The sequence below is a fragment of the Rousettus aegyptiacus genome, unplaced genomic scaffold (genome assembly GCF_014176215.1).
Source record: "Rousettus aegyptiacus isolate mRouAeg1 unplaced genomic scaffold, mRouAeg1.p scaffold_m13_p_2, whole genome shotgun sequence".
Lineage (NCBI taxonomy): Eukaryota > Metazoa > Chordata > Mammalia > Chiroptera > Pteropodidae > Rousettus > Rousettus aegyptiacus.
This window is the reverse complement of record NW_023416295.1, coordinates 66,024,141-66,096,229: the sequence shown is the minus strand read 5'-3', so window position 1 is coordinate 66,096,229 and position 72,089 is coordinate 66,024,141. Positions and strand designations below refer to the sequence as shown.

At 33.6% G+C, this 72,089-nt stretch overlaps 2 pseudogenes; both read left to right on the top strand.

Moving 5' to 3' along the window:
• The first annotated feature begins 13,862 nt into the window (after positions 1-13,862).
• Positions 13,863-13,981, top strand: LOC118614126 (annotated as a pseudogene).
• Positions 13,982-45,201: 31,220 nt separating this feature from the next.
• LOC118614685 lies at positions 45,202-45,320 on the top strand (annotated as a pseudogene).
• The last annotated feature ends 26,769 nt before the right edge of the window (positions 45,321-72,089 follow it).

Sequence of the window (72,089 nt, the reverse complement as noted above, 5' to 3'; positions counted from 1 at the left end):
CTAGACTTTTGCATTTATTTTGTGACACATTGGCAAATGATTAATGGATGTGACATGAGTAGAGACCCAAAACATCATAAGGCATTTATGTTTGTCCTCTTGTGTTTCTGTCATAGATATAAGGACAAATCCCAGGTAGCTGATTCTCCTCCAATTAGGTACTCTAAATGAGACACTTGGAGCAGAGCTGCCCTGCTCTATGTATTCACAGATGTTGAACAATTATAGCCAATTCACAGGTGCATGAATGATAAATGTAGTGTCGTTTGCTATGGAGATTTTGTGATTGTATGTTGCCTAGCAAAATGTGACTGAAACGGCTTTCTAGCCTCCTCAAATGTTGAATAATATAGCAATAACAAAACATTTTCAAGCATAAAATGTGCTATAACCTGGTGTAGGTATACAGAAGATAAGTGAATTTCAACCAGAAGGAAGGAAAACAGCTCATGTATATGAGATAAAATTATAGTCTCAAATTCGAGCTATCCTGCTTGGAAAATTTATGGACAGAGGTCTTATGTGAGGTTTAAATTCCTCTTTTTGAGTGATAAAATATGTGTATGCAGGGAGAATTGACTCAGCAAGTGTGGGGTGTTCAAACCCTGCACATTCCAAAGAAAAGCTTGGTACTTGCCTGGCTTCTAGGAAATAACACCTAAGCCTTTGGAATATTCTGCTTTAAAGGAGCGTCTTCATTTATCTGGGGCCTTGGGCCATACCAGATAGTGTATGCTAACAATGTAATTTATGGTGGGGCCTTGGGTCACATGGTATTGGTTTGACCTTTGGAGAGGCTGGAGACTAAGGCCAAGGCACTCCATGGCCACTCCATGCCCACATAACCAACTCCAAATTAAATCCTGGACACCAAGTGTGGGGTAAGACTTCCTTTTGACAATACATACATGTGTTGTCACAAATTATTGCTGGATGAATTAGGTGATGTCTGTGAGACTCTGCTAGAAAAGGCCAACTAGATATTCATACCTAGTCTATCCTGAACTCTTGCACTATGTAGAGGTGCCTTTCACCTTTGCTTGTTTTAATCTGTATCCTTTCACTGAAATAAATCATAACCAGGAACTTAATAGATTTTCTGAGTCCCATGAACTCTTCTGGCAAATCACTGAACATGAGGGTGGTCTTGGGGGCCCCTGAGAACAATGTTATTGGCCTGATTAATTCTTGGAACTCAGATTATTTAACAGGCAAAAAGTGAGAGCAGAAAATGCATCATATAGGTATATTTATTAAATCCCCCTTGAAGAGTGCTACCACATCCCTAGCAAATTCCTCTAAGTATCCCAAACTGTCTTGGTAGCCAGGCCCTTCCTTTCCTTCACAATACTGGTTCTGAGGAAAGTACACTTCTGGATTAGAAAAAGACTATTCTGTGATTGCTCAGCCTCTGGCATGACTTCAAGAGATTTTGCTCTCCAAGTGAGTGTTGTGGCATCTGAGCAATTGAAACTTAGTGAAACTATTTCTTTTCTCCCCTAAAGTAAGAACAATATTTGAATAGCATCTAGATTATAAAGCATTTAATCATGTATTACTTTCTTTGATAGACAGGACAATTCAGGGAAGACAAAATTGAGTCACAGAGTCACATTCAGGTTGGGGATGGGAAAAGTCCAAAATCTCTGGACCGAAAAAAAAAAGTGCCATGTATAAGCACTGAAAAGTAAGAAATGAGAAATTGGTGAACTCAAAATTGTATATTCTTCTAGAAAGGAGAAGGCTGAAGAGCAAGGCTCTCAAAATTATAACTGTATTCCCATTTCCAACACAGAATTATACACATTGCAAAACTTTCAAACTAGTTAGAAAGAATAGTGTGTGTCAGAAACTACACATGGCCCTTAAAGCCTAATATATTTACTATCTGATTTGCTGAAAGAGTTTGTCAAATCCATTAAAAAAAAACAGTATTTATCCTTGCCAAGGGCGTTAGGAGTAATAACTAGAATGTAGCATGAGGGGGGTTCTAAGGTTCTAATGATCAATTTCTTGATATGAGAGTTAGTTACATGAGTGTGCTTTTAGTATATATATTATATTTCAAGTTTGCATTTGGGTAAATGTGTATATATAGCCACATATATACATAAATGTACACATATACATACATGTACACATATAGAGATGTATATTTACCACCTCTATGTGAATGTGTATATATACATATAGACATACCAGTGCATAAAAATGTGTGTATAATGTGTATATATATGCATACATGTACATATAAAAATGAATGTATGCATATATATTTACCCCCATCACTATTTCATTCTAAATCACCTGCATCTTTCACTTGGATTATTACAATAACTTCCTGTAGATTCTTGCCCACCTTGAGTTGATTCTCCACATAGTAGCAAGGCAACTCAATAAATCTGTTCAAAAGCTTCTTGTGTCTTCTTGTCTTTCTCTAAGTAAATCCTGAAGAGTGTGCCATGACCTACAAGGCTCATTATGTAAGCTGTGTCCCCTCTCTTTCCCTGACCTCTTATCCTGTTAATCTTCCCCTTGTTCATGTTTATGTCAGTCTGAAGGTGCTCCTTGTTTATCCTTAAAAATACCAAGCACAGCATGCTTCCACATTAATCTTTGCATCTACTACTCTTTCAATCTGGATTCTCTCTCCTTACATATTTTTGTGGCTTACTCCCTTACTTTATTTTGGACTCTATTCCAATGTCACTTTATCAAAGAGGACAAATAAGAAAAAGTGTAGTTCTTCTGCACTCTTACACTCTTTCCCTTTATCCTACTTTATTTTTAATAGAGCTTACTTCCACCACAAATATCGCACATTATATTTGTGTTTATCATCTGCTTCCCCCACCCATATATAAATGCAAGCAGCATATCTGTGACTGTCAGTCACTGCTTACCTCAATACCAAGAATAAAGCCTGAGATATAGTAGGTGATCATTAAATGTTTGTTTAATAAAGTATAAATTTTGCTGTGATCATGGAGTGAGGATCCTTATTAACAATAAGAAAGTTTAGAGGTCTTAATGTGACCATAGTCAGTCTTTTTCCTAAACTATAAATTGGAGGTGATTGTAGCAACTATTTCATAATGTTGTTGGAAGAATTCTATGAGCAAATCCACATGGTTTAAACTTGAAACAAGTAAGCACTAAATATATACTAACTGTTTCTTATTACCATTATTAGGATTATTCTAGTCCATAGGGTATTTGTGAATACTTATACTCACAGCATTTGGGAAGGAAAATGGAAGTTCTTCAGACCCAGGGCTAGATAACCAGAAAATGTTATTGGCTGATAAGTAGATTTAAGACAGAAGATAATGAAACAGAAAATACTGGCTTACACATTCATATTCCAGGCCAAATCAGTAATTATAAGGATTTAAGGGACATGATGAGTAATAATAATTAGGTATCAAAGGAGATTTGAGAAAAGGAATGAAGTCGAAACCAAGTAGGTTAGTCAGGACAAACAGACTTCGGATAATAAGAGAGAAGGAATTAATAGCAGGATGGTCAGAAATCTGTCATCAACCACCAATACAAACAGATTAGAGTTAAAAGAAAGAAGCTGAGCTGGCTAGGCTTAGAAGTTAAAGTTTCCTTTAGAGATCAATTAAGTCAATATTTTGTTGAGTACCTTTAAAGACAATTGTTCAGTACTTCTTAGTCAACTCTGCTCAAGAAGAGAGTACAAAAAAAAAAAAATAGAAAAAAAGAGGAAAGGAAACATTGGAGCTTCTCACACTTGTGACCAAATTCCCATTAGTAGATTTTACCATAATCTTAGTGTAATCCATTTTCCAAGCAAATTTATTGATAACCATCTAAAAATTAGATTGAAAAAATATTTCAGTATGGCTATAGATATGCATATAATGTTTGTAGGACTCATAAATTAATAATTGACCTTAAAACAATTAACCGTCTATGAAGGAACACCCAATTTTCTAAAATAAATTTATATTTGCCTAAATATTTCAAAACTTCTATTATCCCTGAACTTATTAACATTTCAGGATAATGTTAATGTTGGAGAAAATTAAAGGGACAGTTTTTATTTTTCATAAAACTAGGAAGAAAAATGACAAAATTAAAATACTGTGAAGTGAATTCATAGTATGAGAGATGCCCAATAAAGTGCAGTTTTTTTTAAATTCTAAGATAAATTTATGTTTTCTGCTTCCACATAATATGTTCTATCTAATTACATTGTCAGAAATACACCTCTTTAAACATGAAGATTTTTATATAGAAATTATTTCAGCATCATAAATGCTGAATTTTCCAACTGTCATTCAGTTATTGAATAACTTTAAAAGGACCAATTATCTAAAATGAAACTCACTTTCTTCTCAAAGTAATTTTCCATCCTATTTGTTTTATGTCACAAGTGATGCAGAACATGCTTCAGACACTATATATCATTTTACAGTACAAAACTTAAACAAAAATTATTCAAATATTGGTTAATTTGTTACTCATTTGAAAGATGAAATGTACTTTCCAGTTTAACTATAGACATGTTCTACACAAATGCCTTTAAAATCTAGTTGATTTGACAAAAAATAAACTGCAATGCTTTCTTCTGAAATAAAATATGAATCTGAAGCTAATGAATACATCTATAAAAATTTGAGGATCTGTCCAAACAGACAACATCAAGCACAAAAGCTGTTCTAGTTTTCCAACTGTATTAGTGATTAATCCATAGTGCATGTGACATTGTGTAAGCAGCAGTCTGATCTGTTCTGTTGTTTTTTCATATTCTGGAGATGGAACAAATTTAATATTTACTCCATGACTTGTAGTAGAGCATAACTTTTTATGTCTGTCTCTTTATTATACACATACACATGCATGCAAACACATAGTTGTACATACACTTAATTATATTAAGGAATATATTTAGAAAAAGTTCCATTATATAAAAAGCTAATGATCAAAACCACCCTGTCAACAGCAAAAAAAGTTTATCAGCTTGCCTGGATTTAACACTACTGGTCGCTACCATAAAACCCTTTGCACAGATAACTATTTTCTGAACACAATTAGCAGATGCATCAACCAAAACATCTTTAGTCTAAAGTATATCTAAATAGATCTTTCCAGACAATCTCTAGCAGAGTCAAAGCTTGTGACTCCTGAATAGCACAGCAACTGATAGTCAGGGTTAGTGAGCAGAAGGTTTAAGGTTCCTATATTTTTATCAGAAACACATATAAATATCATAATACATTATGAAGAAAACCAGAAAAGAGTTCCACATGAATTCTCCTTAATGGTTTAAAATACTACATAAAAGTATATTTTAGCAAAGAATTGAACACAGTACTGTTTGATCCATTCATGTGAATTTGTACATCTTCAACTGAAGCTAAATGTAGCATTAATTTATTGAACCTGTTTTGTATTGATATTAACTTTTTAAAATTATATATAACACAGTAATTACCGAGACATTTATGGTACATGTTATGAGGCATTAAGGTGTTTATAGGTATCATTTAAACATGATCCCTAATTATCTAATTGTTTCCATGAATATTTGTCCTTAAGTATTCATATGGACAAGAAGGAAGAAAATTTTATTAGCCTATCTGAATTAAACCAAGTTATAAGGGAAATTCAAGAAGCATTTATTAATTGTTAAGAACCAACAGGGTAGTTATTAGTCCTGTTTATATTTTCCCACTTATTAAAATTTAGATAGTGTTTTAGTTCCTAACACAGTCCCATTTCAATTGTTAGGCAAATGAGTTTCAATATACTTGATTTAACAGAAAAAGAGGATGTCCGTTTGTTTCTGTTATTATTTTTGGTGAATCCGACATGATATCTAAAAAAATTTAGCCATATGTGAAGACGATCAAAAATCTCAGATGAAAATGTCATGTCTTATCTATGTTAATCATCGTATACTCACTGGATGGCATGGGGTAATCTGTTATATCTCAACTGGGGAGAGAACTTCACCTCTACTGCCCTTTACTAAGGTTTTCTCCTGCACCCCACTGCATTTTTAAACAAACATATTATGACCTGTTCTGGAACATTAAAAACACCTATAAGTAAAAATGGTGTTCCTTAATATTCTCCCTTACTTCCCGCAGTTTTAAATATGCCAAACTCAAAATAAATAGTCATTCTTTCCATTTATATTTCCCAATTCATTCTGCTTCATGAGCTATGAATCTAAACCTAAAGAATTTTATCTAAAAAGTCATAGATTGCCCAGAAAAACCCAAGTCTTCACTGTGGACTTGAAGAAAAATGGCTACTTCTCAGACATAGTGAGAAATAGAGAGGAAGAGAGGGAAAGAGGAAGGGAGGAAGGGAGGGAGAGAGGGAGAGACCCGCCTAAGTTTGGGGGAATGATTCAAAGATAAAACCAAATATGGGAAGGAAGAAGACAATTGAGAGAATGTGACTTTGCTAGTTCTTAATAACTCTAAGGTCGTTGATTAGATAAAAAAAAATTTCAATGTTAAACTTCTAAATCTAATTCATGTTTAATATTTATTGAGTTATTTTTCCTTCTAGGTGAGCTAAAGTACATTTGTGCAAAAGTAATAGCTGACCCTCTCCCTCCTTTGGAATTCTCCACTGTAATCTGTCTAAAACTTAGAGGAGGAAAGACAGCAAGACTGCTGAAGACTAACATTATTATTTTTAAATTATATCCTCTCTGCAGATTCTACTGGTAAAGCCATGGAACAGGGCACACTACTAAACCAATAGCAACTTTTGTCTTCTTCTAAGATTGTGTAGGAAAAAAAAGACATGTCTCTATAACATGGAATTCGCCTGGCCGCAAAAAAAAGGCACAAGGTAGCTTTTATACTTTTACATGGAAATGTGTTTCAATACAAACAGAGCCCTGCCAATTACCCTGGTGATCAGTCATGGGTAGAAGTCAGCTATATATATATATATTTTAAATTATATTTAAGAAATCCAAAGTAAATTGAAAAGGTTTTCAATTAATAATATGCTTATTTGTTTTCTTCTATTTGACAGTATCATGTTAGACCAATTACTTTATCACAATCTATTCCATGCTACATTTACCTCTCAGGAATATGACATTGGTATACTAACCTTCCTTGAAAATTAAGCTTCTGTAACTTTTACTTAAGGCTGTCTCGAGCTTTTACTTTTTAATGTTTTAAAATGTCTTTAGATTTTGTACTTCACTTTGTTAAATCATCATGTATGTTATTATTCATATTGATAGACAAAATGTTATGAAGATAAAAGTCTACCAAGGACTTTTCTTGGTAGACTACCAATCGCTTTTGATATAGAAGATTTAAAGAATATTTAGAACACAAAATAAACAAACCTTCCTAAGGACATATCTATACATCAAAAAATAGCAATAGTTTACATTCCTAGGAAATTGAAAACACTTTGAGTCAGACTCAGAAGAAATTAGTTTACAGCTCTCTTTTAATGTTCTTTTAAAAATTATAGAAATAATAATTGGAAAAAGTCATTAAACAAAACATAAGTAAGCATAAAATTTTGTTAAGGGTAAATTCTGAAAAGAATCTCAAGCTAATAAATATGTCTTTACATAAAAATTATGTAGAAAAAAATGTAAATTGATAGTAAAGATGGACTAATACTAATGAAAGACTTTCTCTTAAATCTCCATTGGGTAAGTTCTTATTTTGAAGAACTACCAAGATAATTTAAGATAGAGGTATGTCAAATATTTCGTATGTAATTTTCAGGAATCAAAGTCATTCACTACAGTGTGCTAAAATTTATAAGAGGCTTTCATAGTACCCAAATCATGAAAAATGAATTTCTAAAACGTATCTGATTTTCAACACATCACCCCAGTATTCATTTCCATTTTCTGTCTCAGGCAGGGAGCTGGCTCATAATCCATGCTTTTCACAACCACAAGTTCTTCATCCTTAAATAACCAAATCCTCAAGAGAGTAGCAGACAGTGGGAGAAGACAATTTATTTAGAGAACTATTATGTGAGGAAGAAAACAAGTTGCCATTTCCAATTTGGAACATAATAGGAGAGACAATAGCCTCCTGACTGATGCTCTTTGTTCCCTTTGGATATTTATGTAGGACAGTAATTGGAGTGTATTTTCCTGTTTCATTTCACATTATCTAGAAAAGAGTTTCTCATGCTCCATGACTTTTACTTAGATTCAGAAGAAAACATCTTGCAGCTACTGCCCTGTGCCACGGCCACACGTCACTGCCTTCTGGACACTGTCAGCTGCTAAAACTTTCGCTTAATTCTGACAAACAGCAGAGTTAACAGGATAGTTAGAAGGAAAAGGTGGTGATGTGGGATTGGCTGATTGAAAGCTTTCTGTTATTGGAGAACACTGAAAAAGTCAGCTACCTTCTTGAGAAATTGACATATATATTCTAAAATTCAATTGATAGAAATACAGGTATATAAATATATCAAAGTATTTAGTCAATAATAATGTCACATGAAGCAATAAGGCCCACTACATTTCCAATTTGATCCTTTCAGGACTGGAATGGGCCTGCTATTTCCTTTCCCTACAGAAGCAGAGAAAAAATTTGTTTCTCATCCCTTGACTAGGGACTGTCCAGGTAAAATTCCCATTAGCTCTCATCACATTGTCCCAGTGATAAGCAGAGGTGTAAGGGGGCAAACACGTTTATTATTTATCATGAATTATTAAGAAATCTCTCTGATTCAAACAACGCACCTTTTGTGTGTATTCAAGATAAAATTTTAAAAGATGAATATTTAAAACCCCAATGTATATACTGAGCAACTACTCTGAGACATTGATCAAATCTCAACAAATTTATGAGGTAATTATTATCCTCAATTTTTATAAGCTAAACTTGAATAATGTCTTAAGTATTTTAACCAAGTAACAGCTATTAAGAACTGAGACTGACACTTTTGTTCATCTCCTCATTTATTTCACTGAAATTTATTTTCCCCAGGCAAGTCACCCTGATTTTGAATAATCAAGAATATTTGGGATTCTCTGCAATAGTATCAAGTTTACAAAGATAGTTTTTGTTGTTGTTGTTGTTGTTGTTTGTTTGTTTGTTTTTGAGACATGAATAAGGTAGATTTGCATTTACCTAGAAAAGGATAGGCATATGTCTACCATTGGACTGGTTCAGATCATCCTCAGAAAGAAAACTGCTGGTCAGCAGCATTTCCAAATATTATGTATTCAAATCATCACCATGGGGATCTGTTAACCTCCCACCCCTTGTTCCATAATCTGGAATGTAATTCACTTCATGAAAAATTTTATGCATATAATAAACCTTCATATAATCATAAATATATTAAACCAGTTCAATATTTTTCTTTTTTCTAACCTCCATTACCTGTTCAGATCATTTTCTAATAATTTTTGTTTTTCAAGTATTTGACAACTTTGGGACTTTAAAACATGATAATATATTTACTTTCATATTTAATACTGGATACGTTATTCAGAATAGGATAATGTTAGGCTGTGCTAATAAACAACTCCCAAATCCCAGTTGCTTAATACAGTAAAGGTTTGTTTTTCCCACATATTTTTTTCACTTTTTATTGAAATATGTTTGACATCGTTGTATAAGTTTAAGGTATACAACATGTTGATTTGATACTATAACTTTAGCTAGCACCTCTATTGCATCACATAATCATTTCTTTCTAATCGTGGGAATAATTAAGATCTAGTCCGTTAACAAGTTTAGTGTTTATAACATAATATTGTTGTGTATAATCACTATCCTGTGCATACTGTGTTTTTTTCCACACATTACATGCCCATCGGAGCTTAAGCACAGGCTCTGTTTCTCATCATCCTCATTCTAAGATCCAGGCTCATGGAGCAGCTGGTGTTTGTAACACTGCCAGTAGCCATGGAAGAAGGAAAGAGAGCATGGGAAATCTTGCACTCGCTTTTAGGGCTTACAAATAGCATGGCATATATAATCTCTACTCATATTTCATTTTTTAAAACCAGTCACATAGCCATGCCTGTTTATGAATATTGAAGAAATGCAATCTCAACACTTGTTCAGGTGGACCAGAAATATTTGATAAAGAGCTCTAATAATTAAAAAAACCTGCTTTTTGGTCACATAATGTATGTGTGGTTCACTCTCCTTCCTGCATGCAAATATACTCTCCCTCCCCAAAGGAAACAACCCATGTGGTCATAGTTCAAGCTCAAATTCCAGAATCTCCAGATAATCCCCTTCTTTTCCTCAGATCCAGTTATAGCTCCTCCTCCTTACTATGAAATAAAAGGACAAGTCTACTGCCGTGCTTTCTAACATATAGTATGTTCATTTTTAACCCTGACACTTGGTCTGAATTAAAGGATGTAAAAGGAAGAGTTGGCTAGGCTACAAAATAAATGAATATCACCTAGAGATGGATATGGTGACATATGAGACCTGGCATCCTCCCTCTTTCTAGAGAAGGTGATACCTTCAGTCATATGATGGATATGCAGACATGTGTCATGTCAACATGATGATTTATTGATGACAGTGGCAGTGGTTAGAAGTTTAAAAGTGGGTGAAAGAATGTCATGAGATGCCGAGACAAGATATGGTTGGACTGTCCTGAATTGACTAATGTCAAGTCAACATCACTGCCCATCGCCTTTGCTGGTCTTCTCTACATTGCAGAAAAGCCTAGTACCATGGTGCACTGAATCCTTTCTCCTGCATGATTTCCTGTAGGGTTAGATTCTATCACTGACAGTCACTTTGTGAGCTTTGAAAAATGGAAGGGAAGAAAGTACTATTCATTGCAAGCAGACCCAGCCAGACACATGAGCAGACATCAGTTGTGAAGTCTGCAGGAATTTCATGGTGAACTTCTGCAAAGCATCCATTTAGGTGTTCTAAGGCAGCTGAGAGACCTTGATGAGGCTTCTTGGGAATCACTTATTTCAGTGCTGCTGTCTGAGACAGTCAGTCATCTGGCACCTCCTAGGGGGACCTGCATTATACAGCAGCTCTAACACAAGTTAGAGCTTCCATTCTGCAGGCTAAGTAAGAGATTCCTGCCTTTCTCCTCCCCAAGTCCCACAATTATAAATGCCTCTAATTTCATGTATTATAAAAGACACAAAGAATAGCTTCTGTTTTCCTAAACATTGACACACTGAGTAATACTGAATACCATGGAGATATTATAGTATATGCCCATGATATAATTATATTCTGTTGCTTTTCAAAATCTAGAATTTTTAAATTTTATATTTGAACATACTTAAGACCACTGGCATGTATCTAATGATAATAAAATTGCAAATATATATTGTTGTTCATATTGTTATTCATTTTTCAAGTTTCAGTTATCAATAGTATTACATTGTCAGAAAAATATTTTTTAGAAGTCAGCCTAAAATTTATCATTTAATCTCTAAGTAAAAGTACACAAGAAAATATAGGTAATATGGATTTTCTTTTAGTGCTTTTCATTTTAATTCATTTGAAACTCGGACAGAAATAACTTTTGGTTCAAATAATAGTTACTTGTATGCTGATATTTTTGGTTTGAACCAAAATAAATAAAATCTCCAAAGAATACCATAAAATTCCACTTAAAGCATAAGGAATCATAGATGAGAGACATGTAGAGTTTCAAATTATCCACCATTTTTCACAAATGACATGTCTGAAAATGTAACAAGCAGCTCTGCCTCTAACAGACTATCACATTCCTATTAGTTTCTTATTTGTCTCCATCAGGCTGATCCGTGGGCTTAGTCCCCAAGTCACAAAGATGACACTTGCCATTGATCAATGAAATTTATGATACTTTGAAAATCGTACCTGATTAATGGTACAGTAACACTTTATGTATTTTCTCGGCCACACTCATTCACAGTCAGCGCTGATAGCATGTTGAAATTATGGGAGGACTTTTAGACAAACTGGAGATTGGCATAAATCCTGGGGTCTCTGTCCCTTTATAATTAAAAAACTACCACATTTCTTCAAGGATTACCAGAGGTTTGAAGCACATTTTGCCCAAGAAATGGCTTCACTTTTGCCTAACCCTGTAGCCTAAAAGATAATTTTTAAATATTTAAAAATCATTAGATTTCTAAAATATTTTTAAACTCTGGCACTGTTTCATACATAGTCATTTGCCAATCCCCACTTTGTCCTTTCTCCTCTTTTTTGAGCTCTGTATTAATAAATATAGTATCTTTGAGCCTCAGTTTCCTAATATGCAAGATAGGATAACAGTACATTTTTCCAAGGGTTGTTATGGGAGTAAATAAAACAGTCAAGTCAGCTTTGTAATCCTGTGCTGGGCACCTAGTAGCTATGAATAAATGTTACCTCTTAATTTTCTCAAACAGTATCCTATAATATAAAAACCAAATAAAGATTAAATAAAATAATTCAAGTTCAGCCATCTGTTTGTTTCATAAAATTGATTCTAACTTTCCCTATCTCCATTTCAGATTTTTTTTTAGGTTACAATTTTAGAATTCATATTATATCATGGCTGTCTTATTGCATCAGTAACTTTGAAGTGAAGTGATCACATGTACAATTCTCCTAGGTGGTCTTTTCCTCTCTCCCCAACCTAACTTTGAACTAAACTTTGCTCAGTCTACAACATCTAAGGAGATCATAATCCAGGGTGGTATGGCCCTAGGCAAATGAATGCAAAAACAAAATATCTAACAAGGAACAAAGTATAAGTCAGTTAAATGAATGTGGAGAAAATTCTTGGAAGTGATAACCACATTCCTTGAGATTCCTTTTTATCAATATTGGTTCCCTCAATTATGTGTGTCTAGCTAAAGTTTTCATCAGTTCTCACAGTAGTAGGTAGACCTCCCAGGTATCTCACATGTGGGAAATTTGAGGTCTGTGCTCACCTGCCTTCTCCGCTACATTCCACAAAATATGAGCTCACCCTCCACAGCTGTCAGGAGCTTTTGAAGTTCTCTTCATGTACTCAGTCATGCTATTAAATCGTTTTTCCACATTATTTTCCTTACATAAACTATATTGTTTTGCCTGTAAAACTGCCAAAAATACAAAGGAATGCCTTTAACCATTTCAAAGATCCTTATTTCTATCGTACAGAAAAAACTCTTCAAGTCCTTCTAAAGTTTACAAACTTAAAAATTAGGGTGGGAATGTGCACCTGCTGCAGTGTCTAACTTTCACACCTGGGATATTTATTTTAAGGTATCCGTTTCTTGTTCATATCAGAGGTTTATAATTTTCCACAAATAATTTCTGAGTTTTGTCACCTGACATACTTCCGATGATAGAAAACAGGTTGCCAGACCTTGTGGATAAAATGTCTTACAGTAAAAAGAGAAACAGACTGTAGTTAAAGTTGGCATTTATATGGACAATATGGGCAGTTAAAAGCAAAACATTTGTGATTCATGACTTATCATGATCATCTTGACAAAGGGCTAAAATGCAAATAACTGGAAGATTAGTTATGTTGTAAGAGGTTTTCTAGACTTCAGTGCTAGGACAGGGTTCGTCTCCATTCTTCTAAATAGTCTAGGTGTATTTTAAATGAATAGTATTTTCCTTCAACTCATGTAAACAAAGCAGAGGGCTGCTTAAGAAATCAATTCTGCCTCTTGTCAATGACTACAGGTCCTATCCCTGAAAACAGAGCCCCATCCAATGCAACATTGTTGAGTAGGAATTTTTCCAACAGGAGTCATAACATGATAGAAAGGAAAACAAAACAAAACATAAAAATTAAGAGTCTGGACAGATTTGGGTTCTGAGACTATATATTAACTGTGTTATACTTAATATCTATAAGCCTCATTTTCTTCATCTTAAAAATGAAAATAAAGATCACTGCCAGTCTATAGCCATGCTACCCTGAACACGCCCGATCCCATCTGATCTTGGAAGCTAAGCAGCGTCGGATCTGGTTAGTATTTGGATAAGAGACCACTTAGGAAGACCAGTTGCTGTAGTTATAAAAAATAAAAAATAAGGGATTGTAAACTGACAAGGTCCTTGCAATCTGTGAGGTCAACCAAGGGTTGCCTCACCTAAAACAAAACAAAACAAAACAAAAACTAAAGAAGCTGTGGTACATATATACAATGCAATATTACTCAGCCATAAGAAGAGATGAAATACTGCCATTGCGACAACATGGATGGAATGTGAGATAATCATGCTAAGCGAAATAAGCCAGACAGAAAAAGTTGAAAATCACATGATATCACTTATATGTGGGATATAAACCTAAAAGCAACAAATGAGCAGGACAAACAGAGACTCATAAACATGGACTATAGGCTAGTGGTTACCAGAGGACTATAGACTAGTGGTTACTAGTGGGGTGGAGGAAGAGGGGGGAGATAGACGGGTAAAGGAGATCAAATATAAGGTTTAGGGGAGGGCGAAGTGGGTAAAGAGGATCAAATATATGGTAGCTGAAGGAAATTGGACTTTGGGTGGTAAACACACAATAGAATATACAGATGTCAAATGATAATATACACCTGAAAATTATATAATTATATTAACCAATGTTACTTTAATGAACTTAATTAAACAAAGATCACTGCCTTGCAGGGTCAGCATTCTTAGGACAAAGAAACACTCAGTTAATGTTGTTGTCCTACTGTCAGCCTTTTCTGGCTCCTCTCTCTCCAGGGCGGCCTTCCACTACTGCTGGTTTGTCTGTTATCCCAGCCCCTGACTTCATCATTCACATATTTTACAAATGTAATCCTCAGTAGAGCCCTCTGATTTAGGTTTTTTAATCTGCATTTTCAGAGAAGGAAATGAGAGTGTATAGAGCTATATCCAACAGGGTTTAGTCGGGAAAATAAATACCACTCTAGGTATTTCAAACAGAGGTACTCTAAACTTGGGAATTGCTTACACAAGTGGTAGAAAAGCAGAAAGAGCTCTCAAAGATAGCTGAGGGAGCCCAGGAATTCACAAAAGCAGAAAACACCCTTCCTCTCAATCCAGGGGTGGAGGTCAACAAGAAGGAAATCTAGAACCAGAAAACTAAAATATGTAGCAATTGCTGAAGGTACTGCTGGTTAGAACAGGAGAGGTACAGTTACATCCCTGAGGTTAGATGACCAGTAAGCAGAAGATCCAGAAACAGGATACAATCCTTCCAACTATTTTATTATAGAATGATGAAACGTTATATGTGAAAAGGCTTGTAAATCATAAATCACATTAGATATTTATCATATTATGATATTTTAGATTGAAGAGACATTTTGAAATCTTCTTTGAAAAATAAATTGAAAAGAATCTTTGGCTCTAGAACTTACTCAATACTGTTTCCTTGAATGATTCCATCTGTTCTAATGGTTTGAGGTCAAAAGCAGAGTTTCAATAAAGATTTCTAGATAAAAGTGAGTCCAGTGGTTTTTTACCATAGTTTTCATTATGAGATCTTTACAATCAGTGAATCTGAACATGAACTTTTATCAAAAAAAAAAAAAAAAAAAATCAGAAGACTAATGGCAATATTCAGTAAGATAGTACTTTGAGTTAATTTTTTGTTTGCCTTTTTAGTCTTATTTCTGTGGTTGAATTAAATTTTTGAAAAAAAAAAAAAAACAGTAGTATTACAAGCAATGGATAATAAGATTGGACTTCTGAAATGGGGTCGACACCCATCTCATTCCCTAAGCCAAAATCCTGGAATATGTAAAGGGATTTACAGCGAAAGAGAGTCAATCCAGTGTATATTAATTATTCATACATTTCAAATAGCAGTGAAACTAGCAAATGTATTCAGTGAGTGGTCTTTATTCCCACAAAGTAGGAAATGCATAATGGATGGAAAAATAAAGAACTCACTTTGCAACATTCACAATAGCCCAGTATAAGAATGCCTATATGTAGTTAAACTTTTAGAAGTATTTGTTGAAACTGCTGACCAAACTACTCCAAACTACAGTTGAACTTCTGCCAGCTTTAAAGGGCTGTGCTTGAACTCCATTTCACAGTTTTTGGGTTTCATGGCCTTTAGGCAAGCACAATTCATATCCATTGCTATGCTTGAAAAGATCCGTTTCAGGACTGTTACACAAACAGAGAAGCCAGCACAATTTATCCTAAAATGCTACTGTGTTTAATAAAAAAAAAAAGTCCTCTTCTTAAAGTTCTATGTGCATATAGAACTGGGATCTGCATATAGAAAATTACAAAGTATTAGTACTTACAGGCCTTGAAACCCAGTAACTGTTAATATTTTCAGGGATATGAAGTCCAACCAGCTTCTCACATTTTTCCAACTAATCTGTGAATAAGAAAGAATATTTTGTTCTATATGTTTTATAAATAATAAAAACAACTGGATTTTGTGTAGAAGACAAGTAGTTGTTTAGCTGAGCTTGAAAAAGGATAGACAAAACTAGGAAAAGTAAATGGTCACTTTTACTTATAAACACAAGTGACCAAGAGCTATAATCATGTACTTTATGACTGCCAGATCTTGATAATTTCCTTCAAATGAAAATGAGTACTGTTTTCTTCATGACAATTTGGCTAAGATGTTATTCTTGACATTAGAAAATTTTAGACATAAATATATAAGCATCTACCTTGAAACAACATTTAAAATTTAATTAAGGACAAAATTAATAGAAAAACCCCTTGATTAAGATTAGTATAGAAAATAAAAAAAAAACCCAAATGATTGGATTAGGCATAATACAGGGTGGGGCCTAGAAAATGCTGAATAAGATAAAATTAATTCTTTCCTTATCAAGGAAGACAATACCCAAAAGCAAAGAAAACACACAAAAAATATAATTGTTGCAACAAGTATAGGACCAGTAGCAACTGTATCATTACATATGTTGGCAGGTAAACTTGACTTGGGTTTTCAAGGGATAGGAAACAAGAACTCAGAAGTCAGATGGCAGTTCTAAAAGAGAGTTGGGTGGAATAGTTTTATTCAGATGTGACTGTTTCCATTAGTGCTTGCCCTGTGGTCTTATATTTTAGGATTGGAATCTCCTTCCCCTCCCTTTTGCATGGCTAATGTGACTCTTACTCATTAAGATTCAGCTGCACTGTTACCTCTTGTAGGGAGTATTACCTGATTCCTCTTCCAGGTTGTGACATGTCACCATCTTCTTTCCAACTGCAGATGTAATGTGTTCCTATCCTAGTTATTTGTATGCCTCTCTAACTATACAGCACATTCATGGGAAGCAGGAACCAGTCATAACCTCAATACACAACATATAACCTGGCATCTGGGCAGGCACTGAATAAATGCTAATTAACCACATGAAAGTTCACTTTACAGAATTTGAGATTGGTAAAGAATGAACCTTCCCAATTTGCCAAACTCTGCTCTACAATAATCTTTAGTTGATGAATTTTGTTTTATTTCAGCCAAGATTTTAAAATACTGGTTGTTCATGGTAGCCTCTCATTTTTTTAAATGAGGAAACCAAAGTATAAAGCCATTATCTTTATCAGTTGCTAAATTTTAAATAACTGAATATAACTGACTATATCAAATTTTAATGACAAATTATATTTTAAGTATTGTTTATAGAAAACTTAATATATCATAAATCTAGAATCCCCTAAAAATGAAAAGCAGAGGGAAGATAGACTGTATTAAAAGAAAAATAAACTATTCTAATTTTTCTTAAATTTTATATTATTTACTTTTAAAATTAGAAATTCTAACTTTGAATCTACAGAGTTCTCCATATTTGAGAGTATCTGATGAATTAATTGTTTACTTGAAAGAATGTTCCTGTAGCTACTTGGGGTAATAATACTTAGTTTGTTCAATTCTTTGTGACTCCATCATCATTAATGCATCATTACAATGTCACCTTGCCTGTCAGGATCAACAAAGGAGGGATGGACATGGGTGCTTAACTGCTTCCTCTGTTGCTAGAATTGACAGCTATTATTAAGAGATGGTACCCACGGGCACAATGAGCCAGGGGACATGTCTTAGCTTAGCTTCAGTGTACATATAGTACCTGAAGAAGAAAACTTTGATCTTCAAATCTGCCAAACTGACATCTTGCATGAGCACAGCATTCCTTAAAAAATTAAAAACAAAAACAAAACCTTCCGATATGGGATTATGGTCATAATTTCCATATATCACTGGCTTCAAAAGACTGAATCTTTTACCATGGTATTTCAATCATTTTAAAAGTAAAAGAGGATGGAGCCTTGGGATAGTTACTCTGCATAGAAGCTCAGCTGGAAAATGACAATTGTTCTGAATTTTAACTGCAAAGTATCCATGCTTTGCAAAGCTACAAACTTTCCATTTCAGATATTTTAAAAAGGGAATTCTCCCAGTGAGATGCTTTTCTGAACTAGTTATTTAGCTGGTTATAGCCCGCTGAGTACTAGATAGCAGTTTTCAGATTTTGTTTAAGGTTTTATTTGAAACTCAGAATTTGTACTCCTAATTCTTACTGTGTCATTAATATCTATGCTTCCTCACTGGGTTATAAAGAATATATAGAGAGAAAAAAATAAAATAAAATATTTATCACATTCAAAAAGCTCAGAGTCAATGTTCTAGTAATAATATAAATAATCATTTCTTCACATTTATGTGGTTATATGTCTATATAAACATATAAATACCATTAATCAATATATAACCATAATCATTTCATGACTGATCTCTCCCTGGCAATCCTGTTCACATATCAAGAAGGGAAGATGTGGAAGGGAAACGAGGAGGGGTATATAATACTGAAAATATCCTAGGACTAATAGTCTGACAATCATTAACTGGGTTTTGGTGTTAAACACTTAACCTTCTGAAACTATTTCCTCACATGTAAAATAAGAATTATCACTATAGTCCTGATCAAATATATGATAAATTTGTGCTACAAAGAAAAGTGAGAGCAGTGTTTCTCTGTCTTTATTCTTAGAACCAGTGAGAGTTAAAGTGGCTAGAAGTTTTCTAGAGTTAAGACACTTGCCTAAACATAAACTATGAACCTGTCACTTTCTCACCAGATAAGCTGGCCACTTAGAACTCTAAGCATCAGAAAATAGGCATAACAACAATACCAATATCACAGTGTGGTTTTCTAAGTTAAATGCACACAAAAGAACATATCATGATGACTAAGTAATAGAAAGGGTTCAATAAATCTTAGCTACTTATACTGATAATAATGGTAGAGAAAGACACAGTAGTAGCAGCGGTAAGTAGTACTCCAAGGGCAGTAATATTAAGGAGAGAAAATGCCTTCAAGGTTAACAAAATTTAGCAAGAACCTAATCGAAGACAGGAACATAATTCAAAAAGGCAGATGTCAACACAAAGCAAGATTATTCAGCAACAGAAGCAAAGATACAGAAGAGCCACTGAGAAAACATAAGCACTATTAAGGTGGGAGAGAGAATGTCAGATGCTTGTGAGTATAGGACCATCAGATTACATTCATATTAAAGGAACTGACATCCCAAATTATGAGGTACCGATACTATTAAAACTCAAAAAAAAAAAAAAAAAGAAAAAAGAAAAAAGAAAGTTAAACAATACCTTTGTTTGCTGTGATTACAAAATAGTCAACTATCTGATATTTTTTTCTTTCCATGTATCTATCTATATAGAGAAAATGTAAAGATCAAGCTAACAGATAATTCATCCATTCTCCTTGACACATTAATTACTCACTGTGAATTGACAGTCTGATAGTCCGAATTTCTACTTCAGTCTCTGTGAGCTATGATGGGAAAAGACACAGCACGTGAGTTTGTGCAAGACTCTAACATCAAAAAGTAGAATTAGTTTATGACCCATAAAACCAGACTCCGGTCTATAATGAATTCATTTAAACACTGCTTTAAAAATATTCTTAGCATTTGACTTCATTTTTTATACCAAACCCCTTTAATGTGATTCTCTTAATTTTCTAATACAATTTGAACATTATGAAACCCATTAGCCTATTAGCAAATCATCACTGTAGTAATATATATATATATATATATATGCAAATCTATAGTAAGTCTCTATCCTGTCATACATCACTTTAACTTACCCTTACTCAAAAAAAAAAAAAAAATCAATGTATTACTCAAACAAAGCACTAGTGATAAAACAAACCTATGTTGTTCTGACAATGACAATGATGGCAGAAATCTAAAGAATACAAATATTTTGGATAAATATATTTTCATATATGGCAATAACTTTATCAATAGGCAAAGGCAGTATAAATTCATAGTCTATGAAAATTTATAATTATGCAAAAAATAAAAATAAAACATGCACATAAAAATTGACTTAATTCAAGTCTCACAACATGGTGGATTCAAATATGGATGTGCACCTCATTCCAAACACTTTAAAATGTTAAGTGAAATATAACAATTAAACAATAAAAGAAAAACATAACTAAATATGAAAGAAAGAAAAATGCATAGGTGTCAAGAACTGAACGTCAGAAGAGCAAAGAACAAGAGGAAGCACTTTAATATAAAAGCTAAAATATGAGATGAGTGAAATATAAAATATAAAATGAGCCCAACACATAAAGGTCGGTATACTATTACACAGTGGACACGGTCTTGGTTCCAGAAAAGCCAGAGCTTTTTTTGTAGTCCTGAATGAGACTTGGACCCTGGGAAATCTTCCTCCTTAATGAAAATGAAATTAGAGAAAGTATACCCTTGGTCCCAGAAAAGTCATGAGCAAGTTTTGTGTTTGACTAAGACATATATCATATACATGCATATATATCACGTATAAGACATATACAACACATATTTAATGTCCATAATATATATAAATAAAAATATGTTACATATTACATATTTAACTACATACTATATACACACACATAACATATATACACATTATACATGTAAGACATATAGTATATATTTAATATATATAATATAAATATCTTAAAGTATCTGCTTAGAAACTGAAATCTCAAGACTTTATTCTGCATGAACAAATTTCAAGTTTACAATGGTGCAGAAATCTCTACAAAATTTACATAAAAATTGATACTGAGCCTATTAAATCTCAAGGCACTGGTAGACATAAATTAAAAATTACTCTGACAACCTGTTCCTATCATCTCAGATTAACAGAACACGCACAAGGAAAAAAGGGGAAAATAAAGTCCTAAAAATGATTTGCACCATGAGAAAGAGGAGACAAAATAAACAGAACTAATGTCCTAAACACTTGTGAAATTAAGCAATCTAAAGTGTCCACAGATAAATATTTTTAATGGCACAAATGACGAAATAGAATCCTATAACAAAAGACATACAAAAAAAAAAAACCAACAGGGTTTCAATGGAAAATCAAATAAACAAAGAAATTAGAAATATGATTATTAAAACTAAGCTAGTTAAAATAGTTAACATCAAATAAAGCTCAAGAAGAACATATAAACTAAACACTAAAAATGACTATGTTATCTAGGAAGCAAAAGAGGAATTATATAGGCTTAAATGAGAGGATCCAACATACGTTGCATAAAAGTTTCAACACAAGAGAATAAAATCAATAGGATATAAGCATATTTCAAATAAATAATGGCGGAAATTTTTCTAGAATAGGTGAAAGAAATGAACCATGGATTAAATAAACAAAATAATTCCTCTTTCCAATAATAAATATAAATATAAACCTAGATATATTATAGCAAAAATAAAATACATATTTTTAAAGACAGCTAAAACTTTTAAAGATAGTTTTAAAGAAAAAAATCGCATTACTTACAAAAGAATTAAGATTTAATAACAGCTTACTTATCAGCAAAAATGTAAGAAAATAATGGAATATCTTCAAAAGTCTGAGAAAAAAAAACATTTGCCTAAAATTCTAAAGTCCTAATGAAACATTTTCAAATATTAATGCAAAATAAAGACATTTAGAGAGAAAAGTAGATAATTTACCACTCATATATTCTGGTTGAAAGGTCAATAAATGGATGTTCTTTGATTAAAAAATAATAATACTGTATTAAATCTTGAAGGATCAGGATATAAGATGCAATGATAAACAGAGAAACTGCTTGTAAATTTCTAGGTAAATTATTTAGAATTTATGATAGATTTAGACTTTTAAGTAATTTGTCTTTTAGACAAAGTATTTAAATAATTTTTTAAAAGCACAACTGCTAATTTAGTAGAGAATTAACATAATTAGAATAAAAATTCTAGGCAATTTGAGAGTGACTGGAGTAAAAATTTCTAAGGTCCTGTGAATTCTTTAGAGGCAGTTAAGATAAACTGATTAAATTTAGACATGATTAAGACAACTGGGTGTGTAAAATTTTAAGTGTAATTGAATAAATACTTTCCAAATAATAGAATAGACTACACTAATTATTAAAAATCCAATGGGAGGTAAAAAGGTAGAAAAAAAAAACAAGCAAGGAAAATATGTGGTAAAAAGAAAGCATAAAATATAGAAGTAAAGCCAAAGATAGCAGCTATGACAACAAATTATTGCCAAAGTCAATGCAAAGATTGGAGGACAGATTCTTAGTTTAAAAATAACATAGAAATTCAGTTGTAATTTGGTTACGAAATTAGTCACAATAGACTAGGGTATGCAGTGATAAATTAACTCCACTATCTCAGTGGCTTAAAGAAACAAATAGCTATTTCTCCCACGAACTTGAAACACATAGGCTAAATATCCTCTATTTATGAAACGTGATCACCACACAGAGCTCTCTATGGCTCATTGGCCATGTTTAGTCACAACTGAAATGAGGCTAGAAAAAAAATGAGCTGATATCCATAATTTGATGAACACTGTATCTTTCACACACATATAACTCAGAAAAATTGAAAATAAAGGAACAGAACAATAAATAACTAGCAAACTTAACTAAAAGAAAGCTAATATAGTCATTTGATAACTATAAAATTGACTTTAAGTTAGAAGAAATCACTCTTAGAAAAAAGGAAACTATTTACTAGGAAAGTGTAATAATCCTTAAATTTCATGTACTTAACAAAATAGTCTCAAAGTATATAAAGAAAACATTACAGAAATGTAAGGAAAACTCAGTAAGTCCACTATCAGAAATTTATTAGTAATTATATACACCTGAAATATACTTGGATATGTGTATTGTACAAATAATAAAAATATTTTAATTATCTGAAATGGAAAGCATACAGAACATATGCATGACACAATGAAAAATGTGATTTGAAAGATGTGCATTTATATGGAAGACCACATTTATAAAATACTTTTCTCAAACACATAAAATTTATGAAAATTGACTATGTACTAACTATGAGACAAGTTTAGACAAACTTAAATCCATAATCAAACTAAATACTCTTGCCAAAATGCAATGGAATTAGAATAAAAAAGCCTATGATGAACCATAGCCTATGATGAACCAATACATTTAAAAATTTAAATTACATTTGCAAATACTTTGTTAGTTAAAGAATGAATCTCAATGGAAATAGTAAAATATATAGATCTGAACAATAAAATATAATGCATCAAAACTTGTGAAATCTAGTTAATACAGAATTTACAGTTTTCAGACCTAAAAATTGGATTTAAAAAATCGATACACACACAAAAAATGAAGGGAGCTACTCCAAAGAGAGTAAAATGGAGAATATGATGACAAAAGTAGAGAATCAAGGCAGATAAAGTAAACAATCAGCAGACAGTATCAGTGAAACGCAAAGAAAACTGAAAATTACAAATAAAAGATGGATTTAAAAAACAAAGCAAAGATAAAAGCAAAAATTATTAGAGAGTGTAAAAGTTGATTTACAGGGTGAAAATGCCATGAAGAACATTAAAATGTATATAAATTTCATATTCTCTCAGAAAAATATAAATTATGAAAAGTCAGACACATTATTATGGAAAGAGTGAAAAGATATATAACCATGGAGAAAATGGGATTGCTAATAAAAAATCTACTCATAGAAAAGCACCCTCAATTAACAAATAATTCTTTCTTATGTAAATTGTTCCACACATTATGGGAGGAAAGGTAAAAGTACTCCCAACTCATTTTATGATATGAGAAAAACTTTGGTATTAAAACTAGGCAATGATAGAATAAGGAAAATTAAGGCCTAATTAAACTTATAAGCACTTATGCAAAAATACTAATTAAATGATTAGTGAATCAAGATATGAAACAGATTTATGATGAGAAAGGTTTACTTAGTAATGAAAGGATGTTTTAATTTTAGAATATCTATTAATGTAATCTTCCACTTTATCATATGATCATATAATTATCTTAAAAGATAGAGAAAAAGCACTTAAATAAAATTTGACTTTTAATATTGATTCAAAACTGATAGCAAGCTAGTAATATTAGGGACTTTTCCATAAGCATTTAACCAAATATTATGGTAAGTATCAAACTAAATGGTGAAATATTAGATTTATTCTTTTAAAATCAGGTACAGAGCAAAGGTGCTGATCACCACTTTTATTAAACAATCTAATTACTATATTAAGGAACTAACAAACAAAAAGAAGACTGAGAAATCTAAAAAATGGAAACAGTAAGAACTTTCTATTAGCAGATAGTACGAAGGTGCACTTACAAAATTCAAGGGAATCTCCAAACAAAATTTAGAGGATTCAGTAAGTTTTCTAGATACAAGATAAACACACACGAAAACTTTTGCTATTCACCCAAAAATGTGATATTAAAAGGAATTCTATTCATTAGAATAACAAAAAAATGTATAAAGTAACTAAGAGTAGATTAAACAGTCATTTTTATATAAAATAATGTTTTATTAATAGACAAAAATGAAGATCTAGGTAAATGTAAAGAAATACCACATTCACAAATAGGAAGATACAGTATTGTAAAAATGGCAATTTTCCCTAAATAAATCTACGTTTAGTTAAATACCAATTGATTCTCCATAGAATCTTTTGAAGAATTTAAGAATCCAATTCTAAAATTAATGTGAAGAACATAAGTCAAGTAAAAGCAAGAATTGTTTAAAGAATAAGAGGAGACCACACACTACAAAATATTAAGCATTTTTATACAGCTAATCTAAAATATGTATATGTGTATCTATATTTAAATTTACAGTGCATTGTCTACATATTTATATTATTATATGATATATACAAAATATATTTATATTTAATATATTAAATATTTTATTTACATAAAGTATTTTATATAATATACAATATATCCATATTTAAAAATTTTAATACATAATCCACAGTAAACATACTTGACTTCTTTAATAATTGGTTTAAAAGTAAATTGAGTTATTAATAATTGGCACATAAAAAGAACACAAAAGGCAAGTTATCGAAAAACCTATTAGATATAGTAGCTAATATATGGCAGAGATAGCATTATAAATCAATTAGAAATGAGTGATATATGTATTAGTCTTGATCTAACCAGGAACAAGAAAATACACAAAAATTTAAACATGAGAAGTTGATATAATCATGTTTATGATAGAAAAGTAACTATAAAACTACAAAACTATAATAAGACTACCCTAGAGCTGAGTAAGGGTATCAGGGATCAAGGATGGGCATACTTGGAATGAGAGCATCCTTCCCACACACTGGGGGCCAGAAGGTATGCTTGCAGCAGCCTAACCCTGTCAGATAAGTTGTCAGGATTGCCTGGGCAGAGCAGGCCCAGAGCATGCAGTGTCTGCCTGTGGATGTTCTGGAAAGATGGTCACTGGAGATGGTCCAGGACTGGGCAGTTGCCAAGGAATTGAGAGCTCCAGGCACAGAGCTGAACACCAGCAGATTTCCCCAACACCCACGCCACTGACCAACCATGCAGCAGAAGCAAAAAGCAGCAGAAGCAAAAAGCAGCAGAAGCAAAAAGTAGCAGGAGACAAGCCAGAATCAGAAAGAATTCCTCCTATTGGAATTTCTTTCAAGGGCCTTCTCTTGACAGACCTTAACGTCCTGCCATTATAAGGGGGAAACATTAATGATTCTGGTCCGTTATGACAAAGCTGATACTAGGAAATATCGAATCTTCACTATTTGAAATAAATATATATGTAATATTCAATATCTGAATACTAAATTTGATATTCAGAAATTCACTCAAATATCAAAAACAATAGATTATAAACTACTTGAAAATTACAGATAGATTAAACAATTAACATTTAGAAAAAAATTTAAATGTTAGATATTAACTTTTTATTTAATCTAGGTAAGAAAATAGCTATTTAAAAAGATATATGTAACAAAAGTGAAAATTTGATGAATTTGACTGTTTTGCTATGAACCAATTATTCCAACAATATTTATTGACTACACTATTCCTTTCTCTCCTATTTTAAATACTATTTTTTGTCATGTACTGAATTCCAATATATGTGTTAATACATTTCTTGGCTTTCTGTCTCTTTCTAGTCATCTATTTTTCAGCAATACTGCACAATTTTAAATGCTATACCTAAATAGCAAGGGTTGATATTAGATACAGTAAATCATCTTTCCTTATTTTATGAAATTATCTGAGCTAATCTTGCCATTTACTCAAGAAGTCCTTTTCTTTTCTACAGCTCTTTAAAAGATAGACTGAAACAGATTCAAGTCCATCAGTCATTTTCTGCCAGGACTAACACCTAATTAAAAAAAAAATTAAAATTTCCAAGTTAGAAGCAAAATAGTCCTTTTGACATGTATTAACATTTTAGAGACTCAATTTTAAAACTGGGAGAATAAACCCTGTAGGCAAGGAGAAAGAATTTTAGAATTCCTTATCTAAGAAGATACTTATTTTAAAGACAGATTTGAAAGTCTATTCATCTGATTTAGAAGCTTCCTTTCATCTTTCTGTATAGTTCTCAAATGTTAATGTATATAAGGAAACTGTACAGCATTATATACAACCTTTATGCATTGGCTTAAAGGGTAACTATATGTGATTTTTATCTTATGTGCTAACTGTAGAATCTGAAACTTGAACATATTATACTGATACTTTATAATATTAAGTGCTCAATTTTGTGGTATATACACTATCAGGGAAAGAACTGTTGTAGAAAGCCTAACAGAATAATGTAGAATGGAGTTCAATATCGTGACTTAGATTGAGGCAAGAGATACACACGCAGGAATAAGGTGAGGTATTTAGAGGCCTAATGCATATATATGGTTGTGCATGTTGGGTACTGGACAATACAAGGGAGAATATTAGCATTGTAATCTATATGAATTGTACAATGCACAAAGTGAAGCAATATCTAACATACTAAATTTCTTTAAAAATAGTAATGATGTTAATCTCATTTAATTAGGTTAGTAAACTGGCCAGTATCAAAAAACTGCAGATCTTAAAAATGGAAGAGACATGAGCTGCTGACATTTCCACTTTAGACATTGAACAAATTGCGTGCTCATAGCTACAGTAATAGTAAATGATAGAAATGTTGACTTCTTATATAAAAATGTGATTGCTCTTATTATTCATTCTCTAAGGAAATTATATTAATTAGTGGTCACTATTTAATCATGTGATCTCTCTACCATTTACCAGCCAATCACTATTAGACTAAGCACAGCTGACGCATGGGTTGGCACGCATAACCTATGTGACACAGAAAAGTATGCTGGGACAATCGGACATCGGGAAATTTAATTAACTGTCTACATTTTTTTCTCTCCTTTTCTACTTCCCATTAATTCAGTTTCGAAACACTTTATATGCACATACACACACAAGCACACGTCAAATGAAACATGCATATACATACTCCTTTCATTAGACAAAATAATTCTACTGTTTGGTAACCAGAAAACACTGAAATCTCAGTGGCTTAATACATACAGGTTATTTCCTGTCTATGCACAGTTTACTACGTGACCAGTGGCTCACTAGGACAGCTCCCTTCCAGTGATTTAGGGAACTAGGCTAATTTGATTTTGAGATTCTACTATCTCGACACGTAGATTCCAAGGTCACTCAGCAGAGGATATGAGAGATGGTGAATTTGTACCTATTCTTAAGGACCTTGATCTGCTCATAGCTCCCTGGTCAGAAATAGTCACACTGTCTTGTCTAGTACTAAGTGGTCCCAGAGGTCTTCCCACCCACTCAAAAGGGGAGGAGAATCAGATATGGTAAGCACTAGTCATGTCTGTAGACTTTGTAATCTACATATCACAAACATGTATATAGAGTTTAACAAATAGCTGTATAAATAACAGCCACCTACCTACCAACAGAGGTAAAAATTAGGACTCTGCCCACAGCCCTGAAGGTTCTCAGCATGCCCCTGACAATCATGTGACTTTCCCTCCTCCCTGGAGGTGAGCACTGTCGTGATGGGCAATCATGAAATGTAGCCACAGGGACCAACTGAGGTTATGAGCTAAGAAAACATAATTGTTACATGCAGTTAAATTTAAACTTAACCCAGTTATTTCCTGAACTGATGTAAAATTTTTCAGTTTATATTTTACTTACTAAACAAATTTTCTGTCATTAAAAAATTTCTTACTAGCCTTAATATGCTATTATATTGTGCCAAATCACATTTTTAATTTATATTACTTAGAGATATTAAAATATAATCGCTTAAAACATAAACCTTATGGAAGCATATCACACAATTTTCATATGAACTCAGTTTTTTAGCATTTTTTTTTTTGATTAACTGGAAGAGAAATGCATGTAAAATCCAGAAGAGAAGTGTATATAAAATTGGGTAAAGCTTATATGAGGATTATCTAGAGATTACATATACATCCCTTTTTCTTTATTTTTTTGACTTGTTTAAATAATTTGGATTTAGATTTATAGGCTGTTTAAATGAGCTCCCCATTATCTAAAGACAATACCCCCCAAAAAAATGAAAGAAAGAAGAAATAACTAGCTACCTTCGGAGAAGCATTGGGGAAGGTGCTAATATTTTGACAAAATTATATTTGCATAATAAGAAGTATAGACAAAAATAAATTAAGACCTTATTTATAGTTTCTCCTTTAATACCTTATTTTATGAACAAAGACTAGCCTTAATTATCTATTGCTGATTGATATCCCTCAGATATTAGCCCTCTTTACAAATTGTCCTTGCCTAGAGAAAACTGTCTTGCCCAAGTCATGCACTCTTCATAGGGTCAGTCATCATCTGGTAACTTGTCCAAGTGAGAGTATAAAGAAGGCTCAGTCTCTTGGCTCCCATTGAGGACAACTCTGAAGAGCCATCACAGCTTCAGAATCTCCACTGCAGCTCTCACTATACCAATCCTTCTTCCTCCTTGCTGCCACAGGTCTCCATTTCATGGGCCCTCCCTAATGAACTTCTGCATGCTGGTCTTTTAGAATCTGCTTCCCAGGGGATTCGATCCGTGATAGCTGCCTCAAAATCAGCAACATTAATATGCACACATACAAATAATTTGTTAATGAAAACGTTTTAGCAACATAAAATGTCTTTTAGGAATAAAATTTCATGCTCACTTTAATAAAAAAATAATCATGAGTTAATGGCCAGTTTATTACAGACCGGTGGGAAGAGAGCTAAGCTATGGTTAGATAATTGTGACTACCTGATGTGTATGTTAATATTTTTCATAACCTAATGTTTTGAGTATTTAAATATACTCATTAATAAAATTTGGCAAGATGAAAAGGAGGTTAAAAACAGAATCGACCTAGGAAACAAAAGAATAAATGTAAATACATTAAACGAGACCACTTTGCCATATTAATCAAGAAAAAACCCATTAGTTAAAATTACTACTTTTTATTGAGAACTATAATTGGTTAATTAATTTTGTATAGCATAGGATGTATACCTATTATGTTATCCCTTTTTGTGTTTATCACTATTAGAATGCATAGGTCCCTGTGAGAAAGTATTAAAAATTACGAATTACTCTAAAACATATGTAATCCACCCTTTTGCTCAAATCTAACTAAATCATCTTTTCAGATGAGGACAAAAAGCTTACAAAGGTCTTCAATGCCATTGCTTTTCATATGACATCTGATTCCATGTTCGTTTCCCAAGATGTTTAGGATATAAATTGATAGCTTTGTGGCTTGATATCTGTCTATGGAACCATCCCTTGAATTTTGGAAGGTAAATAGGGATAACCTATAAAGCTTTCTATATCTGCTTTAGTCTGGCTGGGTTGTGGGGACTAGGAATTGTCAGGAGGTGAGGAGTATGGTGGGGAAAGAGGTGGAAGCGCTCCATAGAGTCTTGTAGCAGTAATAGAAAGACACCCTAGTAATGATCTAGTGCAACTGACTAGAATGCATAAAAGCCTGGAATCACTCAAATATACACCTCTCTGACTGACTAGGGATAAAATGTCGAACGTCATGAAAGAGGAAAGGTATATGAGTAATAACTATTGTCTTATCTGACTAGAACTGGTATGCTTTAATGTTACGTTAGTTTATGTTATAGCGTTTAATTACTAGTCATAATAGAAAAATACATACATCTCTATCTCTCACTGCAGCCAATTTGAAAGGCAAAGTGGGGAGTAAGGAAGGATTAGCAACAAATCTGACTAGACTAAGACTGGTGTTATAGATGGTGAGTTCAGCACTGTCTCTGCATAATGCTGGCAATCTCTTTTATTGAACCAACCCCTGTGCTTTCAGGAAAACCATTTAGGTGCCAGAGAAGTCAGGAGCTAAGCTCTGTATGCTATTTAGCAGCAGCCTTTAATGGTGCAGAGGAGTGGCAGAGAGCACCCATTAGAAAGGAAACAAATAGTAACTGCTTCACCAACAAAAAAGAATTCTCATTTGTCTTCTTCTGAGCTGACACTTACACTTCTCTTGCTGCTCCACCATCATTTTCTTTTATATGGCCCTTCTTGTTATAGTTAATATTAGGATTTTATTTGCACCTAAAAGCTCTTGAGAAATAAAATATACATATCAAATCCAGAAAAACTTCATATTGATTCCCTAGTCTCTTCACTTCTTGCTTTTATTACCATTGCACAAATTACTCCCACTCACAGTTTAAATCAGTTTAAAATCTATGATGTTTAATTTTATGTGTCAATTTGGCTAGGCTATGGTTCCCAAAAATTTGGTCAAACATCATTCCAAATATTTCTAGAAGTGACGTCAGAAACATGGCAGAGTAAGAGACGTCCCCAGATATGAACGTAAATGTTTATGAGATTACCATCTAAATCAATTGACTTTGAATAGAGCAGATTGCCCTCCAAAATATGAAGGAAAATCTGCTCTACTATAATTGGCCTCATCCAATTGGTTGAAGGTTTTAATAGAACAAAGACAATCCCTAACCCAGACAAGAAGGAATTATGCTAGCTGCCTTTGGAATCAAACTGCAAAGGTTTCCTGGGTTTCTAGCCTGCTCGACCACCCTACAGATTTTAGATGTCCACAATAATGTGAACCAATTCTTTAAAATAATCGCGAAAATCAGAAACCAAATTCAGCCTCAGTTACCTTGAAAACAAATGTTTTTTCTTCACCAATATTCTCTTCCATGGCATAAGTACATATATTTGACAAGGATTATATATAGAAATTCTGACTCTGGACTGGTGTCTCTGCAAGATGGCAGCAGATAGTACCTGAACAGATAAGCATTACTTGATATCTTTAAAATAATTATGATGCTTTCTAAAAACCTTTATTTTTTTAGCTAAAATATTCAAAAAAATTTAAATAAAAATCTTGTTATTAAATTGTTTCATTTCATTATTTTAAGACTTTTACATTTTTGTTGTTACATTTAATATGACAAAACTATTTTTTTATTAACATCAATATCTGTAAATTGTTCTAAATGAACATTTTTTTTCTACATTTGGACATTCTATTTATCAATATGTTAGTCCATTTGCAAATCAGCTGGTTTCTCCATATTTGTCATAATATACTAAAATTAATGTTGCACATCATATTCTAAAGGAACCTGGTTGATTAATTCAAGGTGGTTTCAGGCTTTGAAAATAATTAATCAACATAGAGATTTATGTCTGCATCTTTCTACATAAATTGATGTCTGTGCAATAAAGTAGTTATGGGAGTAACCATTACTAAGAAATCATGTACAATAATAAATACCAAAATCTCAATATTTTCCCAATTTTCAATTCTTGAAGACTTTGAGTTCTTTTATTCTATTAAATGACACTATGTTTTAATATAAGTTTCAGTACTTGGAACTATTAATAATTTTCAATACTGTTATGTTAAAGCAAACAAACAAACAAACAAAAACCCTTTCAATACTTAAAGGAACAAGAGTATTTACTTGGTCCTGGACATTGTTATGATTAATTTTATGAGTCAGTTTGGTTAGGCTCTATGGTGTCTAGTTGTTTGATCAAACACTACTCTAGATGTTGCAGTGAAGGTATTTCTGGATGTAATTAACATTTGCATTCTGTTGACTCTAAGCAGACTGAACACCATAATGTGGGTGGGCCTCACGTGAAGGCCTTAAAAGCAAATTCTGAGGTTTCCCAGAGAAGAGAATTCCTCCTCAAGATTACAACATACAAATCCTGCCTGTATTTCTAGCCTGCTGGCCTACACTGTGAATCTCAGACATGACAGCCCCTACAACTGCATAAGTGCATCATGAGCCCATTACTTAAAATGATTCTCCTTCCCTCCCTTCCTCCCTCCTTCTCTCTCTCTCTCTCTCTGCCTCTGACTCTGTCAATGTATGTATGTATGTGTGTATAATATAGTATATAACGTATATAGTTGACCCTTGAACGACACGGGTTTGAATTGCATGGGTCCACTTATATGAAGATTTTTTTCATTAAATACATATGGTACTGTAAGTGTATTTTCTCTTTCTTATGATTTTCTTAATGACATTCTTTTCTTTAGCTTACTTTATTATAGGAATATAGTATATAATATATAGCATATGAAATATGTGTTAACCACTATCTTATTGATAAGTCTTCCAGTCAACAGTAGGGTATTAATAGATAAATTTTGGAGGAGTCAAAAGTTATATGCAGATGTTTCAACTTCTATATCCTATTGACTCAGTTTCTCTGGATAACTCTGACAAATACAGGTATATACAATATAATGTACATCATAAAATCTAATATCCACCTCTTATATCAGCTTTAAATTTGAAAAACTCATGTAAGATTTAATTTGCTTTATTTTTTTAGCCAATAACTTTGGAATATATACTCCTTTACCTATTCTTATAACTAGTGTGGACCAGAAATACAGTAGATACTCAATTTTGTATTCATTCTTTTGGCAAATAGCATCCAGTTACTGGTTAAATAAACTATTTTTGATTTGCTTTATTCAAGAAAGTGTTTCTGATTTACAATTAGTTTAAACTGTTCTTTGGAGGTATTCGAAAGGCAAACACTTGGACTTAAGGTCATTTGGTAGAACAAAAATCAATGCCTAACTGTTAAAGATCCAATCATAATTTGTTTCGCACTTAGACTATAAAAAAGCCAAGATGCAAACCTGACAGTAATGAGTTTGAGAGAATTTCCTCACAGCTCAAACTAAAATATTTCAAATGGTTAAAAACTGAATTATTAAATTCAAATATTTATAATTTTCACTCTAATGTTATATGTTAGGCCACACAGCATACTCTCTTAAAGATGTTCCTGTCCTAATCAGAGCCTATGAGTAGGTAGTTTACCTGACATGTCAAAAAGATGCTTTACAAAACTGATTAAGTTAAGGATCTTGAGATAGAATGAGTATCCTGGATTATCCAGATTTGCTTTTTATAATTTTTTATAAGTGAAAGAAGAAGGCAAAAGACTTAGGGGCAAAGAAAGAGATGTGACAAGCAGATGTGACTAGCAGAGGTCAAAATGATGTGTCCACAAGCCAACAATTGTGGGAAGCCTCTAGACTCTGGAAGAGACAAGAAATAAAATTTCCCCTAGAACATTCTGAAGGAATGAAGCTCTGCTGAAACCTAAGAATTTAGAAATCTAAAACTCATTTTGGACTTCTGACCACTTAAACTGTAGGATAATAAATATGTGAAGGTTTAAGCCGCTAATTATGTAATAACTTGTTAAGCAATAGAAACGTTTTTCCCTAGACAAGACAGAGTTTCTGTATCTCTTAAACCTCTCATAAAGGGTGTCTATGACTCCAAATTTATATAGTTATTTCAAGGATAATCTTATATAAGATAAAGTAAGTGTAAATTAGCTGATTTGCTATAAGTTCCTATAGCAGAAATTCTGCCTTTTAAGAATTAGTCTTCAATATATTAACTGCTGATTTGTGAGTTTATCTTTTCCCAGCTGCATTTGTGAGTACAAGGTCCAGGTCTACCTTGTTCACAGCTGTATCCTTAACACAAGTTCAGGATATACAGAAGGATAGCACAAGTGCCTGTTTAAAGTATCAAGATTTCTTGCTTCAGCCTTAAGAAACATGAAAAAAGGGAGCTGGAACATATATTTCTTTTTAAAGTGAATAATGATCTGGGGAAAGAAAAGCTGACTAACTATCCTGTTGGTATTTCTATAAACCTGCTCTGATGTGGGTATTTTTGCTAACAACTCAGTAGTTACTCCTATCACACAGTTTATTATACTGATCAGAAGTCAGCCTTTGGCAAGTTACTTAACTTTTCCAAAACTGTCTTCATATCCATAAAATGAGAATAAATGAGACAAGAGCATGATTCTAGACTTCCTGAAATCTGGGTTACAGAGAAAGGGAAGAAACTTGTGAAAGTTTTAATTTAATTCAAAGGAACAAAAGTAATATGGTAACAATTGCTCCTGAGTGGTTATGCAACAATCATACTTTTCAAACATGAAAACAAAACAAAACAAAACAAAACAAACCCTGCAGTTCCTGGGGGGAAAAATATATGCCATTATTATCTCCATTATCATCACCATCAATATTACCTTTTTTTTTTTTATTTTTGCAGGACCCTCAATACTAATAGCTCAACTCTCCTCATAGCAATGACAGCAATTTTAAGGACCTCTTGGTGATTTTCTCATATTTCTCGTTACCCAGAAAATGAAAATTAGTTACTGTTATATAATTCATCAATTTTCTACTGGCACTCTGACCATTCTCATCTTCTTCAGTAGCTATCAAAGTAGACAGAACTTTTTGCCATCCATGTTCAAATTCCTCACTTCAATCATCTAGACAACTGTATTTTATTCTCACTTGCATTTGTCCAGCCCTCATAGGAGCACAAATGAACGTCACATTCCAGGAATAGCCCCATGTAGTTTATGCGCCAGACAGACCTAGGGTAATCAAGTCTCACAAACAAGTAATCCTGCCTGCAACATTTCCACAGTACTCCTCTCTCACATTATTTGTGGTATCAGTGATGTAATAATTGGGCATATTGATAGAAATACACTATATGCATATATTATATTGAATTCTTAATGCTATAAATTATATGGCTTTTAGGAAAAAGACATTTAAGAACTTCCAGCTTGTAGAACCTAAATAAAATCCCATCTTTCACTTTTTTGAGACCTTAATACAGAAAAAGAAGTTAATTGCTTCCCTACTACTCTGTTTTTGCTACCCTATTTCTACAATTGATGCGAAGAAGCACATTGAGAGACAATGTGCTTAGTTATTATAAATCCATTTTGATTTTTTTTAGTCAGTGGATGTCACGGAATCCTCAGTTTTAGTCATGGAATCGACTTTTACCAGGTCCTTTCCTAAGAACCTAAAAAAATTACCCGAGCTGACAAAAAACAACTCCTCTAGCAACAATGTCCTTAATCTTCAAAACCACAAGCTCATACCAGAAAAATCATAATCAGATTTTACCATAACCAGGAAAATATTTATGATCGAATGGCTTTAATATTCTGAATTAATTATCAAAGAGCCATGTCAAATTTCTAATTTTTCTTATGTATGAAAGGTAATTTCAGTTAATATTAAAATGAGTTATATATATAAAACATATAAATCACTAAAGACACTATTTCCTTATAAGGATTAAATTTTGCTTTTAATTTCTATTAATTTTATTTTTTTCATGTTTTAAATTATGATTATATATTCAATATGATGGTGAATATGTAACTTTTTCTCCCTTTAACCCTTCCAGGTTTTTTTTCTTTAACAACCAGAAATATTTCTATCTATTACAGCTTTCCCCCAGATTTACATTTTATTTTGCAGGAAATAAAGGGAAACTATCATTTTCTTCATACTTAATATATGTCTAGTTGTTCATCCATTCTCTTATTTGATCCTGGCAATGACCCTTTATGGGAACATATGAGAAGTAAAATAACTTATTTCTACAGTGAAGTACTATGCCAAGATTCAAACAATCATCATAAACCATCCCCAGGACCAGCATAAGATGAAAATAGACAGGAAAGGTCCAGTCAAGTCTGACATGTCTATCCATCCCCCACGGAGCTCTGAATCAGGGCTTGTGCACTAGCACTAGACCTTCCGAGAAAGGACTGCACACAACAGATGGGGTCCTCTAATGAGCAGCTATTTCACAGTGATATGTGCAGCCATCGTCTCAGATAGCTCAGATTACTCAATCTATTCATACCCTGAGTAATGGTCAAGTGAAGGAGGGCTAAAAAAGAAAGTATTGGGGATGGTAACCAAAGGAAGGGCCAAGTTTCCTAGTAAACTTGGGGCTCTGCCCCCATGAAGATAGGTTCTGATTAGCAGAAGGTAGCCCCAGTTTCCTTTCTGGAGGAGTAGTGTGAACCAGGTACTTATAGATATTATTTTTTCAAGTTTCTTTGGTCTACAGAACAATTTTTAATGTGGCTTTTTGCCACATTTACAACACAGAACAGGCCAACTATCCTCTGTCCTTTGATTTCTTTTCCTACTTGGCAGTTGCATTTCCTTTGAACTCAAATGTGCTTCCTCTATTTGGGAAGGCACAGGATACCACTGACTCAACCCCAGAAGAATGTATGCTTTGGGTTGTTTTGCCAGCAGTGGGCATGGGCTGAGTGAAAGAAGGAAGTAAAGGAAAAGGCAGGCCACCTGCTGCTGGCTCAGCTTCTCTCCTTCGCCTACAACCTCCATGACCTTGTGCAAATCATGTTGGTGTCTCATTCTGCATTTGTAGAAAATGACAGGAGAGAACATGATAATACTGTACTTGAAAAGCAGAGGTGGCTAATAAAATGGACTTCTGGAAGTCCCTTCCAAGTTAAAGTTCAAAATTATAAAAATAGTAACAACTAATGTAATTGACTGTCTGTTGTGTTCTAAGATCATTGTCGATCATCGTATATATGAGCACTTCTATTCCTCACGAAGTCCTACATGGTATGTATAACTAGTCGTATTTCGGAAAAAATTTTCAGAAGAAGGTTGAGTAAATTATAGTGGTGGAGCTAAAGTTTTTAGTCATTGATCTACATGACCCCCAACCTTGTGTTTTTCCCTTTGTGCTCTGCTGCTCTCAGGTCTATGATTTATACTGTGTGATCAACATTCCCTGTAATTCTTTTGGGTTAAAAGCAATCAACCATGTTTCATGAGCAAAAGTCTTTGATGACTGAATATGCACAAGAGGAATTTTGTGTTGCAATTAAAATTACAACAAAGTTAATCAGATACATATTTAATGATATGTATAACAGCTATTGTGCTACATATCATTAGGCATAAATGGTAAGCTGTTTATATGAATGAAAATAATTATTTTTACACTGCTAAAGCAAGCATGATTATACTCAGACAGAAATTGAGATGGGACAGAAAAAAATGTTGAAATAAGAAGAATGGTTTTCATTTATTACTAATATCCAAGTGTTATGCTAGGTCTTTCATATGCATTATCACATTTAATCCTCTGAACAACATGTAAAGGGATATTACTAGTAATAAACCTTTTTACAGGTTGGGAAACTGAGGCTTAAAGAGGTTAAGAAAATTGTCTAAGGTTGTTCACCTAGTAGTGTTTGAGATGATATACCCATCCAGGTAGCATCACTTAAAGTCCTTCCTCTTATATACTTGTGTCCCTCAAGGATCTCTAAACAGAAGAACCACTCATTCTTTACTATTTCGCCAGCTTTGCTCTTAATGGGAAATTCTGTCTTGCCCACGACTAATTTGGCCTTAAAACACCAGTGTGTATTCTGTCAAAAATAATAATTATAATATATGAGCAATACTCTAACCACCTATCATAAAAGCAAAAGTCCATGAACTTTTTATCGAGAGAAAACAGTGAGAGATGTATCAAGACAAGCTAGCTTATGGTTAGGGTTTGGTAACAATTCAACCCAAAATTTCAGTGGCTTTGATTTACAAATTATGTCATATGTCTGTTAAAATAATTGTAATAATTTTTCCTTTCCCATGATGGTTCAGAAAAGTGAACCTATAACAGTTACAGGATCAAGGCTAAAAGAGCAATCTCTAAATAGAATATGTTGGCAAAGGAAAGAGGAGGACTGCAAAACCTTAGCTCTTTCCTCCTCTAGAAAAGATACCATGGAAAGTGAGGTCTGGGTCAACCAAAAGCCATGCGGGGCCAGAGCTCCAGGACTTCAGCAGATAAGTAAGAATTTTTCTTATTGATTCAAATACAGATTTATGAAGGGAAAAATTCACTAGCTTTGAAGATTTTCTTGAAATCTGCCCTCTATGAGCTGAAAGTTTAATTCGGGCTTCACGTTGACCCAGTCCCTTTCCTATCTCCACGCTTTCACCTCTACTGCCTAGAATCTTGAAATTAGGTAGGTGGTGAGTGTAGAAATATCCTGGTGATCTATACTGTAGTGCAATGGGTGGCCTATTGGATATTAATAGCTTGTATTTGCAAAGCATATTATTCCCTTCATGGTGAGAAATATATACCAACTTTGAAAATTATTTGTGTCCTAGGATGTGCCCAATCACAATGTCAGGCTTGAATCAAATGTGACAAGACAGAGAGTTAAATGGTCCATAATAGAAATAAACATTGACCTATGAGTTTAGTTCGTGTACTGATATAAATAAGTAAGTCCCATGGAGGCATGAATTCATATGGAAATAAATTATTGGAGTAATAGAATACTTGTTAAACTTAATACCAATAGGAAGCAGCAGTGATCAAATTCCTCTCTGGTCAACCAGTTAGCAGTATTATTGAAAAAATGTGTACTGAACATTTCATAGTAAGAAAAGGGTGGTTCTAAGTCGGAGCTCCAAGGAATCAAGAACATCTACCTCCCATTAGGTGATGTGACATTTCTGGATCTTAATTTCTTAATTAAATGATAAGAAAAAGTGAGATACATCTGAGGTCCTCAGGAACCATATTCTAGCATTGTCTCCTCCTCAGGTTTAAGTCACATTGCAAAAGCTTCCCTTACATTTGAAGAAAGAGGGAAGCAGAAAAATCCATGATCTTACTTTTGAAACAAGATTTCATGTTTGAATGAGGAAATAATGAAGACGGTTTTATTTCATAAAGATTCAATTGACTCAGAATTCATGCAGCATAAAGGCAGCACTGATGAGTTACAATGCCTTAAATTTCCCCTCTGTGAGTTGGCTTAGATGAGTGGTTTAGGCCTCTGCTTCCTTGAAAGCATTTCTCCTTGTCTGAAGATGATTTAAGACTGGAGTCAGTAACTGAAGCAGAGTCACTGAGAGCTACTGGGAAAAGTCTGGTACCTCTAGTTCTGACATATGGGGTCATTTCTGCTTGAGCCAATATCCCTGATACCAGTTGGCCTCTCTCCCTTCCCTTTCCCCCTTCTTGCTTAATTTCAAGCTTACTCCTTTTCTTATATCTCTGGCTCCAATTTCCAGTACAAACCCTTTCCGACAATTATGCTTCCAATCCCCTGTATCACCATTCTGCCCAAGGTAGTGAAATGTGACCATACCGATTTCCTGAGGGCCAGCTCAAAGTATTAATTCTTCTTAATCAGTTTTCCCTGTCCTAATACCTTCCATGCTTAGAAGGCCCGAAAGCATGGTGGGAAGTGAGACTGGGAGCAGAAGGACAAGCTGTTCGAGGACTAATCGTGCTTGTACATTGGGGAAAACAGATGGAAGGAAAGAAATTCCTAAAGAGCATATGGTTGATGGGTCAAGGAACAAGTCTACTGAAATGAGCTGCAGATTTGAAGATGGAAGACATTCTACTATCCACCATGGAATAACTCGCTTAGCTTATGTAAGTTGGTTGATATCTGAATTTTGATTTGATCGTCAGCAAAATGTGGATTAAAAAAACCTAAATCCTGGATGTTAAGAAGGTTAAAAGACATAGCCAATTTGAAAGCATTATATATGGTAAATTTTTACCATAATTACTATTATTATTGAACATATATACTATTGTCTAACACGTTAAAATGTACAGAATAGAATACTTTTGGGTTTGTAGATAATTTAGAAATCCGATCCCTCCGCAGAAAAAGCAGGAAGCTTTCCCAAGAAAAATGTGCATATCACAAATGTAGCATAAGATTTTAGGAGGCCCACAAACCCTCTGAAGTTCAGCTGTAGATATCCAAAATGAAGTAAAAAAAAGAAAAATATCAAAAGATATGAAAAGCTTAACTTTAAGTAGGAATATTCTGAAACATCTTTTTAAAAATTATGTCTTTATTGTATGATTTGTTCCTACTATCGATGAGGCTATCTACTCATTGGTCATTTCTAATTATTAAGATTGAGAAATTCCCAGCAAAAGAAATAACTCAACAAGTAACTAAGTAAAGAGTGTGCTTTAAGGAAGAATATTTTGTTTGGATTATGTCATTTGTTTCTGTGGAATCTGTTTGGAAAGCCATGTTGGCAGAAGTGTGGCATTTTGCAGATATTCCTGTTAACTAAGAAAGTATGGGTGTGTGCATGTGTGCAAGCATGTGTAGAAAAAGAGATCAAGATTACATATAATATACATGTATACACATATAATATACATATATGTACAAATCATATGTGTTCACATAGATATGTGTATTATATGTGTATGCATACAGATATCTAAAATGAAAGTACCTTAGTTAAATTAAAAGCTAAATCAAGAATTCACAAGGAAACCTTAGAATCGCCACCTCCCCATTACTTCCCTTCAGATACTAAGAAAGCATCATCAGAGAGCCAGGAATCTCTTGATCATTTTTAAAAATTTTCTAGGGATAACTTGTTTAATAAGTTTTCATTCTTCTGTCGGCACCATGATACTGGAAAGGATTTACTTAATTCAATAGATATTCAGCAAATCTACTATGTTATATAGATTGATAGGGACAAAGCCAAGCATGGGACATAAACATGTGAAGGAATGAAATGCACTTGGAACATATAAGACTAGTGTACACTCTGTATAGAAGAGGAGGTAATTAATATTACTTGAGAAGGGTAAAGGGATGCTTTCTCAGAAGGTGATCTGGGGCATACATGTCTGTCCTCCAGAAAGATAAAGAAGTGAGGAAGAATAAAGTCTTTCAGAAAATTATGTGATAAACAACAGTTTGGGAGGCATTAGGTAGAAAGAGGGAGTGCAAAGAAACTTAGAATTATTTCATCTCACAGAAAGAGAATTTGATTACTAGTTTAGTACCTGTCCTGATATGTAGCTATAGTAAAACAATTACATTTTGTTTTAGTACCTCATCTTTAATTCTATTCTAAGTGGAGTGAAGACTCTTTTCTAATGTATCTACTTTTGGTTTTGTTTATCTGTTTGTTCTTATATGGGACCTTTATGCTAAGACTAGTAATAAATATCTAGTGACGGTCTCCCAATTCATTCAACCAACAAGTATTTATCGAACACCTGCATTATGCTGATTTCTATCCATAAAGGTCATCTTTCCAAAGACTTGTTTCCTTCAAATTACTGCACAACACTGCTTTGAAATTCTAGTCCCTCCACGTTCTAGGAAAAAAAGAAAAAAAAAAAGGATCTCCAAAATTATTTCTCTAGCCCTCTAATAAATCTACTCCTCCAGCTAAAACTGTTTACTTTCTATCTCTGTTTCTCCAGCTCTACACCAACATTCCTCTCTAGAAGTTCTCTCTCTCATCACATCCTCCTATGCCAAGCTTTGCCTTCATTAAATATCACATTCTCTTCTACCAAGATTTTCCAGAACAATCCAACCAAAAATAATTTTCCCATTCAAATATACTGCCTTGAATCTTAGTTACTGCTCAAATGCTTTCTCACTATTTTTTTTTTTTTTGCACTAGATCATGATAATTAGAATTAGAGCCACGTCTTAAACATCTTGTTATTCTTTACAGTAGCCAATGTAGTGCTTTGCACATCCTACTTTATATTTCATAAATGCTTGACTTGAAACTTAGATTGAATTTTCACATTCAATTCTAGCAGAGATGTTTTAGTGGCTTTGGATAAAGATAGAAACATCTTTATATTAGATGAAAAGAATAGGAAAGGTCAATACGTAGGCCCAGAACTGCTTGACCATTCTTATAGTCACCTTCTTTTCAATTATAAGAGTTTCAGAATGAGATCCAAGGTTTTAAGCATGATCATCTGAACTGCATTTCTTCCGAATAATTTTAGTTTTGCCAGAAACCTGATATTTCCCATTTCTACACTTTCACACATTATTACTAACATAAAGAAGGCTATACCTCCAGATTACACTGCTTCCCCCTGCCCTTCTTGGCAGTGTTATATTTGAATTATATGAAATCAGCAAAGAAGTCCTTCCTGTTAAGTTTTTCTATCTGCCGTGGGAAGGACTGGCACCTAAGGCTATGTCTACATTATTTATAACACTTTGAGAGATTAAATCTTAACTGTACCATAGGGCTTTTAAAGACATGTCTGTAAATGTTTAAGGATTCCACAGGTGTTCATCCTGACTGAAAACAAAGACTCCTTTTTGTGGTTGAAAAACAAAATTAAAATGTAACAGTGTCCTGTAAGCCATGGTTTCTGCTTAAAACAGATCCTTGACTGGACATGTCAGATTTGTTACTCTTGACACATTTTTGGAGTTCAACAAAATAGCCTACATCAAGGAAACATTTCTGTGATGTTATATTTCTAAAATTAATCTCTCTGATGGTGATGTTTCATAAAGAAACTGTAATGTTGATATTCTACCAATGTAACAATATACTAAAGGACTTTCATCTTGAAATGTCCCCAAGTCCTGAAGTATTCTTAAAATGGTTTCATTCTTTTCTCTGCACCATTACCAACTCTACAGTATAATTTTAATGTGTTACTAAAAGATGAAAGTTTTATTTTTAGAAAGTATCATTCACAGAGCCCCTGAGGAATTTTTTTTTTTTTGGGGGGGGGGTCTGTTTATAACCAGAAGATCTGATTTAATTCTCTGAAACCCAGGATTTGCTATAGTTTCTTTTCCAGCAGGTGATAATTTCATGTTTTCCCTTAAAAAAATGATAATAACCTTTGATTCAATGAAAGATAACATATGCTTACCTACCTAAGGTCCACATTGGTACATATATTAATTTATTCAAAAATACAGGAGCTGTGAGACAAGTCATTGAAATACTTAACAAAGAATAAGGAAAAGCATGATGATAATTTTCAGATATAAGAACTATAATGATGGTTTTCTCAATAAGATAACTAAATTCTAATTGGATTTTAATTTTTCAGGTGTCATAGCTTCTAAGTAAAAACCGTTACTTTTTTAATTCAACCTTTCATTCTCCCTCGACCCTCCTTAGATGCCAGTCCTTCCCACAGCAGATAGTTTTTGTTTTTTTTACTCTCCCATTTTCTCTAGGAAATTACTAAAGAAATTTCCCACCCTGCAGCACAGCAAAACAAGATAAATATTGAATTCAAAAGCTAAGAAGAAAAGACATAAAGAGAGAGAAGATTTTAAAGTATTTCTCAGTGGTCATTTTGTGGCCATATAAACTTTCTGTGCATTCTTCTACTTCTCTAAGTCCCACACTTAAGCTTTCTAAGTAGCTATGTAACACAACTGATATAATTTTACTATATTATCAGTGATCCCAAGTTTATCAACTCCATAAGCAGGAAAACAGTCAAAGCTAACCAGGAATCAACCAATTCCCATTCTAGCTCCAAATCTCCTTATCCGAGCTCCAAGGGATAACTGTGCATTCTACTCCAGATCAAGAGATTTCAAAACACCAGTAGCTTCTCATTATTTTTATCTTTTTCATCTAGTAATATATTCCTCAGTATGTCAATGTAGAAATTAAATTGTTAGAAGCCCTAGCTATGCTTTCTAATAAAGAAGACACTGGCTACATGTGACTATTTATATTTAAATTAATTAAATAAATTTTAAAATGAAATTAAAAATGCAGTTCTTCAATTGCACTAACCATGTATCAAGTGTTCAATAGCCAAACTACTATATTGACTATCTCAGATATGGAACATTTCTACCATCACAGAAAGTAAAAATTAATGCTGGAAATTAAATAATAAATGTTTAAACTTCTGCTTGTCTAAAAATAAATCACATCGATGGTTAGAAAACATTTCAAAATACATAAATATTAAGTATCACATGACATATGAAAACTTGTGGATATAGTTAAATAAAGGGAAACATATAGTCTCAAATGAAGTTACCACAGGGAGATATAAACAGAATCTAGAAAAATATGCACACATTAAACATAAAGAAAAATAATAAATAATATAAAATCAGAAATTCCAGATGGAAAATAAATTCACAATAGAGATAATCAAAGCCAAAGACTAGTTTTTTGAAAATATTAATAAATTGATAACCAACTAGCACAAGTAAAAAAAGGGTGAGAACACAAATTGACAATGTCTGGAATGAAAATAGCATCACCATATCCTAAATTTTTTTAAATAAGAAGATCTCATGATCAAATTTATGCCAAAAAAATTAACAGCTTTAATTGAGCTGTAAAAAGTTCTTAATAAACACAATTTGCCAAAGTTGACAGAGATTATAAATCTGAATTTTCTTGTCTAACAAAGAAATTGAAACAATTATTTAAAATTCTTCACAAATAAAACCCCTAGCCGAATTAGTCAACAGTAAACATTTCCAAAGTTAAAGAAAAACTTTAATATCACTTATACTCTTCTGAAACAGAAAGAGAACCCCCAACTATTTATGTGGCCAGCTAAACTTTGATATCAAAACTTGACATTATAGGAAAGAAAAGTTAGATACAAATTTCTCTCATGAATAAACACACAAAACTCTTATTAAAATATTAACAAATGTAATGAGGATGTACATAAAAAAATAATAATTTGTCTACAGACATGCTACGCTAAACAAGCCCAATCCCATCAGATCTTGGAAGTTAAGCAGGGTCAGGCCTGGTTAGTACTTAGATGGGAGACCACGTAGGAAGACAAGGTGCTGTAGGCGTAAAAAATTTAAAAATAAGGGATTGTAAACTGACAAGGTCCTTGCAATCTGTGAGGTCAACCAAGGATTGTCTCACCCCAAAATAAATAAATAAATAAATAAGTAGATAGATAAATAGATAAATAGATAGATGATTTATCAGTTTCTAGTAGTTTCAATACAGTAATTCTAGGTTGACTAAATATTTGAACATCAATCCATATGACTTAACACAAATAAAACCATGGTGAAAAATCATATAATCATCTCAACAGATGAAGGAAATACCTCTGAACAGAATTCAACTCTTATTCATGATAAAAATGCTACTTGACATTTCTTAGAGGTGCCAGCAAGTTCAATAATACAAGAAAAAAAATGCATAATAATTGGAAACGAAGAAATAAAAGTGATATTATTTCAGGTCACTGAAACTTTCATTCATTTCTTGTCAGAATAAAAGTTGGTACAACCTCTTTGAAAAATTCTTTGGAAATATCCACCAATATTGAATAAATGGATACCATGCAACTCAACAGTTCTCAAAATGATATTTACAAGAATGTTCATAGAACACACTTTTAATAAAACCTGAAATATTGCTCAATTGCTCATGAATGGATAAATTATAATATAGTCACATAATGGAATACTCTACAATCATTCCTTGGTATCTTCAGGGGATTGGTTCCAAAATCCAAGGAAGCTCAAGTCTCTTATATGAAATGGCATAGTATATTTAACTTATATTTTCATATAGGCAACTCTTTATTTGCATGGACTTAATGAAGCACTTGGCATGAAGCAAATTCAACTTTTGCTTTTTGGACCTTTCTGGTGTGTGTGTGTGTGTGTGTGTGTGTGTGTGTGTGTGAGAGAGAGAGAGAGAGAGAGAGAGAGAGAGAGAGAGAGAGAGAGAGAGAATCTTTTTCATCCAAAGTTGGTTCAATCCTCAGATGCAAAACTCACAGAGAGTGGACTATATAGTACTGAGAATAAACAAATAGCAATGGCATAGCAATATGGTAGCAATATGGATCAATCTCACAAACATAACATAAAATGAAATACACACAAGGATAGTAAATACTGTATGATTCCAGATAAAGATCAAAAACCTGAAAAACTAATATATGATGTTAAAAGACAGTCATTGGGGTGATAGTGAATGGATAATTATAAAGGTTCAAAGAGTAATAACTTCATAAAAGAGAACCATAACTGAATCAAAACAACATCGTGATGCCTGTAGATATGATTCACTAAGAAGGACACATCATCTGTGGTTTTTCACCAAAAATGTATAACCTGAATCTCATAAGGAAACATCAGGCAAACTCTAAGGGACATTCAACAAAATGTCTGCTGCAAAAATGGTAAACTCAAAAAAGAGTAAGACTAGCTGAGGAACTGTGAGATACAACAAAATAAAAAAAGATATAACTACTAAAGTCAATGCATTCTTATGGATTGGACAGGGGACTAGGGAATAGGAGAAAGGGCTATAAAGGACATTTTGGGAACAAGTAACAATTTGAACATGGACTATGAATTAGATAAAATTGTATCAAATTAAAATGTTAATTTTTCTAACTTTTATAATCCATACTTGTATTAGAGTGTAAGACATATTTCATGAACTATTTAGGAGCAAGGGGACATGATGTCTTCACTGAATCTTTAGAAAAATATTCTTGTATGCACATGTATGCATACATGTGTGTATATATATACACACACACACACACACATATTTATATGTATACAGAGAAAATGATAAATAGAAAAAGTAAAAATAATTCCTAAATCTCGGTAAAGAATATGACATAAATTCCTTAAATTCTTTTCAACTCTCCTATATTTGAAATTACATTAAATAATTTTTTTTTTTTTAAGATGAAAAAGTGTAGAGTCCTGTTCATCTTCCAATTTCTGCGGATGGGGAAATCAAATTTGAGAATTTGTAAAGGGCCAAAAAATTTTTCATTCATGGACCCATTTATGATAATGTTCATGAAGGCTAAATCACGTTAACCAAGCTCATAAGAAACTGATACATCAAGGAGAATGACAGTTTAGTAATTTAACAACAACAAAAAACTGATACTGCTAAATGGGTTATAAGACTTGCATGAGCATAGCCGTTACATTTTTCTTCTTGGCAGATGTAGATGGAAAATCACTTAATTATCAGAGGACTGCTTTGCAAGCAAGACTCAGAGCGTGCAGAGTTGGATGAGAACATCAGATGTTTAATGTTCAGGTGCTGAAAGTCTAATATCCGTTTCCACAAACATTCTTCTAACCGAGGATTCACTTTACTTCTAAAATATTTCCTTTTTGCCTAGAGTTAATTATATATATTATGCTTGATTTTACAATTAAACTCTGTCAGGAGGGTCTTACTTAGATCCAGTCTATAGTTTGTATGTATTTAAGCTCCTGTCCATTCCAGCAAATCAGGACTTATTTTCATGATTGCTAAGAATCTCCTTATATTTAGTATTAATATGAGTAGAAGAAACAAATGCAAATGTGAGAGCTTGAAATGAGATGGGTTTTTTGCAAAAAAAAAAAATTTCACTAAATATTAAATCCTAGGCTGACATTTTCTTTTCATACTTCAAAATTTTAGTTTGTCTTCTGATCTCCATTGTTTCTGAAGCATTGTCAGCCACCATTCATACTGCTTACCCTCTCTATATAAAGTATTGTTCTCTGGCTGCTTTCAAGACAGTCTTTTATTGAAATCACATTTGGTAATATGTTAAGTAAATTGTTCTAGCAACTTAGAGTAATTATATCAGGAATATTTATAAAAATTCCATTAATATGACTTCCATATTTGTATTAGATTCAAATTTGAAGAGTAAATCTAATGGTATCAAGTCATTTATATATGGAAATCACAGAGTATTTAATACATATACTAGAGTTAAATAATCAACATGATAATAATATACTTTTTGTGAGAATGCTTAATTGTCTGAATTATTGGCTGTGCAAATATTTACCCTATATGCTTCCATTTGAAACATTTATTAACAGCATATAATCAAATTATTGACTCAGGTCTAACTGGAATTGTAGAAAGTTCAAATATATTAAGTGGTGGGAAGATACTATAAATTCCCAGCATAGTGTTATGTTAGGTTTAGCATACATGTTATACATTAACATATTAATATCATTGTTTATGGCATTGCACAGAAAATGTAGTATCTGCTGAGTTTCTGTCTGCAACTTGGATTCCACACATGATATAATCTTCCAGTGACTTTTAAATCGGTACTACAGTCACTCTATTAATATAATTTTATAGTAAGTCTTGAAATGAGGTCATTTAAGTTCTCCAACTTACTGAGCCTTCCTGTGAACATGGTATATCATTCCATTTATAGAGAATTGTTTAATCTCTATTGCACTGTTCTAATGGTTTATACTCTTTTAAATATGCCAACCCAGAATTCAATACTTCTTGAAAGTTTTTTGCCAAAAAATTCATTATTTCAAGCTTTCACATTTGACATTGTTAAATAATATATCCTTAAGTCTTCTGTTGTTCACTGTTATTATAAATGGTTTTACCTCTTAAATTTTGTATTTTCAATTGTCTGTGGCTAATATTTTGAAGAAAAACTGAGTTTTAAAACTAGACCTTCGATTAAGTATTTTAGTAGCCATTTTATAGATTCGTCAGGATTTTCTTTGTATCCAAATATATTGCCTGAAAATAAAGAAAATCTACTTTTCTCTTTCCAATCTCTATATAACACACACTTTGCTCTCCTTCTCCCTCTCCCTCCCCCTATCCCCCCTAATACATACACACACACACACACACACACACACACACACACACACACACACCACAGCTTAGCTTAAGAATGGCAAAATTGTTCTTAAATGGTCAAATATCGAGCTAACAAATTACATTTTCTTTGTAACAAACATTCAACTCTACCACTGTAGCATAAAAGCAACCAAAAACAATATGTAAAACAAACAAACAAACAAACAAAATGTTGTGTTCCAATAAAATCTTATGACTGGCATACAGGCTGCATTTTACTGATCACTGACCTAGGACTTCCAGAAAATTCTGAAAAAAGTGGTGAGCATGGACTTTCATGTTTCCAATCTTAGAAAAATACTCAGTCTCTCCCACACTAAATATGATGTTAGCTGTAGTTTCATTTTGATAATTTCCTTCATTTTCCTAATACATAAAAGATAAATCTCTACTCATTTAGATTTCTTTTACTTCAGGTTGAACAAGAAGCCCTACTACTTTTAAAATGCTGAGTATTCATAAATGGGTGTTGAATTTTGCCAAATATTGCTTCTGCATCCATTAAGATAATCTGTTTTGTTTTATCCTCCCATATGGTAAATTATATTACTAGATCTTCAAAGGTTAAACCAACTTTGCATTACTAGGATAAATCTAAAATAGTCATAAAAAAATTATCTTTTTAATATATTGCTAGATTTGATTTCCTAATACTTAAAGATTTTTACATCTATGTTTATTGGGATATCAGACTCTAATTTACTTGTAATGTCTTTGCCTAGTTCTGGTATCGGGAAGATAATTGCCTTCATAAAATAACCTAGGAAGCATTTACTTCTATTGTTTTTGAAGAAATAATGTGTAGGACTAGTATTATTTCTTCCTTAAAGTTTTGATAGAATTCATCCCATAATGTCTACAAAATGCCTATGCATCTCAGGCTTCTGGTGAAAAGAGAAAGGCATTACCAATGCTCTTACAATGGCATTACATCATGATACATCATGCAAGGGTTCTGGCTACATTTAAATTTTCAACCAAGAATACTTTCAACCTACAATGTGTTTATCAGGATGTAATTCCACTGTAAATTAAGAAGCATCTGTATAATGCAACATTCTTACAACAGTATATTTATACTTGTAATCTTAAATTTTGCTCTAAACATTTTAAATTATAAATTTAATTCTAATTATTTTGCTCAATTATCTTTTTAAAAATTAAAATAAAAACAAGAAAATATTTTATAATTGTCAATATTATACTTTTTTTTTTTTTGCTCTCCTTTATTTGGCTTCATATGCTTTTAGCCTGAGAATCATATTTAGTATTTATCACTTTCTTATTGCCTGGAAAAAAATTATCATATTTTGGAAGGAAATTTTTGCTGATTATATTTATCTATGTTGATATTTTCCTTTAGCGCATTGAAGGTGTGATTCCATTGTCTTCTGTCTGCATTGTTTTTAATACAAAGTCTAAATTCATTCTTATTTTTGTTCCCTAATACATAATGTGCCCTTTCTTTTGCTATTTTTTTATTAAACAACTTTTCAGCAATTTGATAATTCTATTTGGCATGGTTTTTGTTATATTTATTCTGCTTGAAATCATCTTCTTAGATTTGTGAATTCACTCCTTTCATTAAATTTGGAAAACATTAGCCATTATTTCTTCTAATACTTTTTTGTTGTATTCTCTTCTTACCTTCTGGGACTCCAATTATATGTGTGTTAGATAAACCGACATTGTCTCATTCTGAGATTCTATTCAGGTTTTTGCAAACTTTTCACTCTCTTTGCTTTAGTTTGGCTAGATTTTACTGATATTGTTTTTAGTTCATTATCTTTTCTTTCACAGTGTCTATCCAATGGTGAGTCTATCTAATGAAAATTTCATTTTAAATATTCTATCTTCCAGCTCTAGAAATCTGATTTCTTAAAGTTTTAATCTGTCTTCTCACAATGGTCATGTTTTAGTTATTAACTTCATTTCTAATAACTTTTTAAAAAGTTCTTGTTCCAAAATTCTGCATTTATCTCTTGCTATATTACTATTAACTGATATTTTTCTTATTTACACATCACATTTTTATGTTTCTTTGCATGCCTACTAACTGTTGCATGCATGAAAAACATTATAAAGACTATGCTATTGAGTATTTGGATTTTATAGTGTTCCTTTGGAAAGTTTTGAATTTTTCTATGACAGTTAAATGACTCATGAATCAGTCTGATATATTCATGACATATTTTAATATCTCTTTTGGCTTAAGAGAGTCTTTACTCAAGTGTAGCTTGGGCCTACTTTCTAGTGTTCTACAGAATGCCACAGATGTCAAAAGATCTCTCTATTCTGCATAGTGGAAACTCCCAACTTTGTATAAATGCTAAGCATTATTTGACACAGAACCCATTGATAGTTGTTTTTCTCTCATAAAGTTTCACCCTACATACACATGCATTTTTAGCAACAGACCTGAAGGCAACCCTATGCATATTTCAGGAACTTTTTCTTCATAGTTTCTACTCTTTGGTACTCTATTCTACAAATTCAAGCTGCCTCGGTCTCCCCAAATTCTTATCTTTACCTCCCGAACTGTCCATGTGCTATGACTCAGAAAGTAATTTCATGTAAAAAGCCAGAGGTATCATATAGCACACCTCACTTATTTCCTTCTCTTAGAGTTCACAGTTCTTTGTTGTCTATTTCCAATATCTGAAACCAGTTCTTATATATTTGGTCCAATTTTCTAGTTGTTTACAGTGGTATGGCAGGACTAATACAAGTTACTCCATCATGACTGACATAGCGTTGTACAAATTTGAATGTGTATAATAATGTTAATTCTATATAAACTAGGATCTTTCCAATTTAAGGGAGGCTATACATCTTTTATCAATTACTCAGCCTAAGAAATTACAAAATACACAGTTAAGTCTTCTCAACATTTAAAACTTTTTCCTCACTACCACTTACAGCTGATATAATTGATTTTCCTGGCTTATTTTTTCTTGATGGTGTCTTTCAAACCTACTCATTTCCTTTTCCACTCCCACTTTAAGTATACACATCTTGAGCAACTGCCAAAATCTTCTAATTCTTGTTCTTGACTTGCATCTCTTTTCATCCATATCATGAGTAATTTCAAAATTATCATTCTTTAAATCTTCAATCATGGCACTGTCATATTCAATCTGATCAACAATCTAGAATGGATGTGTGACTTACTGCTTCAAATATCGCCTATCCGTTCCTTCACAGAAAATGTACATGTAGAGCTTAAAATATCAAGCATAGCTGGCTACTAGCCATTTATTCATTCACCCAATGTACCATGCACTTTGTTATGCACTTGAGATTTAAAAGCAATGCAATCTGGCAAGGCCCTCAAAGAAATATTTATTATAAATATTTTGATAGTACAAAGATAAAAGTATTTGGATTAAGTTTTACCACTCAACACTAGGCATTCAATGAAAGCTTCAGAGCATTAGGTCTATGCCTTATCTTAAAATATGAGTAGCAATGGACAAGGCATTCCAGGCAAAGAAAACAGCATAAGAACAGGGACACAGAAGAGAGATATAGGGTGATGTAAGTGAAACTACAGATGGTCAATACATTGCATGAGCATAAACAAAGGCAGAGGGCAAGCAGGAGAAGGTTTAAGGAACCAATTGTTTACCACACTTCAGAGCTTGGATTTTGACAAGATGCTGAAGATTTGTAATCAAGGGAATGATATATTTAGGTTTTGTTTTAGAAAAAAATAATCCCTCTGGATAGATCGCCAAAGATAAATTTCAGTGGGACAAGAATGGACGCATGAAAATTGTTAAGTGAGAGTATAAGCAAGCTATGAAAAATCTGAACTATGCTAGTTGTAATAAAAATAGAGAGGAAGGAATGATGATAAAATTATGTAGTAATTTATAGGACATGAGGGGTGAATGTGTAACTGAAGCATCATGGGTGACTCATTTTTCTAGATTTGGTAGCAACCGAGTGGATACTTGATACAGAGAACATAAAAAGAACAACATATTGAAAGGTAATAACAAAAAAGTCAGTCCAGGTTTATTTATCTGGTTATATGAGGTACCCATGAAACAATTGAAAAGGTCACATATGTCATTAGATATGAATCCAGAGTATATTTACAAAGAAGCTTGAAAGCTACAATCCTGTAGTAAGCAGCTAAAACTATGAGAGAGGTAAAATACCCAAGAGACAATGTGTGAAGTAAAAGAGTATTAGCATTTAGAGGTCAGGCAAAGGCATTGAAGCACGGTGTTTCAGATGATGTGAAAACAACTTGTCTATAAAACATCACTTGTATTTTTATTCCACATTCTCCTGAGGTAAGGGATATAAAATATGTGATTAATTAAGGTGGTCCTGTGTTGGCTTTATCCCAGAATGTGGTTGACAGCTAATCCACTGATGCTCTTGCAAACTCAGAGAGTTGAGGTACACCTCTTATCATTTCAATTTTCCAGGCAGTGCACTCTCTCCCCTTGCCTAAAACTGTGAAGTTGAATTCTTAGTGCTCTCTATTAAGTTCTTGTCTTGATTTGAGATAGAATGGTATCACCCTATATTCCTTCCCCCTTGGGGAAGTTGTGCCTCAGAAAGCATATAAATCACTCTCTCAAAACTTTTTTCCAATCTTTTTCTGCTAACATTTTTAAAAACTCCCTCGACGTGGTAAAGGCATTAAAAGTCATTCAATTCATTCTTGTCCTCCTTGGGAAACTATTTTGTATCTCTTTTATTGTGTGATATCTATCATCTCTTGTTTCCCCTGTTATAATTTCTACTGTAACACCAAAGTACATGTCTGTCTTTTCCACAGGAACATGAGTTTCTAAATGAGAATGGTGGTATCCTTTTCATCTCTGTATCCCCAGTCTTTAGCTCAAAGTAAGGATTGAAAGAGCAGTAATGTTAAAATAAACATCTAAGAGTAAAGAAATTATATTCTAGAATATGACATCTAGTACCCTGATTGGTGGATTCTAAATCATCATTAGAGAAATGCTTATTTAATTAGGGCAGACAGAGATAGTGTTGCTCAAAATCAGAGAAAGATTAAATTGTGTTAACAGAGATATATCTTTCAATTCTATGATTTAAAGCTGATGACAGATCTCTACCAAACACTTCATGTTACAGAGATTTATGTATGAAGGATATAAAAAAGGAAGTGGATTCAAAGTTGAAAAGGGTTGGACTGTAATGATTATACTAAAATAAATGCTATTCACTGATCTTTAAGGCATAATTCTAGAACTCACACTTGAATATAGGTTCTTAACTATGAAAGGAGATTTTTACAATTTCTTAAAAAATAACTTTTCCCCAAATAAAACTTTATCTATGTATCTAAAAATCTGTATCTTTAGATATGCGCTTTGAAATATTGGCTCGTGTCTCAGTAAAAGTATCATATGCTGGGCATTAGTCGATGAAAAAGTAAACAAATGTTAGCCCTGAATTCAATTTCCTTCCAAATTTCTTTGACACCATGCACAAGAATTCAGCTACTTCCACAAGTAAATCTGAAATAACAATATCTTATTCAAGAGACCAGCATAGTTCATTTTTCATTCTGATGGATATCTCATTTATTAGGCACAGAATTCATTGTGTTCCAGTGCCAAGAATTACTAAGCAACAGAACATATGTAGGCGGATGTGATGTTTGCATATTCACACAATCTGACATTTACACCAAGATCAGAAGTATATTATTACTGAAAGAGGAAAAGTAACAGAACAAGAGGTAGTAATATTCTTTTATTTTATAAGGTACCATTCACAAAAGTATCTCCACGATCTTAACAAATAACCTTCTCCTACAGAAAGCAAGCAAATCCAAAGGGACATTCACAATTCCCCGTGTTTAGTTCATCCTAAATGCCAAAAAAGGAAAACACACTGCTTGAAGCATTTTTTTATGCTTTCTAAAGTATAACACCTAGTATGGTGTGAATACAAGAATTGCCTATCAGCCTGAGTGGAATACTAACTGCTTTACAGTATCAAAATTAGGAAGTATTCTGGAGTGTTCTATGCAAGACATTTCCCTGGAGACCTTGAAGCTTGGCAGCTTTCTTTAATAGGCAGCTACTTCTGTTCTCATGCTGCCTCTCTGCTGAATACAGAAACCAAAGATGAGGACAAGGTTGAAGGTCTTAATAAATAAATGTGACTATTTCCTCACATGGAAGGTGGGGGTGGGAGGGTGGGGGGTGGGGAAAGACAAGTTCCTAATGCCAAACAATATGTGAGCTAGCCGGGTTCAAACAGATGTGTGGTTTAAGACAGAGACCTCGACGCAGTGGCCCTTCACAGCAAACCATTCACATGTCCATTTCAGCTGTAAAACTTCAACTTATTATACAATTCGAATACAGATTAAGTGAAAGAAAAATTGGTTTTAAAGGAAAATCTCCAGAACACCTCACCAAACAAGATGGGTCATTCTTTTGGCATTATCGATAGTCCTTAGTGAAATATATTTACATAGGTTAAAATTCTGACTTCCACAAAAGGCATACTTATCTTTAAAGCATTAAATATTCCTTCACATTCTTGTCTAAATGTCCTCAACAGATACCTTTCATGGTTTCTTTGATGGACACCATTAGATTTCTAGATAGAAGAATTTCCTCTGGCAATATTCTTCTACAATGCTTTATTCATTAAACTTGTTTTTAAAGGAGCAGGATGTTCTCGAAGAAATGAATCCCTCCTTCCTTCCCAGTGAATAGATTTTATAATGGCTTTCGTAATTTGTGTAAAGATTTAATTACACCAGTTACATCTCTTAGGGCTATAGAGCTACATCTCTTACTCCCTATTAATAACCCTCAGAGTAACTGCACCAAACTGTATTTGAGGACTGCTTGGCAGGCAATCCACTTCCTGTGCAGGAAGATCTCAGGTTCATTACAAGCATGCTACCATCCCATATTAACACTAGGTTCTAAAATGGGGTTTACAAAAACAAATAAGAAAATCAAAAGTAAGCTAGCAACAACCACTAAAAGAATTTTTTGAAGTGTCGTATACTTTCAAATTACAATATTCTGTTGATAACACCCTCATCTATAGAGACTGCCATTACTATGGCAGGAATATGGTCACTATCATCACAAAGAAAGCTGAAGTCACTGGAATTTGCTAATGAAGTTCTGTGTACTATTTCTACATGCTCTTTGTCATCTGACTTGATTTCCACAACTGAGAATAGAAGACCTATAAAAGGATGTCTCATGTCTCCTAAATTTTAATGGAACAGACAGCTATATCATCTAAAAAAGTCCAAAATAGGAGAATTCGATCTTCAGATATTTTTAAGCAGTAAACTGAACAACTTTCAATTAAAGATCCTTATAGTTAGAAGGGGTAAAGATCATTTTGCGAACAAAAGTATACTTGTATAACTTACTCTCAGAAAAAAAAAAATTCTATTTTACTCTTAAACCTCTAGAAATGTTTAATAAAATACTAACATAGGCCTTCAGTTCCCTCAAATAAACAGTTCCACTAAACAAACAAACAAAAACTAAAAGACCATTTGCAGCAAACTCACCTGGATCACTTATTTCTGGGCTTCATCTGAGATTTCCTTGAAGGGACGTTGCAAAGATGAGGACCAGATGCCTACATTCTTAACAAGCTCCTATTGCCATTTTATTGCGCCCTAAGTTTTGAAAAATACTAAAGATTTGGAAAACTTAAATTAATGTTTTCAGTTAAACTGTTCTAATAATAATAATGTGCCTTTTAGATTCATTAGGACTCGTTATTATAGCTGCCCTTCTATTTCTTTACCCCTAGGCTGGACTCCCTGTTGCTCAGGTCTGCCTTAGGGAAAAGGCAGCAAGGTCTTCTTCCTTCCTTTCCCAGCATAGCTTACTTGTTCTGATTGCCATTCCTTGGGACCCTTCTTTCCTCAAAGCAATAGTCCCAGAACCAGCAATGCCAGCCCCCCAACTTGTTAAAAATGCAAATTATTGAGCCCCTCTGCAGACTTTCAAAATCAGAGACTCTGAAGATGGGGCATAGCAACCTTTGTTTAAACTAGCCTTTCAAATGATTATGATGTGTGCTGATGTTTGAGAATCCCTATTCTAGAACTACTAAATTAGTAGAAGATATACTAATGCATATTAATTCCAGAGATCATGTCATATAACATTTGCATTTTATTGGAGATCTTTCACGCTGCAAGAAACAGGAAGGGATTAGTATGAAAGAGTTCAGGGACCACAGTTGCTGCTTTGAATCATGGAGGCCTTTCCAAATTATAGCTTTTAAGCAACAATGACTACTTTGTGCTCAAAAGGTAGGTCTAGAAAAGTAGGTCTCAAACACTTGTTTACATTGAATCACCTGGGGTGTTTTATTTTTGTTTCTGTTTTTAACCTTAAAATAGTTTAATTTACGGGGCTGGGGAGCTCCCCTGGTGATTCTAATATGTATTCAGACTTGAATACTGCTAACCTCCAGTCAGTGGGTCTTAAACTTTAGACTGCATCAGAATTACCTGGAGGGACTGATTGCTGGGGCCACCCTCTGAGGTTCTAAGTCAATACATCTAGGATGGACAAAGAATTTGCATTTCTAAAAATTATGTTGCTGCTAGTGCTGGAAGCACAATCTGAATATCACTGTAGTGACCCCTGCTATCAATTCACTTTGCCTGAAGCAGAGCAAGAGTGAATAAACCTATGGCCAGTGAAGTTAGGGTAATATATAAGTTAATGCACTGTGAGTTATCTCACTCCTGTAACAAATATTACACATACTTCACTACCTATTTCTCTATTTTACACTTCAGTCAGATTTTCTACAAACACAGCAAATCCTGACATCAAAGGGAAATTCAATTTAATATTGTTACACCTTTTTCCAAGGTGACTTATCTAACACTTTCACTTTAAAAAGGCAAAAGAGGTCCCCTGGAAAGCAAATCAGATCCTACCAAGTACAAAATCTGAGGTCAAGAGGATTTGCTTTGCTAAGAAGAAAACACTCCAGGTTTTTACTGAGTCAAATTACTCCTAATTTATTTCAAATTCTAACTAGGTTGATGATCTGATTTTTTGGTTTGGAGCAGATTAAAATCAGAAAATTGCAGAGTGAGCAACTAATAAAGGAAGTAATAAATGAAAACTACTAACTTAAAAGTAGAGACAGAACAATTATTAAAAGCTAACAAGAATTTAAAAGGTGAAAACTTGAGGACACTTACATTTGAATGCTCACTAAGAGCAACACTGAAGTCTTAATAAAACAAGTGCATATAGGCAAAGTTAAACAGCAGGTAGGAAATACATTCAGGTGGGAACTGTTCAAGGGCAAGAAGAATAATCACAAATTGTTAGATGCATTTACTATTGAAACCGAGGCTCCTGATAACTTTGATTAAATTTAATTTTAAATCCTAGCTCTAGAAATCATGTCCCTCTCTCTCTCTATGCCCCTCAGAGACCTAGCCTTTTCCCCAATAATCGGCAACCCCTGAGGCAGCAAAAATGAGTAGCTCGGACCTGACTAATAGTCACACAGTCCAGACCTCTGACGGCTAACGATAACATCTTGACTTAAATTATGTTTCAGTCCCTGAGCCCTAAGTGGAAAGACCCTCTGGCTACTTTCCCATGAGACTCCAGAAAACATCTCAAGAACTTTCCTCAAGACCTGAAGAAATGATTCATTACTCTTACTTTACCTCTGACCAGCTCTCAGCACAAACCTGACCTTAACATAATCTGTAACCTACACACCATCAGAGAGTTCAAACTTTTGAGCATTAGGTTCTGGTTCTCCTGGATGGAGCCATTCATAATAAAATAGCCAATATTTCTCCACTGTAATTCTGGGTGTTTAGTGTTTGGCTTTGCTGGCACCAGGTGGATGAACTCTGTTCTATAACACTTGGTCAGGCACTGTCCTAATGCTTGTCCATGAACTAAATCTAATTCTCATATCACTCCCATGGAAGAGTCACAATTATTTTTATGCTCACTCTATAGATGCAGAAAACAAAGTATGGAGAGCTGAAGTAATTTGCCCAAGATCTCATGACTACAAGTACAGAAAATATTTGAACCTCTGAGAGCTGTGCTGGAGTCTAGGTTATTTGACCATGCCTCTACACCTGTCCTATCACAGTGGTGTGTGTGCTTCAGCAGGGGTTTGGGTGTGTTTGAAGCAGGGGATGTGGTTGACTGGGAGAGAGGCTAATTAGTGTTTTCTATTAAAATAGGTGTATAAAAGGTCATGAAACAACACTTGGACAATATGAGGGTCTTTATCTACTGATCAGTCTTTATCTTATGGTTTTAGCAGTTCTGCATCCAGGAGGAAAATTGTTTCCAAAAACTTTGTCAAGGATTTTTTAATATATTTTTTCAGAACTATTGCAAAAACAAATTAAAAGATGCTTTTTTTTTGGCAGTAGAGCCATCTAGATCCAAATAGATACATAGCCATTGTGATTGTCAGCCAACAGCATGCAGACTCCATGGGAAATAAAATAACCATCCAAAGAACACAGGCTTCTGTTTGTTGAATTAAAAGAACAGTTCTATTAGCTCTATGGCAGAGAAAATTAATAAACATTTGGTCCTACTCTAACACTGAACCAGTGGAAAGCCACTTTACAAAGCCTACAGCATTTGTAACAATACATTTTTAAACTTTTGTTTGCCAAATTAAATGTGAACATTCCAAGCATTAGGACAAAATATTTTGAAAAAAGTAAGTTAGTTTCAAAAAAAGTAAAATTAATTAGTAAGTTAGGAATTCTGCTGGCAATTCCTTAAATTTCTTGGAACACTCTCTAAGACCAGATGAATTTCAATGCATATGGGAAAGAAAAATCATTTGTGGAGAAGATAGTCTTATTTGGAGAATTTGGGATTCTTAAGGGATTAAAAAGAGAAACAAGAGTCGGATTGTTTTAGCTTAACCTATGATTCAGATTTCTCTGAAAGTCCCAAACCCCACCTATGTTTGTTTATTTATCTCATTGCCATAAGTGAATGATACTAATCTTTTGATTAAGCATAGCTTGAAATAATTGCTTACTGTCATTGTATGTAAAACTAAACCCTTGATTTTTCTATTGAGACTGAGAGGCTCTGCTTGGGAAATTATTCTAGTCAAAGTTTTCTGTCTTACTCCATGGTTGAAGCACTTTTTCAAATGCTGTATCAAGTCTAAAGCAACTTCCTGAGGAAAATTTGTGTTGTCCATACAGTGTACTCTCTTTCAGTGTTGAAATAATTTCTTTCTGTGGGAAAAGAATGTGTCAGCTTCTCATTGTATTAAGATCTTATTGGCATTCAACTCTACCTACTGTTCCTTTGGACTTCAAAGTATATGGAGCTATATTAAGCCAGCGTTACAAAACTTCAGGACGTAAAAAATTAACAATGGTTTTTAACTGATACCACATATTCTAACTAATGCCTTCTAGAGAGAAGAGAGTCTAAAGGATATACTTATTTCAGTTCTAATCTTTTTTTGCATAATAATCACAAGAAGCCTACATATATGAATGTCATTGGATTAATTTCTCACATAATAATTCACCTTCCCTTAAAAGCTCTGACCTTGAATTTATCCAATCTCCTTATTAGAAAAGTCACATGACAATTACTTCTATCCTTATTTTAAAATTATTATAAGCATACCTCATTTTATCATTCTTGACTTTAAAGTTCTTCACAGATGTGTTTTTTTTATTTTTTATTTTTTTTAACAAAGTAAAAGCGAGAACCTTGACCAGCACAAAATTATTACTATTCACTTTTCTCTGATACTCGCTGTCATTACGGTGGTCTGGTACTGAACCCGCGATATCTCTGAGGTAGGCCTATACTCTCTGTGCCAGCTACAAAAAAATCCAAAATGATAGATTTGTCCTTAGAAATCAGCTCTTCACTGAGGAGTTTGAATCTGCCCATATTTCTTCTTTTGTCACAGTCACTAGGAAACTCAGAGGCAAAACTAATGCTCAGTGATAGCAAATACATAAGACTTTGTAGTAGGAATACTGAATTGTGCCCTTGATATTGACTTAATTATTACTTATCTTCGGTATGTGTGTCTTTAAGTCTCCTTAAAAAATTTTTTTTTGGGGGGAAAAGTACATACATAAAGCAAAAATCAGCAGTTTTTATCTTTTATGTAAAGTTATACACAGGATTTTTTAAAGTTTTATACACCAAGTTACTTTAGCTGTTGTGATGGACCTTGAAAAATGCATTTTTCTCTGTAATATATATATAGTTTTTTACTCTAGGAGTATAATCAATAAACGAGCCTTCACTATCAATCTCCAAAATATATAGTCATATTTCATTTTCAAAACTAAACACCTCCTATGATGAATTACAGTCATTAGCAAGATGATTGTCTATACAGAAACTTCAGATCACTTGAAAATGACTGAGCGGCTGACAGAAAAGCAGGGAGGAGCAGAGGAGTTTCTGTTCCAATTACTTTCTGGCTCTCAAACGTAAATATTTTTGAACCTATGCAGTTCTCCTTGACATTCTATCAAACTAAATTTTTTTAATGTTTCCAACATTTTTTTGTTGCTGTTTTATTTCCAAATGAAGAGAAAGAAACTTTTCTCTCCATGTCACATTTTTCCAGGACCTAAGGCACAGCATCCTTCTCTACCATGACTTAGTATGTGGACAGATTCAATCTTTAAAGACAACACCGAGAAGGATGGATTTTACAACAATTAGTATTATTTTATGGAAAAGCGATCTCATCTAAATTTAGGTTTTAATTACATCTGTGGCCAGGGTCTCAGAAAGAATGCAAAATGAAATGCTGTCCTATAAAAAAAAAAAAAACAAAAAAACAAAAAACAAAAAACAAAAACAAAAAACAAAAACAAAACATAGCCAAGAGTAATAATATTAACTTAACCAGATTTTCCATTTGGGTTCCAACCAGAGACCACAAGGTTCTTGGCTATAGAAGTAGGGTTAGGCAATACATGGAAGCATTCAATTCCGGTTTTTTGATGATCGAATTGTTTACGAGCTATAAGTGTTGTTCTGTGTGGAATTCATTCTAATTTCTTTTAAACTTTTCCTCATAAATCTCTAGCTACACTCTTAACTCCTTCCCCAACCTCACTCCAACCTATTTTTGTAACTTCTTTTCTTCTAGTTAAATAGTTTTTAAACTTCAGCGAGCATAAGAATTACCATTGAGAGCTTAGTAAACACAGATTGCTGGGCCCAACCGCAGAGCTTTTGATTCAGTAGACCTGGTGTGAGCCTGGTGATCCTGAAGCTATTGGTCCTGATACTACAATTTGAGAATTATTGCCAAATACTACCAAACCCACCAAAGAGACTGTAAGCCCAACCTGACTTTCCAGAGAAGCAATTCAGATGATTTTAATAACCTGCAACTAAATTTGGCAGTCTGTTAGTTTGTACTCAATCTTAGCCAATTTAATCATTTTCTACATATGGCACAGGGTTCCCAGTTGGGAAGACCATCTCCAAAGGCCTTGCCAAGCTTTTTAAGCCTGGATGTTCTCCTTCAGTGTTTAGGCCACCTTCCCAATGTTAGTCTCTCCCGGGATCCCTTAGATAAAAATTCTTCATCAAGACTACATTCTCACCTGTCAATAACCTCAATCTTACTCTCCCTTTTTATACCCATCTCTTTTAACGCCTCTGACAACCTAAGTTACAATACTATTCAGTGTCATGAGAATTTATTTCAAATAAAATCTTCATATGTCTAAAAGAGTCTGTTTATGCTAGTGTGTTGTAAGAATATAAAATTCTGAAAGCCAAGTATCAAACTTCTCAGTTATAGGAATGGAAAAGACAAAGGTAAATGTTTTTATTAATTCATCTCTAACTTTATATAGGTAAAGACATTTTTGTAATTTTTAAGATTCTTTTGGGTATTTTTTATCATGATATAATTAACATATAACATTATATTAGCTTCAGATGTACAACATAATGATCTGACATCTGCATATATTGAAAACTGACCACTATAGTAAATATAGTTAACGTCTGTAACCATATAGTAGTATTGGCATTTCAATTCCAAAATTTAACACTGGAAAAATCAAAGGCAGCTGGAATTTGCTGAAATGTTCACATATTTATTGAATACACAAGGTATATATTCATCCCACTAAGTATGTCATTAAGCCTGGAGTTGAATGGACGTGGAGATAGTTGATGGATAGACATATTATGCAAGAATAACACATGGCAAGATAACTGCCATAGAAAGATGTAAAAGAATGTTATGAAAGGCCAAAGAAGAGAAAGGTCACTTTTGACTAGAAATTTCTTAGGGAGGATAAAGCAGATAATAAGTAAGATGATTCTTCAATAATAGATTGGATAGGCCTAAATAACAGGCAAAGAGAATTAGAAGGAATGTATTCCCAAATAGTCCAATGATTCAGGAAGATCATTAACATTCCATGCCATCCTTACCACTAAAGGATTAGTGTTGTTAAAGGAGACAAGATTTGGGGCTAGAGGATTTGAGTCCAAGTCCTTAGACTAGTATAATGGTATTGGTAATAAAAATAAATTTTTATAGGTATGACATATCTGTGGAAAAAGTTGTACAAACTACGAAGCTCTATGGAAAGGTTTTTAGTTGTAGTATACTTATTTGGGCTTCCCAGTTGTGACATGCATTTTCAGAATAGACCATTCACTTTGATCCTACAATTGGAAATAAGCTCAGTCATTGTCTCAGCTCTACGACTCACTCAATAAGGATCAAACTACAATGAGAAGACTATGACTTGTCCTCTGGCCATGACACACAGCAGTGAATTCTGAGTAATTCACACCTGCGAGGCAACATAAAAGAGGAAATAAAGCAAACCACCCCCTTTCAGTTCAAATTTCTAGGTCTTCTGCTTTTGGCAGCTTCCCTAACTGATCCTTTGGACCCTCCAAACTCTTCCTGAACTTTCCATCCTTCACAAATTCATGGATTGGATTTACTGCCAGATTGAACATCCCTATTTTCTTTACTGTGCCCCTAACTCTGGATCAAGTCTGGCTTACCCATCTACTACCAGCCTCTTTTCACTGGCTTAGATTTCTAGATTTTACCCTTTGTCAGCTATGCTGTTAGCTTCCTTTATTTCCCATGTTCAAAATTCATTTTACTATCACTGTCTTGAAAAAATTGATCTGATAGAATCTGAAAATTCTATTTGCACAGATTCTAGGTGCAATTTCATGTAGAGATAAGCGTTATATATTCTGTACAAGATAATTATGCAAGTACACTTTCCAAATCTATTATCAATATGCCTTTTAAACTAGATCGAGTTAGATCACAAGTGTTAGGTCACTATGTGAGGCGAATATTAAACTATCAAAATGACAACTGCTGGTTTGGCAATGTCAAATTAACAGGAAGTTCAATGCAAGGCTCCAGAAGCAAGATCTGTTCAGTAGGTTGAAAGGAAATTAATTAAAAACTGGAAGGAATGCCTTGGGGTAAAATTAGAGGAACAAGCTGATACCAAAGGCCTGAATAGGAAGTAGGATCAAGATGATTATAAAAGCAGATGACTTTCTAGTGTGGCTCATCAGCTACTTATGAGCTGTGTAAACTCATCTGTCATGTCTCCACTGTATCAATTCAACAACAGGTCTCCTTCCCTATGATCTTAGCCCTTATGAACCCTATAGCCAGAGATGTTTCTACATGCAAACCTGATCATGCCACTCCCTGGCTTAAAGACCTTTCAAAGTACTTTATCACTCTCAGGACCAAAGCCCAAATTCTTAATTTGTCCCATAAAACTCTTCATGAAATGGTACCTGCTTCTCTCTTATATCTCATTTCATTACATCTCAAATTCTTGCTTAAACTCTTCCTCTGCCATGTATTTGTTATATTAAAGATTTGTAGTAAAAAAAAAAAAAAAAATATATATATATATATATATATATATATATATATATATGTGTTCTAGATCCATATCCTGGTTCTTCCATGCAGTACTTAACTTTTGACAAGTTACTAAACCCATTCTAAGGTGTACTCCCTTACCTTTAAAAATAGGTCCAATGTAATAACACTATACCATAGATGTTTTGGGTGAGAATTAAAAGATAAAATGGTAAGGGGTCTAATATTAAGTATTTAATAGATGTCAGTTATTGTTATACTTTCTAGCTAACAGCCATACAAGATCTGTAACTGTTGAACAATTTGCACACTAACATCAAACACATATCTAGGCACTTACCTGTTCCTTGCCTTATTAATACATTTTGACCCTTAGCCTAGGATCTACCTTGTTGAAGAAGATCTCTTTGATATCTCTTAAGTGAAAGAAGCTGCCCACTTGCTCCCACAAGCTTGCTCTTTTGACAGCATATCAAAATCTGATCTCTGTAGGGGACAATCAAATATTGGTTTGCATGTATGCCTGTCCCTTGAGTTTGGAGCTCTTCAGGGCAAGAACCTTGTTCTTTCTCTGCATAGCCTCAGTGTCTATTGACTGCTAAGTTCTTAGTAAAAGTAATAAATTTTAAAAATGGATAGATAAATGGTTGAGGACAGACGCCAACGGCAATTTAACCTTAAAATGGAGACAGGAAGTAGGAATGAAATCTAAGTGTCTTACTCTTCATCCCCCTGGACTTTATTAGTAGTTTAATGAGGAGTTCCCAAAGATATCCTTTTTTCACAGCCTAGAGGGTACACAGGACTTATAGTTCATACATGCTGGCAGAAGCCATGTATACTCAAAGCTTATACTGGTCTAGGTAGTAGAAATTACAGGTAGACTTTGTGAGGAAAGAGTCTTAATAACTCAAGAAGGGGAGAAAAGTAATCTAAAGAGAATCTCACAGGGCCGCCCCTTACCAGCCAGAATGAAATTTCTAAGTTTCATACTATTTTTTGCCTTTCCTTATCAGCAAATTAGAATGTAAATTTAGTACCTGCAATAATTAATTATACTGTGTTCACCTTTACATGCTTAGAGCTAAAAACCTTATGACCCCAATATTCAAATTAATGTAAATTTAAATTTCCAGAGAGCTTTTTTGATCTGCTCCAAGTATCAGCTACAAACTAAGTCCTGGTGGTATCTCTAAGGAATACCTTACTTCTTTAGAAAGACTAGGAGTAATTCCGAGAGCTGGAAAAATTGGCAAAACCTATTTTGGCAAGCATTTCCCTATCATGTTTTAGAAGAAAAAAAGACAAAGGAGGGCAGAAGGGAGTGTAGATAACACATTTTATATCTGCGTAATGTGATTAGGAGACACTGTAACAGAAGAGAAGCCAGTAGCAGCAGCACCACCATTGGCCCAGGAAACAACATGATAAGAACAAACAGAAATCAGCAGCTGGTGAACAGAATGTGTCTGTACATGGCATGGGACAGGAGATGTCTGACGGACGGCATAAAAACAGCATCTGAAACTCATCTCTCCATCTTCTCTATGCCAATAAATAAATTAGATTAACAAGACCAGGATGGTCAGGACTGCCACTGTGTGAATATTTGGGATAAGGAGATCAATTTAGGTTCAATGGTTATACTGAAACAGTTTTCTCCCTTCGCTACCCAAAGGCCAACAATACTTAAAATGGGAGACCAATATCTATTCAATCATTCATTCATCCATTCATTCATCCATCCATCCATCCATCCATCCATCCATCCAGACTACCAACATTTACTGAGCACCTATTATTTGTCAGGCACAGAACTTGGTGGTGGAAACATAAAGATGAATAAGATATAATTCCTGTCTTCTAGTAAGTTAGCCTTGGAGAAGGTACTAATATGAAAACACATAAGTTAAATATGATCTCACAGAAATGATATTATATAAAAACAATGCAGTACTGAGCAAGGGAGAAAATAATCATTAATAATTAGCTAATAATAGTATTTACACAGACTTCCTACAGGAGGCTAGGCTTTTGAATCTTAACAGGAAAGTGGTGCTCAGCCTTTGGATAATATAGAATAAGCCATGAGAGCAACTATAGGGAAATATAAAACAAAACAAGAAATTGAGTTAAAAAAAGCTTCCAGTTATTCTCCTAACTTGCTTTGATTTCTGATGTGAATTCTAAAACTATCTTGTAATATCACTCTTTTTAAGCTGCCCTAAATTCTCAGGCACAAGAGTCACAATCTTTATACGGAATTATATACATATATTTGGCTAATCTGTGACTACATTTCCCAGAATGCACTTCCCTATACAGTTCTGAGTTAGTATGACCCAGAAATATTTTTTTTTTTTTTTTTTTTTTTTTTTTGCAGAAGATATACAATAAGCATATTCCTTTATGCTCAGGAGGTCAGTGCAAGGAACAAGATGCCCTTTCAGCCCATTCACATTGTTGCTATCTTGTTTTTTTCAGAAAGCAACCAAATTTTCAGGTTCACCAGCAACCACTAGATCTTTGGTCTCAATCCTTCAGGTGCCGAGCTAGATATATGTTTATCTCCACAGTAAAGAGCACTGGCTTCTCCTACTCTAAGGTGGAAGCTTGGAGATGATGAGAGACCAAAGTGGACTCCATTCTATCCTTACTGGTCCTAGCTTCTCCTCACTTTATTGGCTCTTCCTGACAGTCTGCCCAGTGAGATTCAGAGTCTAGCTCCAGACACAGAAACAAAAGACTCGCAAGACTATGTAATCTGCTCCACAATCGCATTAGGTGATACTCCTATAATAAATCCTTTTGCACTTCTTTGTTCAAATCATTATTGATACAAATACATAAATGAATAAATGAATAAAAAGAGAGAACTTTATAGCTTAGCGAAAATCTCAAAGTATCTACCCACAGATACTTATTTATTAATTAATGATCACAAATACTTATTAAATAACTTAATAGTGAAGAAGCCTGGCAGAAACTGTTAACCAGAGTAATGAAATTTTGCATCACCATTAATGGGACAAATTGATATTACATACCTCCTGCTTTGATATTATGAAATAAACACAGTATATTTTTGAGATAATCCTGCTGAAAATGAGAAAATAACAGACAAATCCAAGTTAAAAGACATTTCACAAATAATAGGACTATAATCTCCAAAATGTTGAGATCGTAAAAGATAAAGAGACTGAGGAATTGTTCAGCTGAAAGGAGACTAAGGAGATATGACAATCAAATATCGCATAATGCATGGCACTGTTTGGACAACAGGAAAACTTTTAATAGAGTCTGAGGATTAAATAATTATCATCATGTTAATTCCCTGATTTTGTATTATGTCTTTGTTTCCAGAAAATATACACTTGATAGGCATGTTTGTATCACATTCCCAAATAGTTCACCATATCCATTGATATATGCTTGTGCATATTTACACATAGATTGATTAATCGATAATTTTTACACACACAAATGGAGAGAGAGGAGAATGGAAATGAAAAAACAAGTATACTAAAATGTTAACAATTTTAAAATATTTTTAAATTTTTCATACTGTTTTTATAACTTTTCAGTAAATTTGAAATCATTTTAAAATAAAGAGTAATATATATATATATATATATGTAATAGGGAAAGGTTAAGAATAGATACTACACAGAACAAGAAATAAAATTATCTCTTACTTATTTCAAAATAGTTGTAGCCTCATTCATATTAAGAAAAATGCATATATAATACCTCACCTCTTAGATACATAAGGATAAAAAAACACTGCTGATCAGTGTATTGGTGAAGGTGTGGAGAGGCAGGATGAGCTAAATATCTTCTGTGTCTGCCTCCGGCCCCATTTCTCTGTCCTGCTCTGTAACTCAGCTGGCTGAACAGCATCAAGGGTCTTGTTTGAACCTCTGGCCATCTCTCAATTTTTAGGCAATGCATAAGAGTAGCAAGACATAAGCGAAAGGGATGACAGTGTGGTCAGAATATTTATCCCCCAAGCTTCCTCTCTGAAAGTTTGCTTCGGCTGGCTGCCTCCTTAACCAAAGGTCACAGCCCCTTAAGGCAGTCCTTTCCACATATCCTTTTTGTCTTTGGTACCAGTAAGTGCTCCCTCTCTCCGATCTTTCAGATCCAGTGGTGGTCCCCTCACCCTCTTATTAGTTCTAGGGTATTACAACATACCTTGGGGTTTCTCTGTATCCTGCTGATATTTTGTAAATGGTCCATTTAGTCTAACCCTCTCCAAATTACTCAATTAATCAATCTATTCTTGCTTGGATCCTAAGAATAAATTGACATCTTCAAGAATTTCTAGTGGTAATAAAATAGTACGACTTCAGTTGAGGGAAACTAAGCAATATCTATCAAAATTCTAAATACATAGGCCCATCATTCTTGCATAGATACTCATTATACACACACACCATTACATTTAAAAATGACAAATGTTCATCATATCTTTGTTTATAATAAAAAATATTGGAAACCTTCTAAATATCCATCAATACGAGACAGTCCTAAAATGGCATATTGTGTAGCCACTAAAAGAATGAAACAACTCTTTGTATGTGACCTTAAATAATCTTCATGGTATATAAAGAAATAAAGAAAAGTGTAAAACAATGTATTAGTATGCTTACATTTGTGTAAAATATGTATGTGCATATTTTATACACACACACACACACACAAATGTAGACACAATCACCATACCCACATATGCTTGTATATACAAGCTTGCATACATTATCTCAGAAAGGTTGATAAAGTGACTATTAATAGCAATTATATCTTGGAAGGAAACCGAGTGGCTAGAGGTAAAATGGGAAGTGTCACTGACAAAAAACTACTAACTTTTATTTTGGAAACTTTGAGTTTTGTACTGTGTACATGCAACATCTATTAAGAGAATAATTAAAACTGAATTTTGCCTAAAGAGTGCCCACACAGACTTCTTTTAATATAGATAGGAAAAGAAGAAAACCATCAGCTAACGTCACTGATCAACTTTAATTCAATTCCGGCTGTTTTAAAAGAAAAATGCTAGGGCTTCAAAAATATTAACCTGTAGATAGGGAGTTAAAAGTACTTGCAATGAAACTGTGAAAACGAATCCAGTCATGGGGCTGAGCCCTCTGAGCCAGCTTGGTGGTGCGATGAATGCCCTTTTCTAACAAGAGCATTACATAATTTCAGGTATAGTTCAGTGTATCTAAGTGTTGATGGTATCTAAAAGTCAGGAGTGAGGCAGGAAAGGAGGAACAAAAACATCAAATAAATGAGACACATCTAGGAGATAACGTGAAGTCTGGACAATGGTGGTTATAGCCCGGTTCAGGAAAAACCATATATTGAAGGCAGGACACCAGCTGGTAGCAGGCATTGAATGGGTTAAGGAAGTAGAATAGGTATGAACGTGAAGCAGTAAGGAGAAGGGGTCAGTTTTCCCAGTGGGAGAAGGAGAGCCTGAGCAAGGCAGTGTGGCAGAGTCCCAGGATTGAGCACAGTAACATTCAGGCTGGGCACTAACTGACCTGGGGGCTGAAGCCTGAGCCTTGCTGAAGTGGGTAGATAGTACCTTGGAGATACCCAAGTCCAACAGGTGCACCCTCTAATGGCAGTGAGCCCACGATGCAGGCCCCCACTGATTTCTGCTGTGATTGTCTCACAGAGAAAGCTCACTGTGAGTATTGGTTAGTTGAGCAATAAACAGGACAAATAAGAAAAAACGTAGTGGGCCTGGATCCTGAGGTGGGCTGTAGCCATAATTCCAACGAAAGAATTGTAGGAGTCAAAACCCATGAAATGTGCCTGCAGATGAGAACAGATGGGATGTGAGCTACACCTTGCAATATGGTTTGGATTCAGATATTGAAGACAAGCAGACCGTTTTCCAGACCCAGTAAGTAGTATGTTATCATTACTAACTGCTCTGAAAAAGTTTCATTCTATGCAGTAAAGAGCTCATATTGTTATCTTCTGAAATTTCTTTTTTCTCTTTCTTAAACTTCCTTAACACACTTTTGTTCTGGCCTAGCTAGTCAGAAAGGTGTAAGAGTAAAATTTATTATTCTTGCAGCAGGAAACAAAATAATGATTGCAGGTATGATAAAAACTAGGCATAGTTAAGGAAAGATATACCACAATAGATGCTCTCCGTAAAGAAGTATTCCCCCCACCAAGTTCCTTTTGTAAAAAATTCTAAAAGTTCATTTGGTATTCCTTTTATGTCACTTTTTCTTAAATCTTGAGAGGATATACATTAATATACCTAAGAAATATAAGATCTAAAGTCATTAATATTTTACGAATGGCCAAAAAATTAAATGACTTTTTCAGATAAAGGAAAGAAAACCTAGAAAGTAAATTAAAATAACACATTAATGCCCTGGAAGAGATATTACACGCAGAGCCGTGGAGGCAGCCATGTCCACCCAACCACCACAGCCTGTAGATGCCCTTACTACATTTTCTTGCTCCAGTTCCATAGACACCAGTTTACAAAAATATAAATTGAATTCAATATTCAGTTTTAATGCTTGAAATAAAGAGATACAGACCTTTTTATCCTCCTCCCCATTTTTTTTCACACATAAACACCATTTGCTGGTTTGCAAAAGGTTCTCTTGTCAAAAACATTTCTTTTTACCTGGGATTCTGGAACCTATCAATAAAGTAAAAGTGAAAGCAAGGAGGTCTCAGAGGAACTATACTCAAAGCGGAGGTGCTAAAAATAACCTTGGTGTCTTATCTTAGCCTTCTCCCTTTCACTTAGAGATATACCTAGAAAACCTGCTGCCTAAAGGATGCAGCAGTTAAAAAACTGCCAATGTTTCAGCAAAAACTGCATTTTGATCTGTGAGTGCCATCTTCTTTTTTAAAAAATGTTTATAAGCTTATTTTCCTCATGACAGTTTCATTGCATTTGCTGGGTTGTAAACCATGTAAAGCTCAGCAATAAAATGACTGTAATCTGTACAAGTAATAGCAAGCATGTCTCATAAACAAGATAAGTT